Source organism: Nerophis ophidion, unplaced genomic scaffold (genome assembly GCF_033978795.1).
Source record: "Nerophis ophidion isolate RoL-2023_Sa unplaced genomic scaffold, RoL_Noph_v1.0 HiC_scaffold_76, whole genome shotgun sequence".
Taxonomy (NCBI): domain Eukaryota; kingdom Metazoa; phylum Chordata; class Actinopteri; order Syngnathiformes; family Syngnathidae; genus Nerophis; species Nerophis ophidion.
Window position 1 is genome coordinate 321,041 of NW_026906998.1, and position 72,089 is coordinate 393,129.

Below are 72,089 nucleotides of genomic sequence, written 5' to 3' on the forward strand. Positions count from 1 at the left end.
AACATGCATTTATTATCCTCTAAATAAGGCACACTTGGAAATAATGAATTTCTTTATGTGTGCAGTTGCGGCAGAAGTCCACAGGAGGGCGCACGTTCCCTCTTAATAAGTCCGGTCCTCTCCGTCTCTCTATCTCTCTCTTTTTCCTTTTTTTTAATTTCTTTTATTTATTTTTTTACATAAGTTTGGTTTCTCATACACTTATATTTATACACTGAACATGTATTTAATATTAATACACTAAACATGTATTTAATATTTATACACTAAACATGTATTTAATATTAATACAAAAACATGTATTTAATTTTAATAAACTAACCATATATTTAATATTCATACACTAAACATGTAGTTATTATTTATACACTAAACATGTATTTAATATTCATACACTAAACCTGTAGTTATTATTCATACACTAAACATGTATTTAATATTAATACACTAAACATGTATTTAATATTTATACACTAAACATGTATTTAATATTAATACAAAAACATGTATTTAATTTTAATAAAGTAAAAACATATTTAATATTAATACACTAAACATGTATTTAATATTTATACACTAAACATGTATTTAATATTTATACACTAAACATGTATTTAATATTAATACAAAACATGTATTTAATTTTAATAAACTAAATATATATTTAATATTAATTCATTAAACATGTATTTAATATTCATAAACTAAACATGTATTTAATATTAATACACTAAACATGTATTTAATATTAATACAAAAACATTTATTTAATTTTAATAAAGTAAACACATATTTAATATTAATACACTAAACATGTATTTAATATTAATACACTAAACATGTATTTAATATTTATACACTAAACATGTATTTAATATTAATACACTAAATATGTATTTATTATTTATCCACTAAACCTGTATTTAATATTTATACACTAAACATGTATTTAATATTAATACACTAAACATGTAGTTATTATCCATACACTAAACATGTATTTAATATTAATACACTAAATATGTATTTAATATTTATACACTAAACATGTACTTAATATTGATACACTAAACATGTATTTGATTTTAATACAAAAACATGTATTTAATTTTAATAAACTAAACATATTTAATATTAATACACCAAACATGTATTTAATATTAATACACTAAACATGTATTTAATATTCGTACACTAAACATATATTTAACATTTATACACTAAACATGTATTTAATATTAATACACTAAATATGTATTTAATATTAATACAAAAACATGTATTTAATATTTATACACTAAACATGTATTTAATATTTATACGCTAAACATGTTTTTAATATTAATACACTAAACATGTATTTAATATTAATACAAAAATATGTATTTAATTTTAATAAACTAAACATATATTTAATATTAATACAGTAAACATGTATTAAATATTTATACACTAAACATGTATTTAATATTCATACAATAAATATGTAGTTATTATTCTTACACTTAATATGTATTTAATATTAATACAAAAACATGTATTTAATTTTAATAAACTAAACATATATTTAATATTAATACACTAAACATGTATTTAATATTCATACACTAAACATGTATTTAATATTCATACACTGAACATGTATTTAATAATTATATACCAAACATATATGTAATTATATACTAATCATATATTTAATATTCATACAGTAAACATGTATTTATTATCCTCTAAATAAGGCACACTTGGAAATAATGAATTTCTTTATGTGTGCAGTTGCGGCAGAAGTCCACAGGAGGGCGCACGTTCCCTCTTAATAAGTCCAGTCCTCTCCGTCTCTCTCTCTCTCTTTTTCCTTTTTTTTTGTTTATTTTATTTTTTTTTACATAAGTTTGGTTTCTCATACACTTATATTTATACACTAAACATGTATTTAATATTAATACACTAAACATGTATTTAATATTAATACGAAAACATGTATTTAATTTTAATACGAAAACATGTATTTAATTTTAATAAACTAAACATATATTTAATATTTATACACTAAACATGTATTTAACATTCATACACTAAACATGTACTTAATATTAATCCACTAAACGTGTATTTAATATTAATACACTAAACATGTATTTAATATTAATACAAAAATATTTATTTAATTTTAATAAACCAAACATATATTTAATATTAATACACTAAACATATATTTAATATTAATACAAAAACATGTATTTAATTTTAATAAACTAAACACATATTTAATATTAATACACTAAACATGTATTTAATATTCATACACTAAACATGTATTTAATATTCATAAACTAAACATGTATTTAACATTCATACACTAAACATGTATTTAATATTAATACAAAACATGTATTTAATTTTAATAAACTAAATATATATTTAATATTAATTCATTAAACATGTATTTAATATTCATGAATTAAACATGTATTTAATATTAATACACTAAACATGTATTTAATATTAATACAAAAACATTTATTTAATTTTAATAAAGTAAACACATATTTAATATTAATACACTAAACATGTATTTAATATTAATACACTAAACATGTATTTAATATTTATACACTAAACATGTATTTAATATTAATACACTAAATATGTATTTATTATTTATCCACTAAACCTGTATTTAATATTTATACACTAAACATGTATTTAATATTAATACACTAAACATGTAGTTATTATCCATACACTAAACATGTATTTAATATTAATACACTAAATATGTATTTAATATTTATACACTAAACATGTACTTAATATTGATACACTAAACATGTATTTGATTTTAATACAAAAACATGTATTTAATTTTAATAAACTAAACATATTTAATATTAATACACTAAACATGTATTTAATATTAATACACTAAACATGTATTTAATATTCGTACACTAAACATGTATTTAACATTTATACACTAAACATGTATTTAATATTAATACACTAAATATGTATTTAATATTAATACAAAAACATGTATTTAATATTTATACACTAAACATGTATTTAATATTTATACGCTAAACATGTTTTTAATATTAATACACTAAACATGTATTTAATATTAATACAAAAATATGTATTTAATTTTAATAAACTAAACATATATTTAATATTAATACAGTAAACATGTATTAAATATTTATACACTAAACATGTATTTAATATTCATTCAATAAATATGTAGTTATTATTCTTACACTTAATATGTATTTAATATTAATACAAAAACATGTATTTAATTTTAATAAACTAAACATATATTTAATATTAATACACTAAACATGTATTTAATATTCATACACTAAACATGTATTTAATATTCATACACTGAACATGTATTTAATAATTATATACCAAACATATATGTAATTATATACTAATCATATATTTAATATTCATACAGTAAACATGTATTTATTATCCTCTAAATAAGGCACACTTGGAAATAATGAATTTCTTTATGTGTGCAGTTGCGGCAGAAGTCCACAGGAGGGCGCACGTTCCCTCTTAATAAGTCCAGTCCTCTCCGTCTCTCTCTCTCTCTTTTTCCATTTTTTTTGTTTATTTTATTTTTTTTTACATAAGTTTGGTTTCTCATACACTTATATTTATACACTAAACATGTATTTAATATTAATACACTAAACATGTATTTAATATTAATACGAAAACATGTATTTAATTTTAATACGAAAACATGTATTTAATTTTAATAAACTAAACATATATTTAATATTTATACACTAAACATGTATTTAACATTCATACACTAAACATGTACTTAATATTAATCCACTAAACGTGTATTTAATATTAATACACTAAACATGTATTTAATATTAATACAAAAATATTTATTTAATTTTAATAAACCAAACATATATTTAATATTAATACACTAAACATATATTTAATATTAATACAAAAACATGTATTTAATTTTAATAAACTAAACACATATTTAATATTAATACACTAAACATGTATTTAATATTCATACACTAAACCTGTAGTTATTATTCATACACTAAACATGTATTTAATATTAATACACTAAACATGTATTTAATATTAATACAAAAACATGTATTTAATTTTAATAAACTAAACACATATTTAATATTCATACACTAAACATGTATTCAATATTCATTCAATAAACATGTAGTTATTATTCTTACACTTAATATGTATTTAATATTAATACAAAAACATGTATTTAATTTTAATAAACTAAACATATATTTAATATTAATACACTAAACATGTATTTAATATTGTTACACTAAACGTGTATTTACTATTTATACACTAAAAATGTATTTAATATTATTACACTAAACATGTATTTAATATTAATACACTAAACATGTATTTAATATTTATACACTAAACATGTATTTAATATTAATACAAAACATGTATTTAATTTTAATAAACTAAATATATATTTAATATTAATACACTAAACATGTATTCAATATTCATAAACTAAACATGTATTTAACATTCATACACTAAACATGTATTTAATATTTATACACTAAACCTGTAGTTGTTATTCATACACTAAACATGTATTTAATATTAATACAATAAACCTGTATTTAATATTTATACACTAAACATGTATTTAATATTAATACAAAAACATTTATTTAATTTTAATAAAGTAAACACATATTTAATATTAATACACTAAACATGTATTTAATATTTATACACTAAACATGTATTTAATATTAATTAACTAAACATGTATTTAATATTAATACAAAAACATGTATTTAATTTTAATAAACTAAACATTTAATATTAATACACTAAACATGTATTTAATATTAATACACTAAACATGTATTTAATATTAATACAGTAAACATGTATTTCATATTAATACACTAAACATGTATTTAATATTAATACAGTAAACATGTATTAAATATTCATACACTAAACATGTATTTAATATTAATAGAAAAACATGTATTTAATTTTAATAAACTAAATATATATTTAATATTAATACACTAAACATGTATTTAATATTTTTACACTAAATGTGTATTTAATATTCATACACTAAAAGTGTATTTAATATTCATACACTAAACATGTGTTTGATATTAATACACTAAACATGTAAATATTATTCATACAATAAACATGTATTTAATATTAATACACTAAACGTGTATTTAATATTAATACACTAAATATGTATTTATTATATATCCACTAAACATGTATTTAATATTCATAAACTAAATATATATTTAATATTAATGCACTAAACATGTATTTAATATTTTTACACTAAACATGTATTAAATATTCATACACTAAACATGTATTTAATATTCATACACTAAACATTTAGTTATTATTTATACACTAAACATGTATTTAATATTAATACACTAAACATGTACTTAATATTAATACGCTAAACATGTATTTAATATTTATACACTAATCATGTATTTAATATTAATACTCGAATCATGTATTTAATATTTATACACTAAATATGTATTTAATATTTATACACTTAACATGTATTTAATATTTATACACGAAACATGTATTTAATATTAATACACTAAACATGTATTTAATATTTATACACTAAACATGTATTTAATATTAATACAAAAACATGTATTTAATTTTAATACACTAAACATATATTTAATATTAATACACTAAACATGTATTTAACATTCATACACTAAACATGTATTTAACATTTATACACTAAACATGTTTTTAATATTAATACACTAAACATGTATTTAATATTAATACAAAAACATGTATTTAATTTTAATAAACTAAACATTTAATATTAATACACTAAACATGTATTTAATATTTATACACTAAACGTGTATTTAATATTTATACACTAAAAGTGTATTTAATATTTATACACTAAACATATATTTAATATTTATACACTAAACGTGTATTTAATATTTATACACTAAAAGTGTATTTAATATTCATACACTAAACATGTATTTAATATTAATACACTAAACATGTATTTAATATTTATACACTAAACATGTATTTAATATTAATACAAAAACATGTATTTAATTTTAATAAACTAAATATATATTTAATATTAATACACTAAACATTTATTTAATATTAATACACTAAACATGTATTTAATAATTATACACTAAAATGGAATTTAATAATAGACTAAACATGTATTTAATATTTTCACACTAAACTTGTATTTAATATTCATACACTAAACATGTAGTTAGTATTCATACACTAAACATGTATTTAATATTAATACACTAAACATGTATTTAATATTTATACACTAAATATGTAGTTATTATTCATACACTAAACATGTATTTAATATTAATACACTAAACATGTATTTAATATTTATACACTAAACATGTATTTAATATTTATACACTAAACATGTATTTAATATAAATACAAAAACATGTATTTAATTTTAATAAACTAAATATAAATTTAATATTAATACAGTAAACATGTATTTAATATTCATAAACTAAACATTTATTTAATATTTATACACTAAATATGTATTTAATATTCATACACTAAACATGTAGTTATTATTCATACACTAAACATGTATTTAATGTTAATACACTAAACCTGTATTTGATATTTATACACTAAACATGTATTTAATATTAATACACTAAACATGTATTTAGTATTTATACACTAAACATGTATTTAATATTAATACAAAAACATGTATTTAATTTTAATAAACTAAACATATATTTAATATTCATACACTAAACATGTATTTAATATTCATACACTAAGCATGTATTTAATATTCATACACTAAACATGTATTTAATATTAATACACTAAACATGTATTTAGTATTTATACACTAAACATGTATTTAATATTAATACAAAAACATGTATTTAAGTTTAATAAACTAAACATGTATTTGATATTTATACACTAAACATGTATTTAATATTAATACAAAAACATGTATTTAATTTTAATACACTAAACATATATTTAATATTAATACACTAAACATGTATTTAACATTCATACACTAAACATGTATTTAACATTTATACACTAAACATGTTTTTAATATTAATACACTAAACATGTATTTAATATTAATACAAAAACATGTATTTAATTTTAATACACTAAACATATATTTAATATTAATACACTAAACATGTGTTTAACATTCATACACTAAACATGTATTTAACATTTATACACTAAACATGTTTTTAATATTAATACACTAAACATGTATTTAATATTAATACAAAAACATGTATTTAATTTTAATAAACGAAACATTTAATATTAATACACTAAACATGTATTTAATATTTATACACTAAACGTGTATTTAATATTTATACACTAAAAGTGTATTTAATATTTATACACTAAACATGTATTTAATATTTATACACTAAACGTGTATTTAATATTTATACACTAAAAGTGTATTTAATATTCATACACTAAACATGTATTTAATATTAATACACTAAACATGTATTTAATATTTATACACTAAACATGTATTTAATATTAATACAAAAACATGTATTTAATTTTAATAAACTAAATATATATTTAATATTAATACACTAAACATTTATTTAATATTAATACACTAAACATGTATTTAATAATTATACACTAAAATGGAATTTAATAATAGACTAAACATGTATTTAATATTTTCACACTAAACTTGTATTTAATATTCATACACTAAACATGTAGTTAGTATTCATACACTAAACATGTATTTAATATTAATACACTAAACATGTATTTAATATTTATACACTAAATATGTAGTTATTATTCATACACTAAACATGTATTTAATATTAATACACTAAACATGTATTTAATATTTATACACTAAACATGTATTTAATATTTATACACTAAACATGTATTTAATATAAATACAAAAACATGTATTTAATTGTAATAAACTAAATATGAATTTAATATTAATACAGTAAACATGTATTTAATATTCATAAACTAAACATTTATTTAATATTTATACACTAAATATGTATTTAATATTCATACACTAAACATGTAGTTATTATTCATACACTAAACATGTATTTAATGTTAATACACTAAACCTGTATTTGATATTTATACACTAAACATGTATTTAATATTAATACACTAAACATGTATTTAGTATTTATACACTAAACATGTATTTAATATTAATACAAAAACATGTATTTTATTTTAATAAACTAAACATATATTTAATATTCATACACTAAACATGTATTTAATATTCATACACTAAGCATGTATTTAATATTCATACACTAAACATGTATTTAATATTAATACACTAAACATGTATTTAGTATTTATACACTAAACATGTATTTAATATTAATACAAAAACATGTATTTAAGTTTAATAAACTAAACATGTATTTAATATTCATACACTAAACATGTAGTTATTATTTATACACTAAACATGTATTTAATATTAATACACTAAACATGTATTTAATATTTATACACTAAACATGTATTTAATATTAATACAAAAACATGTATTTAATTTTAATAAACTAAACATATATTTAATATTATTACACTAAACATATATTTAACATTTATACACTAAACATGAATTTAATATTAATACACTAAACATGTATTTGAGAATTATACACTTAACATGTATTTAATATTAATACAAAAACATGTATTTAATTTTAATAAACTAAACATATATTTAATTTTATTACACTAAACATGTAGTTAATATTTATACACTAAACATGTATTTAATATTAGTACAAAAACATGTATTTAATTTTAATAAACTAAACATATATTTAATATTAATACACTAAACATGTATTAAATATTCATACACTAAACATGTATTTAATATTCATTCAATAAACATGTAGTTATTATTCTTACACTTAATATGTATTTAATATTAATACAAAAACATGTATTTAATTTGAATAAACTAATCATATATTTAATATTAATACACCAAACATGTATTTAATATTTTTACACTAAACGTGTATTTAATATTTATACACTAAAAGTGTATTTAATATTAATACACTAAACATGTATTTAATATTAATACACTAAACATGTATTTAATATTAATACACTAAACATGTATTTAATATTTATACACTAAACATGTATTTAATATTCATAAACTAAACATGTATTTAACATTTATACACTAAACATGTATTTAATATTCATACACTAAATATGTAGTTATTATTTATAAACTAAACATGTATTTAATATTAATACACTAAACATGTATTTAATATTTATATACTAAACATGTATTTAATATTAATACACTAAATATGTATTTATTATATATCCACTAAACATGTATTTAATATTCATAAACTAAACAGGTATTTGATATTCATACACTAAACGTGTATTTAATATTCATACACTAAACATGTATTTAATATTAATACAAAACATGTATTTAAGTTTAATAAACTAAACATATATTTAATATTAATACACTAAACATGTATTTAATATTTATACAGTAAACATGTATTGAATATTCATACACTAAACATGTATTTAATATTATACACTAAACATGTATTTAATATTCATACACTAAACATGTATTTAATATTTATACACTAAACATGTATTTAATATTAATTTAAAAACATGTATTTAATTTTAATAAACTAAACATATATTTAATATTATTACACTAAACATGTATTTAATATTTATACACTAAACATGTATTTAATAGTTATACACTAATCATGTATTTAATATTAATACACTAATCATGTATTTAATATTTATACACTAAATATGTATTTAATATTCATACACTTAACATGTATTTAATATTTATACACGAAACATGTATTCAATATTTATACACTAAACATGTATTTAATATTCGTACACGAAACATGTATTTAATATTTATACACTAAACATGTATTTAATATTCATACATTAAACATGTATTTAATATTCATACACTAAACGTGTATTTAATATTCATACACTAAACATGTATTCAATATTCATACACTAAACATGTATTTAATATTTATACAAAAACATGTATTTAAGTTTAATAAACTAAACATATATTTAATATTAATACACTAAACATGTATTTAATATTCATACATTAAACATGTATTTAATATTCATACACTAAACATGTATTTAATATTCGTACACGAAACATGTATTTAATATTTATACACTAAACATGTATTTAATATTCATAAACTAAACATGTATTTAATATTCATACACTAAACGTGTATTTAATATTCATACACTAAACATGTATTTAATATTAATACAAAAACATGTATTTAAGTTTAATAAACTAAACATATATTTAATTTTAATACACTAAACATGTTTTTAATATTTATACAGTAAACATGTATTGAATATTCATACACTAAACATGTATTTAATATTCATACACTAAACATGTATTTAATATTCATACACTAAACATGTATTTAATATTGATAACTAAACATGTATTTAATATTTATACACTAAACATGTATTTAATATTAATACCAAAACATGTATTTAATTTTAATAAACTAAACATATATTTAATATTATTACACTAAACATGTATTTAATATTTATACACTAAACATGTATTTAATATTCATACACTAAACATGTAATTAATATTCATACATTAAAATGTATTTAATATTCAGACACTAAACATGTATTTAATATTCATACATTAAACATGTATTTAATATTTATACACTAAACATGTATTTAATATTCGTACACGAAACATGTATTTAATATTTATACACTAAACATGTATTTAATATTCATACATTAAACATGTATTTAATATTCATACACTAAACATGTATTTAATATTCATACACTAAACATGTATTTAATATTCATACACTAAACATGTATTTAATATTCATACACTAAACATGTATTTAATACTTATACACTAAACATGTATTTTATATTAATACGAAATCATGTATTAATTTTATTAAACTAAACATATATTTAATATTAATACACTAAACATGTATTTAATTTTAATACACTAAACATGTATTTAATATTCATACAATAAACATGTAGTTATTATTCTTACACTTAATATGTATTTAATATTAATACAAAAACATGTATTTAATTTTAATAAACTAAACATATATTTAATATTAATACACTAAACTTGTATTTAATATTTATACAGTAAACCTGTATTTAATTTTAAACCACTAAACATGTATTTCATATTCATACACTAAACATTTAGTTATTATTTATACACTAAACATGTATTTAATATTAATACAAAAACATGTATTTAATTTTAATACACGAAACATGTATTTAATATTTATACACTAAACATGTATTTAATATTATACACTAAACATGTATTTAATATTTATACACTAAACATGTATTTAATATTTATACACTAAATATGGATTTATTATTTATCCACTAAAAATGTATTTAATATTCATACACTAAACATGTATTTAATATTTATACACTAAACATGTATTTAATATTCATACACTAAACATGTATTTGATATTAATACACTAAACATGTATTTAATATCCATACACTAAACATGTATTTAATATTTATACACTAAACATGTATTTAATATTCATACACTAAACATGTATTTAATATTAATACACTGAACATGTATTTAATAATCATATACTAAACGTATATGTAATCATATACTAATCATATATTTAATATTCATACAGTAAACATGCATTTATTATCCTCTAAATAAGGCACACTTGGAAATAATGAATTTCTTTATGTGTGCAGTTGCGGCAGAAGTCCACAGGAGGGCGCACGTTCCCTCTTAATAAGTCCGGTCCTCTCCGTCTCTCTATCTCTCTCTTTTTCCTTTTTTTTAATTTCTTTTATTTTTTTTTTACATAAGTTTGGTTTCTCATACACTTATATTTATACACTGAACATGTATTTAATATTAATACACTAAACATGTATTTAATATTTATACACTAAACATGTATTTAATATTAATACAAAAACATGTATTTAATTTTAATAAACTAAACATATATTTAATATTTATACACTAAACATGTATTTAACATTCATACACTAAACATGTATTCAATATTAATACACTAAACATGTATTTAATATTAATACACTAAACATGTATTTAATATTAATACAAAAACATGTATTTAATTTTAATAAACTAAACATATATTTAATATTAATACACTAAACATGTATGTAATATTAATACAAACCATTTATTTAATTTTAATAAACTAAACACATATTTAATATTAATACACTAAACATGTATTAAATATTCATACACTAAACATGTATTTAATATTCATACAATAAACATGTAGTTATTATTCTTACACTTAATATGTATTTAATATTAATACAAAAACATGTATTTAATTTTAATAAACTAAACATGTATTTAATATTTATACACTAAACATGTATTTAATATTCATACACTAAACATGTATTTAATATTCATACACTAAACATGTATTTAATATTCATAAACTAAACATGTATTTAATATTCATACACTAAACGTGTATTTAATATTAATACACTAAACATGTATTTAATATTAATACAAAAACCTGTATTTAGGTTTAATAAACCAAAAATATATTTAATATTAATACACTAAACCTGTATTTAATATTAATACACTAAACATGTATTTAATATTCATACACTAAACATGTATTTAATATTAATACACTAAATATGTATTTATTATATATCCACTAAACATGTATTGAATATTCATACACTAATCATGTATTTAATATGCGTACACTAAACATGTATTTAATATTCATACACTAAACATGTATTTAATATTCATACACTAAACATGTATTTAATATTAATACACTAAACATGTATTTAATATTTATACACTAAACATGTATTTAATATTCATACACTAAACATGAACTTAATATTAATACACTAAACATGTATTTGAGATTTATACACTTAACATATATTTAATATAAATACATAAACATGTATTTAATTTTAATAAACTAAACATATATTTAATATTATTACACTAAACATTTATTTAATATTTATACACTAAACATGTATTTAATATTCATACACTAAACATTTAGTTATTATTTATACACTAAACATGTATTTAATATTAATACACTAAACATGTATTTAATATTAATACACTAAACATGTATTTAATATTTATACACTAATCATGTATTTAATATTTATACACTAATCATGTATTTAATATTTATACACTAAACATGTATTTAATATTCATACACTAAACATGTATTTAATATTCATACATTAAAAATGTATTTAATATTCATACACTAAACATGTATTTAATATTCATACATTAAACATGTATTTAATATTTATACACTAAACATATATTTAATATTCATACATTAAACATGTATTTAATATTCATACACTAAACATGTATTTAATATTTATACACTAAACATGTATTTAATATTAATACACTAAACATGTATTTAATATTTATACACTTAACATGTATTTAATATTCATACCCTAAACATGTATTCAATATTCATACACTAAACATGTATTTCGTATTCATACACTAAACATGTATTTAATATTCATAAACTAAACATGTATTTGATATTCATACACTAAACGTGTATTTCGTATTCATACACTAAACATGTATTTAATATTAATACACTAAACATGTATTTAATATTAATACACTAAACATGTATTTAATATTCATACACTAATCATGTATTTAATATTAATACACTAATCATGTATTTAATATTTATACACTAAATATGTATTTAATATTTATACACTTAACATGTATTTAATATTTATACACGAAACATGTATTTAATATTAATACAAAAACATGTATTTAATTTTAATAAACTAAACATATATTTAATATTAATACACTAAACATGTATTTAATATTAATACAAAAACATGTATTTAATTTTAATAAACTAAACATATATTTAATATTAATACACTAAACATGTATTTAATATTCATACACTAATCATGTATTTAATATTTATACACTAAATATGTATTTAATATTTATACACTTAACATGTATTTAATATTTATACACGAAACATGTATTTAATATTAATACAAAAACATGTATTTAATTTTAATAAACTAAACATATATTTAATATTAATACACTAAACATGTATTTAATATTAATACAAAAACATGTATTTAATTTTAATAAACTAAACATATATTTAATATTAATACACCAAACATGTATTTAATATTGTTACACTAAACGTGTATTTACTATTTATACACTAAAAGTGTATTTAATATTAATACACTAAACATGTATTTAATATTAATACACTAAACATGTATTTAATATTTATACACTAAACATGTATTTAATATTCATACACTAAACATGTATTTAATATTAATACACTAAACATGTATTTAATATTTATACACTAAACATGTATTTAATATTAATACAAAACATGTATTTAATTTTAATAAACTAAATATATATTTAATATTAATACACTAAACATGTATTTAATATTCATAAACTTAACATGTATTTAACATTTTTACACTAAACATGTATTTAATATTAATACACTAAACAAGCATTTAATATTTATACACTAAACATGTATTTAATATTAATACAAAAACATGTATTTAATTTTAATAAACTAAACATATATTTAATATTTATACACTAAACCTGTAGTTATTATTCATACACTAAACATGTATTTAATATTAATACACTAAACCTATATTTAATATTTATACACTAAACATGTATTTAATATTAATACAAAAACATTTATTTAATTTTAATAAAGTAAACACATATTTAATATTAATACAATAAACATGTATTTAATATTCATACACTAAACATGTATTTAATATTTATACACTAAACATGTATTTAATATTAATACACTAAATATTTATTTATTATTTATCCACTAAACATGTATTTAATATTCATAAACTAAACATGTATTTAATATTCATACACTAAACGTGTATTTAATATTCATACACTAAACATGTATTTAATATTAATACAAAAACATGTATTTAAGTTTAATAAACTAAACATATATTTAATATTAATACACTAAACATGTATTTAATATTTATACACAAACATGTATTTAATATTCATACACTAAACATGTATTTAATATTCATACACTAAACATGTATTTAATATTCATACACTAAACATGTATTTAATATTAATACACTGAACATGTATTTAATAATCATATACCAAACATATATGTAATTATATACTAATCATATATTTAATATTCATACAGTAAACATGTATTTATTATCCTTAAATAAGGCACACTTGGAAATAATGAATTTCTTTATGCGTGCAGTTGCGGCAGAAGTCCACAGGAGGGCGCACGTTCCCTCTTAATAAGTCCGGTCCTCTCCGTCTCTCTATCTCTCTCTTTTTCCTTTTTTTTTGTTTCTTTTATTTTTTTTTTTTTACATAAGTTTGGTTTCTCATACACTTATATTTATACACTAAACATGTATTTAATATTAATACACTAAACATGTATTTAATATTTATACACTAAACATGTATTTAATATTTATACACTAAACATGTATTTAATATTAATACACTAAACATGTATTTAACATTCATACACTAAACATGTATTTAACATTCATACACTAAACATGTTTTTAATATTAATACACTAAACATGTATTTAATATTAATACAAAAACATGTATTTAATTTTAATAAAATAAACATATATTTAATATTAATACACTAAACATGTATTTAATATTAATACAAAAACATGTATTTAATTTTCATAAACTAAACACATATTTAATATTAATACACTAAACATGTATTAAATATTCATACACCAAACATGTATTTAATATTCATTCAATAAACATGTAGTTATTATTCTTACACTTAATATGTATTTAATAGTAATACAAAAACATTTATTTAATTTTAATAAACTAAACATATATTTAATATTAATACACTAAACATGTATTTAATATTGTTACACTAAACGTGTATTTACTATTCATACACTAAAAGTGTATTTAATATTAATACACTAAACATGTATTTAATATTAATACACTAAACATGTATTTAATATTTATACACTAAACATGTATTTAAGTTTAATAAACTAAACATATATTTAATATTAATACACTAAACATGTATTTAATATTTATACACAAACATGTATTTAATATTCATACACTAAACATGTATTTAATATTCATACACTAAACATGTATTTAATATTAATACACTAAACATGTATTTAATATTCATACACTAAACATGTATTTAATATTCATACACTAAACATGTATTTAATATTAATACACTGAACATGTATTTAATAATCATATACCAAACATATATGTAATTATAAACTAATCATATATTTAATATTCATACAGTAAACATGTATTTATTATCCTCTAAATAAGGCACACTTGAAAATAATGAATTTCTTTATGTGTGCAGTTGCGGCAGAAGTCCACAGGAGGGCGCACGTTCCCTCTTAATATGCCCGGTCCTCTCCGTCTCTCTCTCTCTCTTTTTCCTTTTTTTTTGTTTCTTTTATTTTTTTTTACATAAGTTTGGTTTCTCATACACTTATATTTATACACTAAACATGTATTTAATATTAATACACTAAACATGTATTTAATATTTATACACTAAACATGTATTTAATATTAATACAAAAACATGTATTTAATTTTAATACACTAAACATATATTTAATATTAATACACTAAACATGTATTTAACATTCATACACTAAACATGTATTTAATATTCATACACTAAACATGTAGTTATTATTCATACACTAAACATGTATTTAATATTAATACACTATCAATCAATCAATCAATGTTTACTTATATAGCCCTAAATCACTAGTGTCTCAAAGGGCTGCACAAACCACCACGACATCCTCGGTAGGCCCACATAAGGGCAAGGAAAACTCACACCCAGTGGGACGTCGGTGACAATGATGACTATGAGAACCTTAGAGAGGAGGAAAGCAATGGATGTCGAGCGGGTCTAACATGATACTGTGAAAGTTCAATCCACAATGGATACAACACAGTCGCGAGAGTCCAGTCCAAAGCGGATCCAACACAGCAGCGAGAGTCCCGTTCACAGCGGAGCCAGCAGGAAACCATCCGAAGCGTAGGCGGATCAGCAGCGCAGATGTCCCCAGCCGATACACAGGCGAGCAGTACATGGCCACCGGATCGGACCGGACCCCCTCCACACGGGAGAGTGGGACATAGAAGAAAAAGAAAAGAAACGGCAGATCAACTGGTCTAAAAAGGGAGTCTATTTAAAGGCTAGAGTATACAAATGAGTTTTAAGGTGAGACTTAAATGCTTCTACTGAGGTGGCATCGCGAACTGTTACCGGGAGGGCATTCCAGAGTACTGGAGCCCGAACGGAAAACACTCTATAGCCCGCAGACTTTTTTTGGGCTTTGGGAATCACTAATAAGCCGGAGTCCTTTGAACGCAGATTTCTTGCCGGGACATACGGTACAATACAATCGGCAAGATAAGATGGAGCTAGACCGTGTAGTATTTTATACGTAAGTAGTAAAACCTTAAAGTCACATCTTAAGTGCACAGGAAGCCAGTGCAGGTGAGCCAGTACAGGTGTAATGTGATCAAACTTTCTTGTTCTTGTCAAAAGTCTAGCAGCCGCATTTTGTACCAACTGTAATCTTTTAATGCTAGACATGGGGAGACCCGAAAATAATACGTTACAGTAGTCGAGGCGAGACGTAACAAACGCATGGATAATGATCTCGGCGTCTTTAGTGGACAGAATGGAGCGAATTTTAGCGATGTTACGGAGATGAAAGAAGGCCGTTTTAGTAACGCTTTTAATGTGTGCCTCAAAGGAGAGAGTTGGGTCGAAGATAATACCCAGATTCTTTACTGTGTCGCCTTGTTTAATTGTTTGGTTGTCAAATGTTAGAGTTGTATTATTAAATAGAGTTCGGTGTATAGCAGGACCGATAATCAGCATTTCCGTTTTTTTGGCGTTGAGTTGCAAAAAGTTAGCGGACATCCATTGTTTAATTTCATTAAGACACGCCTCCAGCTGACTACAATCCGGCGTGTTGGTCAGCTTTAGGGGCATGTAGAGTTGGGTGTCATCAGCATAACAGTGAAAGCTGATACCGTATTTGCGTATGATGTCACCTAGCGGCAGCATGTAGATGCTGAAGAGTGCAGGGCCAAGGACCGAACCCTGGGGAACTCCACACGTTACCTTAACGTAGTCCGAGGTCACATTGTTATGGGAGACACACTGCATCCTATCAGTAAGATAAGAGTTAAACCAAGACAGGGCTAAGTCTGACATACCAATTCGTGTTTTGATACGTTCTAATAAAATATTATGATCGACGGTATCGAAAGCAGCGCTAAGATCGAGGAGCAGCAACATAGATGACGCATCAGAATCCATCGTTAGCAATAGATCATTAGTCATTTTTGCGAGGGCTGTCTCCGTGGAGTGATTTGCCCTGAAACCGGATTGAAAGGTTTCACATAGATTGTTAGACGCTAAGTGTTCATTTAACTGCTCCGCAACAATTTTTTCAAGGATTTTTGAAATAAAGGGAAGGTGAGACACCGGTCGGTAATTTACCATGAGGTCAGGATCGAGGTTAGGTCTTTTAAGAAGAGGATGAATAACCGCTTTTTTGAATGCTAGGGGAACACTGCCCGAGGAGAGTGATAAGTTTATAATATTTAGCACTGATGGACCTAATAATTCAAAGAGCTCCTTGATCAGTTTCCCAGGAAGAGGGTCAAGTAAACATGTTGTCTGTTTTATTCCATTTACACGTTGTAACAATTCCTCTAATGGTATTTCCTCAAAACGAGAGAAACTATTTTGGAGGGCAGTATCCGCCGTATATACAATCGTGTCAGTGTTAATAGAACCCCGTTGTAGCTGGGACGCATTGTCTTTAATCTCCTTTCTAATGACTTCAATTTTCTTACTAAAGAATTGCATAAAGTCATCAGCTGAGTGGGTGGAGCTACTGGAAGGAGTCCCTTGTTGGGTTAGCGATGCTACCGTACTAAACAAAAATTTAGGATCGTTTTTATTACGGTGGATGAGATTTGAGTAATATTTAGCTTTAGCTAAGGTAAGCATGCGTTTATAAGTTATTAAACCATCACTCCATGCTTGATGGTGCACCTCAAGTTTAGTCGTGCGCCATTTGCGTTCCAGCTTTCTACATAATAATTTCTGAGCTCTAGTTTCTTCTGTAAACCACGGGGTGCGCTTTTTTGGAGCCTTTTTTAACTTTAGCGGTGCTATGTTATCAATGGTTTCGCGCAGGGCGTCGTTAAAGTTGTTAGTGAGGTTATCAATAGAGCCCACATACTTTGGGAATGGTGCCATTACCGAGGGCAGTAGGTCAGCAAGAGTTGTCGTTGTGGCTGTATTAATGTTGCGGCTGCTATAGCAGGTATTATTATTATTAGTTTGACGAACATGCGTCTGAACCTCGAATTTTATAAGGTAATGATCGGACAATACTTTAGTATACGGGAGTATCGTAACTTTGGAAACGGTGATGCCCCTGACAAGCACTAGGTCTATCGTATTACCGTTGCGATGCGTGGGTTCATTTATTATTTGTGTGAGACCACAGCTATCAATTACAGTCTGGAGCGCTACGCACGGTGGGTCCGATGGGGTATTCATATGGATATTAAAGTCCCCCATTATGATTATATTATCGGCGTGTGTCACTAGATCAGCAACGAACTCTGTGAATTCATTAATAAAGTCCGAATAGTGCCCTGGGGGGCGGTAGATAACAGCCAGGTGTAGAGGCAGCGGTGTGACAGACCTCATAGTAAGCACCTCAAACGATTTATATTTATTATTTATGTTAGGACTAAGGTTAAAGTTTTCGTTGTATATTAGTGCGACCCCCCCACCCCTTTTGAGCGGACGGGCAATATGCGCATGTGTAAAGTTAGGAGGACATGCCTCATTTAGCGCAAAAAAGTCGTTTGGTTTAAGCCAGGTTTCGCTGAGACCGATGACGTTAAGATTGTTGTCTCTGATAATATCATTAACTAACAACGTTTTAGGAGACAATGATCTTATGTTTAAAAAACCTATATTATAGGTAGTGGGCTGTTTTAGGGAATTTTTGATCAAATTATCCGTAGTAGCAATATTAATAATGTTGTGTTTATTATGCCCAGTGCATTTAGTATAGTTACGACCATATCTAGGAATTGATACGACAGGAATTTTCCGATTGTTTGATTGTTGCTTTGATAAACTGCACGCATCATGGTTAGCCACCTCAGTAACGGGGATTTTCCGATTGTTTGTTTGTTGCTTTGATAAACTGCACACATCATGGTTAGCCATCTCAGTAACGGGGATTTTCCGATTGTTTGTTTGTTGCTTTGATAAACTGCACGCACCATAGTTAGCCACCTCAGTAAAACACATGTCCAACTCTGAAACAATCAAAGCAGAAAAAACTTGTTCTAATTTAACTGACTCCTTACCCAGACCAGTAGTCTCGCATTTTCCATCTAAATCCGTCTTCGGGATGGAGGAAAGTGGTGTTCTGTGGGGATTAGCCTTCTGCTTTGTTTTTAGCCCCGCTCGGCATCCGCGTTTCCGAACACACCGCTGGCGTCTGCTCCGTAGACGGCCCCCGCTGCTACTAGACTCCCCTGCTTCACAGGCCGCTGGATGTAGCCGCCGATGTATTCCCATGCTAGTTAGCAAGTCTAGCACGCCCGCGTCTATCTGTCCAAAACGGCCCGATTCGTCCACATCCAGAAGTGTCTGGCGGTCGTACGTGATCACGGAGTGACCACGATGTGAGCCAGCCATAAAGTTTGTGGAATTGTCCGGTATTTCTGCCAAATGTTCCATCTTTAGCAAGAGCTCCTCGAGAGCGCAGCCCGTCCGGGCGCCGCCATCTTGAGTAAAACTAAACCTGTATTTAATATTTATACACTAAACCAGTATTTAATATTAATACACTAAACATGTATTTAATATTTATACACTAAACATGTATTTAATATTAATACACTAAATATGTATTTATTATATATCCACTAAACATGTATTTAATATTCATAAATTAAACATGTATTTAATATTCATACACTAAACGTGTATTTAATATTCATACACTAAACATGTATTTAATATTAATACAAAAACATGTATTTAAGTTTAATAAACTAAACATATATTTAATATTAATACACTAAACATGTATTTAATATGTATACAGTAAACATGTATTGAATATTCATACACTAAACATGTATTTAATATTAATAGACCAAATATTTATTTATTATTTATACACTAAAAATGTATTTAATATTCATACACTAAACATGTAGTTATTATTTATACACTAAACATGTATTTAATATTCATACACTAAACATGTATTTAATATTCATAAACTAAACATGTATTTAACATTTATACACTAAACATGTATTTAATATTCATACACTAAACATGTAGTTATTATTTATACACTAATCATGTATTTAATATTCATAAACTAAACATGTATTTAACATTTATACACTTAACATGTATTTAATATTCATACACTAAACATGTATTTAATATTTATACACTAAACATGTATTTAATATTAATACACTAAATATGTATTTATTATATATCCACTAAACATGTATTTAATATTCATAAACTAAACATGTATTTAATATTCATACACTAAACGTGTATTTAATATTCATACACTAAACATGTATTTAATATTCATACACTAAACATGTATTTAATATTAATGCACTAAACGTGTAGTTAATATTTATACACTAAACATGTATTTAATATTAATACAAAAACATGTATTTAATATTAATACACTAAACATGTATTTAATATTTATACAGTAAACATGTATTGAATATTCATACACTAAACATGTATTTAATATTCATACACTAAACATGTATTTAATATTAATACACTAAACATGTATTTTATATTTATACACTAAACATGTATTTAATATTAATACAAAACATCTATTTAATTTTAATAAACTAAACATATATTTAATATTATTACACTAAACATGTATTTAATATTTATACACTGAACATGTATTTAATATTCATACACTAAATATTTAGTTATTATTTATACACTAAACATGTATTTAATATTAATACACTAAACATGTATTTAATATTCATATACTAAACATGTATTTAATATTTATAGTGTCTGGCGGTCGTACGTGATCACGGAGTGACCACGATGCGAGCCAGCCATGAAGTCTGCAGAACTGTCCGGCATTTCCGCCAAATGTTCCATCTTTAGCAAGAGCACCGCAGTGTCGCAGCCCGTCCGGGCGCTGCCATCTTGCCAAAACATGTATTTGATATTTATACACTAAACATGTATTTAATATTCATACACTAAACATTTAGTTATTATTTATACACTAAACATGTATTTAATATTCATACACTAAACATTTAGTTATTATTTATACACTAAACATGTATTTAATATTAATACACTAAACATGTATTTAATATTTATACACTTAACATGTATTTAATATTTATACACTAAATATGTATTTAACATTCATAAATTAAAAATGTATTTAATATTCATACACTAAACATGTATTTAATATTCGTACACGAAACATGTATTTAATATTTATACACTAAACATGTATTTAATATTCATACATTAAACATGTATTTAATATTCATACACTAAACATGTATTTAATATTTATACACTAAACATGTATTTAATATTCATACACTAAACATGTATTTAATATTTATACACTAACCATGTATTTAATATTTATACACTAAATATGTATTTAATATTCATACACTAAACATGTATTTAATATTCATACATTAAAAATGTATTTAATATTAATACACTAAACATGTATTTAATATTAATACAAAAACATGTATTTAATTTTAATAAACTAAATATATATTTAATATTAATACACTAAACATGTATTTAATATTCATAAACTAAACATGTATTTAACATTTATACACTAAACATGTATTTAATATTCATACACTAAACATGTATTTAATTTTTAATAAACTAAACATATATTTAATATTAATACACTAAACATGTATTTAATATTTATACACTAAACATGTATTTAATATTCATACACTAAACATTTAGTTATTATTCATACACTAAACACGTATTTAATATTAATACAGTAAACATGTATTAAATATTTATACACTAAACATGTATTTAATATTCATTCAATAAACATGTAGTTATTATTCTTACACTTAATATGTATTTAATATTAATACAAAAACATGTATTTAATTTTAATAAACCAAACATATATTTAATATTAATACACTAAACATGTATTTAATATTTGTACACTAAACATGTATTTAATATTCATACAGTAAACATGTATTTAATTTTTAATAAACTAAACATGTATTTAATATTAATACAGTAAACATGTATTAAATATTTATACACTAAACATGTATTTAATATTAATACAAAAACATGTATTTAATTTTAATAAACTAAATATATATTTAATATTAATACACTAAACATGTATTTAATATTTTTACACTAAACGTGTATTTAATATTCATACACTAAACATGTGTTTAATATTAATACACTAAACATGTAGTTATTATTCATTCACTAAACATGTATTTAATATTTATACACTAAACATGTATTTAATATTAATACACTAAATATGTATTTATTATATATCCAGTAAACATGTATTTAATATTCATAAACTAAACATGTATTTAATATTCATACACTAAACGTGTATTTAATATTCATACACTAAACATGTATTTAATATTAATACAAAACATGTATTTAAGTTTAATAAACTAAACATATATTTAATATTAATACACTAAACATGTATTTAATATTCATAAACTAAACATGTATTTAACATTTATACACTAAACATGTATTTAATATTCATACACTAAACATGTAGTTATTATTTATACATTAAACATGTATTTAATATTAATACACCAAACATGTATTTAATATTAATACACTAAACATGTATTTAATATTTATACAGTAAACATGTATTGAATATTCATACACTAAACATGTATTTTATATTTATACACTAAACATGTATTTAATATTAATACAAAACATCTATTTAATTTTAATAAACTAAACATATATTTAATATTATTACACTAAACATGTATTTAATATTTATACACTGAACATGTATTTAATATTCATACACTAAATATGTATTTAATATTAATAAAAAAACATGTATTTAAGTTTAATAAACTAAACATATATTTAATATTAATACACTAAACATGTATTTAATATTCATACACTAAACATGTATTTAATATTCATACACTAAACATGTATTTAATATTAATACACTGAACATGTATTTAATAATCATATACCAAACATATATGTAATTATATACTAATCATATATTTAATATTCATACAGTAAACATGTATTTATTATCCTCTAAATAAGGCACACTTGGAAATAATGAATTTCTTTATGTGTGCAATTGCGGCAGAAGTCCACAGGAGGGCGCACGTTCCCTCTTAATAAGTCCGGTCCTCTCCGTCTCTCTCTCTCTCTTTTTCCTTTTTTTTTGTTTCTTTTATTTTTTTTAACATAAGTTTGGTTTCTCATACACTTATATTTATACACTAAACATGTATTTAATATTAATACACTAAACATGTATTTAATATTCATACAGTAAACATGTATTTAATATTCATACACTAAACATTTATTTAATATTCATACACTAAACATGTATTTAATAATCATACACTAAACATGTATTTAATATTTATATACTAAACATGTATTTAACATTTATACACTAAACATGTTTTTAATATTAATACACTAAACATGTATTTAATATTAATACAAAAACATGTATTTAATTTTAATAAACTAAACATATATTTAATATTAATACACTAAACATGTATTTAACATTAATACAAAAACATGTATTTAATATTAATACAAAAACATGTATTTAAGTTTAATAAACTAAACATATATTTAATATTAATACACTAAACATGTATTTAATATTAATACTTTAATCATGTATTTAATATTTATACACTAAATATGTATTTAATATTTATACACTTAACATGTATTTAATATTTATACACGAAACATGTATTTAATATTAATACACTAAACATTTATTTAATATTCATACATTAAACATGTATTTAATATTCATACACTAAACATGTATTTAATATTCATACATTAAACATGTATTTAATATTTATACACTAAACATGTATTTAATATTCATACACTAAACATGTATTTAATATTAATACAAAAACATGTGTTTAATTGTAATAAACTAAATATATGTTTAATATTAATACACTAAACATGTATTTAATATTCATAAACTAAACATGTATTTAACATTCATACACTAAACATGTATTTAATATTCATACACTAAACATGTAGTTATTATTTATACATTAAACATGTATTTAATATTAATACACCAAACATGTATTTAATATTAATACACTAAACATGTATTTAATATTTATACAGTAAACATGTATTGAATATTCATACACTAAACATGTATTTTATATTTATACACTAAACATGTATTTAATATTAATACAAAACATCTATTTAATTTTAATAAACTAAACATATATTTAATATTATTACACTAAACATGTATTTAATATTTATACACTGAACATGTATTTAATATTCATACACTAAATATTTAGTTATTATTTATACACTAAACATGTATTTAATATTAATACACTAAACATGTATTTAATATTAATACACTAAACATGTATTTAATATTCATACACTAAACATGTATTTAATATTCATACACTAAACATGTATTTAATATTAATACACTGAACATGTATTTAATAATCATATACCAAACATATATGTAATTATATACTAATCATATATTTAATATTCATACAGTAAACATGTATTTATTATCCTCTAAATAAGGCACACTTGGAAATAATGAATTTCTTTATGTGTGCAATTGCGGCAGAAGTCCACAGGAGGGCGCACGTTCCCTCTTAATAAGTCCGGTCCTCTCCGTCTCTCTCTCTCTCTTTTTCCTTTTTTTTTGTTTCTTTTATTTTTTTTTACATAAGTTTGGTTTCTCATACACTTATATTTATACACTAAACATGTATTTAATATTAATACACTAAACATGTATTTAATATTCATACACTAAACATGTATTTAATATTCATACACTAAACATTTATTTAATATTCATACACTAAACATGTATTTAATAATCATACACTAAACATGTATTTAATATTTATATACTAAACATGTATTTAACATTTATACACTAAACATGTTTTTAATATTAATACACTAAACATGTATTTAATATTAATACAAAAACATGTATTTAATTTTAATAAACTAAACATATATTTAATATTAATACACTAAACATGTATTTAATATTAATACAAAAACATGTATTTAATATTAATACAAAAACATGTATTTAATTTTAATAAACTAAACACATATTTAATATTAATACACTAAACATGTATTAAATATTCATACACTAAACATGTATTTAATATTCATTCAATAAACATGTAGTTATTATTCTTACACTTAATATGTATTTAATAGTAATACAAAAACATGTATTTAATTTTAATAAACTAAACATATATTTAATATTAATACACTAAACATGTATTTAATATTGTTACACTAAACGTGTATTTACTATTCATACACTAAAAGTGTATTTAATATTAATACACTAAACACATATTTAATATTAATACACTAAACATGTATTTAATATTTATACACTAAACATGTATTTAATATTAATACAAAACATGTATTTAATTTTAATAAACTAAATATATATTTAATATTAATACACTAAACATGTATTTAATTTTAATAAACTAAATATATATTTAATATTAATACACTAAACATGTATTTAATATTCATAAACTAAACATCTATTTAACATTCATACACTAAACATGTATTTAATATTAATACACTAAACCTGTATTTAATATTCATACACTAAACATGTATTTAATATTTATACACTAAACATGTATTTAATATTAATACACTAAACATGTACTTAATATTAATACACTAAACATGTATTTAATATTAATACAGTAAACATGTATTAAATATTTATACACTAAACATGTATTTAATATTCATTCAATAAACATGTAGTTATTATTCTTACACTTAATATGTATTTAATATTAATACAAAAACATGTATTTAATATTAATACACTAAACATGTAGTTATTATTTATACACTAAACATGTATTTAATATTTATACACTAAACATGTATTTAATATTTTTACACTAAACGTGTATTTAATATTTATACACTAAAAGTGTATTTAATATTCATACACTAAACATGTATTTAATATTAATACACTAAACATGTAGTTATCATTCATACACTAAACATGTATTTAATATTAATACACTAAACATGTATTTAATATTTATACACTAAACATGTATTTAATATTAATACACTAAACATGTATTTAATATTAATACACTAAACATTTATTTAATATTAATACACTAAACATGTATTTAATAATTATACACTAAAATGGAATTTAATAATAGACTAAACATGTATTTAATATTTTCACACTAAACTTGTATTTAATAGTCATACACTAAACATGTATTTAATATTCATACACTAAACATGTATGTAATATTAATACACTAAACATGTGTTTAATATTTATACATTAAACATGTATTAATATTAATACACTAAACATGTATTTAATATTAATACACTAAACCTGTATTTAATATTTATACACTAAAAATGTATTTAATATTAATACAAAAACATTTATTTAATTTTAATAAACTAAACACATATTTAATATTGATACACTAAACATGTATTTAGTATTTATACACTAAACATGTATTTAATATTTATACACTAAACATGTATTTAATATTAATACACTGAACATGTATTTAATATTCATACACTAAACATGTATTTAATATTCATACACTAAACATGTATTTAATATTAATACAAAAACATGTATTTAAGTTTAATAAACTAAAAATATATTTAATATTCATACACTAAACATGTATTTAATATTTATACACTAAACAGGTATTTAATATTCATACACTAAACATGTATTTGATATTAATACACTGAACATGTATTTAATAATCATATACCAAACATATATGCAATTATATACTAATCATATATTTAATATTCATACAGTAAACATGTATTTATTATCCTCTAAATAAGGCACACTTGGAAATAATGAATTTCTTGATGTGTGCAGTTGCGGCAGAAGTCCACAGGAGGGCGCACGTTACCTCTTAATAAGTCCGGTCCTCTCCGTCTCTCTCTCTCTCGTTTTTGGTCTTAAAGTTCACCAAGGACGGAAGAAATGCCTGAAAACCACTAACCGAGGGCCCCGCATTGACCGGCTTCTGTTAAGAAGAAGGTTAAATCAGTCGGATGAAACTCAGCGGCAGGAAGAAACCCACAGTCCGCAGAGCATCAGCACCCCGCAGGATGAGGAGGAAGCTTCAGGCAGAACTACCAGTCCAAGACCATACCCAGTACACCGCAAAAAGGAAAACATGCAAGGACGTAAGCCGTTGGTGAAATGGCCGAAGTCTAACAGCAAGGAGTGGGAAACCATCAACATAGACTTAAGCCTTATCCTACGTAACATCAAAGGATCAGCCGAAACGAAGCTGGAGAAGATGGGTGACCTAATCTACAGCTACGGAGAGAAGATATGTGGAGTGAAGGAACAAGTCAGAAAGAAAGACCTGCATCCCGCCCCCAAATCTCGTCGGCTTCAAGAAATCCATCTACTTGTAAAAGAAAGGCGACAGCTAAGGAAGTTGTGGAGAAAGGCGACAGCAGAAGAAAGGGAAGGCATCGACCTCCTTCAAGAAGAACTAAAACAGAGGCTCTCAAAACTCCGTCGAGCGGAAAGCCTAAGGATGCGTCGGAAGAAGAAAGAAAAAGCCAGAACCGACTTCTACAAAGCCCCCTTTAAATTTGTGAAAGAGATTTTCACAAAAGAAAAGAGTGGATTTCTGAAAACATCAAAAGACCAGGTTGAAGAATATCTGAGAACCATCTATACTGATGAGAAAAAACATGAACCGATCATTGTCCCCACTGACATCCCTCCTATATCACCCGCACAATATCAGGTTGATGTCAGCCCTCCCAAGCTGAGCGAGGTGAAACAGGCAGTAAAAAAGGCAAGATCGGCATCTGCACCAGGCCCTAATGGTGTTTCGTATAGTGTCTACAAGAACGCTCCAGAGGTTCTGAAATTCCTGTGGAAAAACATGAGAGTGGTGTGGGACAAGCAGATCATCCCGAAAGCCTGGCGAAGAGCGGGAGGAGTGCTTATCCCAAAAGAAAAGAACTCGACCACCATTGAACAGTTTCGCCAAATAAACCTTCTGAACATCGAAGGCAAGATTTTCTTCAGCATATTGGCACAGCGACTAACAAAGTATCTGAAGCAAAACCACTTCATTGATACATCGATCCAAAAGGCTGGTATAGCAGGCTTCTCTGGATGCCTCGAACATAACAGCATCATATGGCATCAAATCCAGACTGCGAAAAAAGAAGGAAAAGATCTTCATGTCTTGTTCCTTGATCTGGCCAACGCCTATGGATCAGTCCCTCATTCATTGCTGTGGACTGCCTTTGAATTCTTCCAAGTACCAACTACAATCACAAATCTTGTAAAACGCTATTTCCAGGATTTGCAATTTTGCCTTACAACATCAGGATTCACCACTGCGTGGCAATCTCTGGAAGTAGGCATCATGGCTGGGTGCACCATCTCCCCATTGGCCTTTACGATGGCAATGGAGATCATTATTAGAGCCTCGAAATGGGTGGTTGGTGGAGAACGACTACAATGTGGTCAGAGATTACCACCAATTTGAGCCTATATGGACGATATAACAACACTCACAACAACTGTCCCCTGCACCAAGAGACTGCTGGAGAAACTTCATTCAAATATAAAATGGGCACGGATGAAGTTAAAGCCCAGCAAGTGCAGAAGTATCTCCATTGAGAAAGGCCAAGTCACACACCAGAGATTTCATGTCAGCGGAACACCAGTACCAACTGTTTCCGAAATGCCAGTAAAGAGCTTGGGAAGGTGGTACGACGCAAGGCTCAAAGACACAGAGCAGTTTGAGCAACTAAAAAAGGATACAATCACTTACATGGATCGCATCAACAAAACCTTGTTGCCAGGAAAACTCAAGTTGTGGTGTTTTCAATTTGGCATACTCCCAAGACTTTTGTGGCCTTTAACTGTGTACGAAATCCCCATCACCAAGGTTGAAAAATTGGAACGTGTGATAAGCACGCAGCTAAAACAGTGGCTTGGAATTCCAAGATGCTTCAGTTCCATCGGACTATATGGGCATGGCAAATTGGAATTACCAATCTCGGGACTGGTGGAAGAATTCAAATGCACCAAAGCAAGGCTGGTCATGACGCTAACCGAAACTGAGGATACAGTCATTCGAACAGCGGCCCCCAGAGTAACAGCGGGAAGGAAGTGGATTCCATCAGAAGCTGTTCAGAGTGCAAAGTCTGCTCTTCAATTCAGAGATGTGGTTGGGCACGTACAGCATGGGAGAGCAGGACTCGGACTTGTCCCAAAAACTCCCCGATGGCACAAAGCAACATCAGAGCAGAAGAGACGGCTAGTAGTAGAGGAAGTCAGGAGACAGGAGGAGGGAGAGCGACATGCTAAAGCCGTCTCAATGGCCAAGCAGGGGAGATGGACACACTGGGAAAGCCTGGAGAAGAAAAAGCTCAACTGGTATGACATCTGGCAGATGGAGGGAGCACGGCTGAGTTTTATCATCAGAGCCACGTACGACCTACTACCGTCCCCCCTAAATCTGAAAACCTGGTACGGAGAAGATCCCGCCTGTTCCCTGTGTCAAGTACCTGCATCTCTAAGACATATCCTATCAGGGTGTACTATAAGTCTCACCCAAGGACGCTATACTTGGCGGCATAACCAAGTACTTAGAGAGCTTGCAAAAACACTGGAACACAGGCGAACCACCACAAACAATCTCCCACAAACACCAGCAGGAAAGGTCCATTTCACACATTTTGTACCAGCTGGCCAACATCAAAAGTGTCAAACGACACCAAATAATGCAAGCATCCTGCAGTCGGCTCGGGATTGGAAATTGGAAGTAGACCTTGATAAAAGCTTGTGTTTCCCCCAGAAATAATGGCTACAACACTCCGGCCAGACATGGTCCTGTGGTCTCCATCAGCAAAGCTGGCTTATGTCGTGGAGCTGACAGTACCATGGGAAGAAGGGGTTGAAGAGGCTTATGAGAGGAAGAGAAACAAATATTCTGACCTGGCAGCTGAAGCATCCCAGAACGGCTGGAAGACCAACATTTTCCCAGTAGAGGTGGGATGCAGGGGATTTATTGCCACATCTACCATCAGTCTGTTGAGGAAAATGGGGTTGAAAGGACGCTCCCTCCAACAGACTATCAAGTCCATGTCAAATGCTGCTGAAAAAGCCAGCAACTGGCTCTGGATTAAGCGCAAGGACCCCAACTGGGCAGTAAGATAAGAGACAATGGTATGCGGTCAGGCTTAGGCCTGACTCAGGGAAAAGGACGACCCTGCCATGCATAGTCCAACAGGATGTGGAGGGTATGGCATGGAGGGGGGTGTACCTGGGACGCTAGGCACACCGTTGAGCCCTCTGGAGACGTCGTGGGCTTCAAATCAACGAAACGTCGATGAAGCAGGGTGCCCACCTGAAGACCCCAATGACATACATACCCTCCTTTTCACCACTCCACACCGACTGCTACCGTCAAGACTGTTCCTACTTACCGAAGGGATTGAAACATCTAGTTCTATCTGCTTTACAATTTTTTTTTGTTTCTTTTATTTTTTTTACACAAGTTTGGTTTCTCATACACTTATATTTATACACTAAACATGTATTTAATATTAATAAACTAAACATGTATTTAATATTTATACACTAAACATGTATTTAATATTAATACACTAATCATGTATTTAATTGTAATAAACTAAACATATTTAATATTAATACACTAAACATGTATTTAATATTTATACACTAAACATGTATTTAACATTTATGCACTAAACATGTATTTAATATTAACACACTTAACATGTATTTAATATTAATACAAAAACATGTATTTAATTTTAATAAACTAAACATATATTTGATATTAATACACTAAACATGTATTTAATATTAATACACTAAACATGTATTTAATATTTATACACTAAACATGTATTTAACATTCATACACTAAACATGTATTTAATATTAATACACTAAACATGTATTTAATATTAATACACTAAACATGTATTTAATATTTATACACGAAACATGTATTTAATATTCATACACTAAACATGTATTTAATATTAATACACTGAACATGTATTTAATAATCATATACTAAACGTATATGTAATTATACACTAATCATATATTTAATATTCATTTAGTAAACATGTATTTATTATCCTCTAAATAAGGCACACTTGGAAATAATGAATTTCTTTATGTGTGCAGTTGCGGCAGAAGTCCACAGGAGGGCGCACGTTTCCTCTTAATAAGTCCGGTCCTCTCCGTCTCTCTCTCTCTCTCTCTCTTTCCTTTTTTTTTGTTTCTTTTATTTTTTTTTACATAAGTTTGGTTTCTCATACACTTATATTTATACACTAAACATGTATTTAATATTAATACCCTAAACATGTATTTAATATTTATACACTAAACATGTATTTAATATTAATACAAAAACATGTATTTAATTTTAATAAACTAAACATATATTTAATATTTATACACTAAACATGTATTTAACATTCATACACTAAACATGTATTTAATATTAATACACTAAACATGTATTTAATATTTATACACTAAACATGTATTTAATATTAATACAAAAACATGTATTTAATTTTAATAAACTAAACATATATTTAATATGAATACACTAAACATGTATTTAATATTTATACACTAAACATGTATTTAATATTCATACACTAAACATGTATTTAATATTAATACAGTAAACATGTATTAAATATTTATACACTAAACATGTATTTAATATTCATTCAATAAACATGTAGTTATTATTCTTACACTTAATATGTATTTAATATTAATACAAAAACATGTATTTAATTTTAATAAACTAAACATATATTTAATATTAATACACTAAACATATATTTAATATTTTTACACTAAACTTATATTTAATATTCATACACTAAGAGTGTATTTAATATTTATACACTAAACATGTATTTAATATTTATACACTAAACATGTATTTAATATTCATACACTAAACATGTATTTAATATTAATACACTGAACATGTATTTAATAATCATATACTAAACGTATATGTAATTATATAGTAATCATATATTTAATATTCATACAGTCAACATGTATTTATTATCCTCTAAAAAGGCACACTTGGAAATAATGAATTTCTTTATGTGTGCAGTTGCGGCAGAAGTCCACAGGAGGGCGCACGTTCCCTCTTAATAAGTCCGGTCCTCTCCGTCTCTCTCTCTCTCTCTTTCCCTTTTCTTTCGTTTCTTTTATTTTTTTTTTACATAAGTTTGGTTTCTCATACACTTATATTTATACACTAAAATACAGTAAAAGCAACTAAACACAATCATGACACACATTGACAATACGCAAGATGCAACCCATGACACGAGCCACATCATTCAGTTGATAAATGAATATGACAATGTACAGTTGAAAGCATCCCAATACACTGAGCACCACCTACAAGACATGGAACAGGATGTAGACCCGGACAATAATTTCCTCCTCAATATCAATGAGAACTGCTGCTACTATACCAATGAACAGTACAACCAGAATATTATTACTAAAGGCAAATGATCAATTATCCATTTTAATAGTAGAAGCTTAAATAGGAATTTCAAGGACATCAATGACTATTTACACACATTTTCACAACCATTTAACATAATTGCAGTATCTGAAACTTGGATTAACAGTGAAAACGTGTCAGATTTTGAACTGGATGGTTATGACTTTATTAATATAAATAGACAAAACAAGGGGATGGAGGGGTGGCAATCTATGTGGATAGCACCTTGAGATTCAAACGTCTGGATGATATGACAACTGTGGTTGATAACTTACTTGAATGTCTAACGGTTGAAATTTGTATGGAAAAAAGTAGAAATGTCATTATTAGTTGTATATACAGATCACCAGGTGCAAGCATTGCACATTTTACAGATTGGATGGAATGCCTGTTTTCAAAGAAGAGTAATGTTAACAAAGCTGTCTTCATTTGTGGAGACTTTAATATCGACCTTTTAAATCCCAGTAAAAATAACGATATAGTTAATTTCATTGACACAATGTACAGTATAAGTTTATATCCCAAAATCACCAGACCTAGTCGAATTTCATCCCACTCTGCCACTCTAATCCACAACATATTTACCAACGATATTGAAAATAAGACCGTAAGTGGGCTATTGATCAAAGATATCACTGACCACCTCCCAGTTTTTCTGATATTTGATGGTAACTACAGGACAAAAAAATTAGAAAAGCCAACCCAATACAGAAGAACGAGATCAGAGGAATCCATTAGTTCATTTAAACATGATTTACTGGAGCAGAATTGGGATGTAATTTATGAAAATGGTGATGTTAATAGTGCTTACAATATATTTTTGAGAATATTTAGGTCATTATATGATAAAAAATTGCCCAATAAAAGAATGCATCAGCAAAGGAAAGTATACGAATTGTCCTTGGATCACAAAGGGATTGCAAAATGCTTGTAAAAAGAAAAACACTCTTTACAGGGAATTTATAAGATTGAAAACAAAAGAAGCAGAAAATAAATATAAAAAATATAAAAACAAGTTAACTAATATTATGAGGTCAAATAAGAGGGATTATTATAAGAAATTACTAGATGATAATAAAAATAATATCAAAGGAATATGGAATTTATTAAACAGTATTATAAGAAACAGTACCTCTTCAAATAACTATCCAACGTATTTCATGAATGATGGTAAAGAAAATGATAATATTGAAGATGTAGCTAATGCCTTCAATAAATTCTTTGTGAGTATTGGACCCGAACTTGCAGCAAAAATCCCAGATCCACGGACAACTGGTAAAAATATCAATCAATCAATCAATCAATGTTTACTTATATAGCCCTACATCACTAGTGTCTCAAAGGGCTGCACAAACCACCACGACATCCTCGGTAGGCCCACATAAGGGCAAGGAAAACTCACACCCAGTGGGACATCGGTGACAATGATGACTATGAGAACCTTGGAGAGGAGGAAAGCAATGGCTGTCGAGCGGGTCTAACATGATACTGTGAAAGTTCAATCCACAATGGATCCAACACAGTCGCGAGAGTCCAGTCCAAAGCGGATCCAACACAGCAGCGAGAGTCCCGTTCACAGCGGAGCCAGCAGGAAACCATCCCAAGCGGAGGCGGATCAGCAGCGCAGAGATGTCCCCAGCCGATACACAGGCGAGCAGTACATGGCCACCGGATCGGACCGGAAGAAAAAGAAAAGAAACGGCAGATCAACTGGTCTAAAAAGGGAGTCTATTTAAAGGCTAGAGTATACAAATGAGTTTTAAGGTGAGACTTAAATGCTTCTAGTGAATAAAAATATGGAGGGATTGTTGGAGATAAATCTCAATTCTATGTTTTTAAATGCAGTGGGTGAAGAAGAAGTGTTGGATATTGTAAACAAATGTAAGAACAAAATGTCCACAGACTGCAATGACATTAGTATGGCATTGGTGAAAAATGTCATTACAGGAATATCAAAACCATTAACATATATCTGTAATCTGTCATTTCAAACCGGCACATTTCCGAATGAAATGAAAATAGCTAAAGTTATACCTCTGTTTAAAACTGGGAGCAAACATCACTTCACAAACTATAGACCCGTCTCTTTACTTCCACAATTCTCTAAAATATTAGAAAAACTATTCAATAACAGGTTAGATGCATTTATAGAAAAACATCATTTACTCCCTGACTGTCAATATGGGTTTAGATCAAACAGATCTACATCAATGGCAATCATTGAAACAATAGAGGAAATCACAAATGCCATAGACAAGAAACAATATGCAATGGGAATATTTATTGATCTAAAAAAAGCATTTGACACAATTAACCATGATATATTAATCAATAAAATGGAAAAGTATGGAATCAGGGGAGTTGTACTAGACTGGCTTAAAAGTTACTTAAATAAGAGACAACCGTTTGTGAAGTTGGGGAATTTCTGTTCATCGTGTTTGGACATTGCTTGTGGTGTCCCCCAGGGGTCAGTGTTGGGGCCAAAATTGTTCATCCTGTATATCAATGATATCTGTAAAGTGTCTACATTATTGAAATTAGTCTTATTTGCTGATGACACTAATATTTTTTGTTCAGGGGATGATTTAAATCAATTACAGGAAGTCATTATGGAAGAAATGAGTAAACTAAAAGCTTGGTTCGACTATAATAATTGGCATTAAACCTGACTAAGACTAAGTTAATGCTGTTTGGAAAGAGGACACGTGAAACAAGGGTACAGATACAAATAGATGGGGTGGATATTGAAAGGGTTTTTGAAATAAAATTCCTTGGAGTTACAATTGACTATCAAATTAACTGGAAACCACATATAAAACATGTACAGTCTAAGCTGTCAAGAAGCATCTCAGTAATAAATAAAGCAAAGCAGGTTCTAGATCACAAATCACTCCACATTCTCTACTGTTCATTAGTTTTACCATATTTAACCTACTGTGTGGAAGTCAGGGGGAATAATTATAAAAGCTCATTAAACTCAATAACTATACTTCAGAAAAGAGCTGTACGTATCATCAACAATGTGGGATATCTGGACCATACTCATTCACTATTCTTACAGTCAAAAATATTGAAATCTAATGATATTATTTTGTATCAAACTGCACAAATAATGTATAAAGCCAAAATAAATAAACTCCCAGGAAGCATTCAAAAATTGTTCAGCACACGAGAGGGGGATTATAACTTAAGGGGAAATTTTAATTTCAAAATGCTTAGTTGTAGAACGACCATCAAAAGTTTTTGTGTTTCAGTCTGTGGAGTGAAACTATGGAATGGTTTGAATGTGGAGTTAAAACAATGTCCAAACATAAACCAGTTTAAAAAGAAGTTTAGGTACGCTATTCCAGAGGTACAGACATGAAGAAGGGCTTTGATATTGGCTTTCTTGTGTTACAAAAGAGTTAGGGGCTGCCCATTGAGGCACTGGTACTGCTGTTTTTTTGTTTTTTTTTCATGATACTATTTCCATGAGCACTTGTGGTAACGGTGTGGCTATGTATGTGTGTAGTGTGCATATGTATGTATATATTTATCATGTATGTGTGTAGTGTGCATATGTATGTATATATTTATCATGTATGTGTGTAGTGTGCATATGTATGTATATATTTATCATGTATGTGTGTAGTGTGCATATGTATGTATATATTTATCATGTATGTGTGTAGTGTGCATATGTATGTATATATGTATCATGTATGTGTGTAGTGTGCATATGTATGTATATATTTATCATTTATTTATATACAAGCTCATTAAGTTTGTACATAGAGTGAACAAGGAAGTTCGAGCTCAGAGTAATTTATGATTTAAAGAAAAGAGGTGGGATTGAATAAGTGTATACTTCTTCTCACTCCTTTTCAAATATGTAAAAAAAAAATAAATAAATAAAAAAAGTCGAATGCTCATTTTTTTGTTTTGTTTTTTTTATTCTTCATTTTTTTCATTTTGTTATACTAGCCGTTAAGGCTACAGCACTGTATTGGATCATGCTTGCTCTTGTTTTGTTTTTTTTGTTTTTTTTGCATATTTGAAATAAAAATATATCAATCAATCAATCAATCAATACACTAAACATGTATTTAATATTAATACACTAAACATGTATTTAATATTTATACACTAAACATGTATTTAATATTAATACAAAAACATGTATTTAATTTTAATAAACTAAACATATTTAATATTAATACACTAAACATGTATTTAACATTTATACACTAAACATGTATTTAATATTAATACACTAAACATGTATTTAATATTAATACAAAAACATGTATCTAATTTTAATAAACTAAACATATATTTAATATTAATACACTAAACATGTATTTAACATTTATACACTAAACATGTATTTAACATTTATACACTAAACATGTATTTAATATGTATACACTAAACATGTATTTAATATTAATACAAAAACATGTATTTAATTTTAATAAACTAAACATATTTAATATTAATACACTAAACATGTATTTAATATTTATACACTAAACATGTATTTAACATTTATACACTAAACATGTATTTAATATTAATACACTAAACATGTATTTAATATTAATAGAAATAATGTATTTAATTTTAATAAACTAAACATATATTTAATATTAATACACTAAACATGTATTTAATATTTTTACACTAAACATGTATTTAATATTTATACACTAACCATTGATTTAATATTAATACACTAAAAATGTATTTAATATTTATACACTAAACATGTATTTAATATTCATACACTAAACATGTATTTAATATTAATACACTGAACATGTATTTAATAATCATATACTAAACGTATATGTAATCATATACTAATCATATATTTAATATTCACACAGTAAACATGTATTTATTATCCTCTAAATAAGGCACACTTGGAAATAATGAATTTCTTTATGTGTGCAGTTGCGGCAGAAGTCCACAGGAGGGCGCACGTTCCCTCTTAATAAGTCCGGTCCTCTCCGTCTCTCTATCTCTCTTTTTCCTTTTTTTTGTTTCTTTTATTTTTTTTTACATAAGTTTGGTTTCTCATACACTTATATTTATACACTAAACATGTATTTAATATTAATACACTAAACATGTATTTAATATTTATACACTAAACATGTATTTAATATTAATACACTAAACATGTATTTAATATTTATACACTAAACATGTGTTTAATATTTATACACTAAACATGTATTTAATATTTATACACTAAACATGTATTTAATATTTATACACTAAACATGTATTTAATATTAATACAAAACATGTATTTAATTTTAATAAACTAAACATATTTAATATTAATACACTAAACATGTATCTAATATTTATACACTAAACATGTATTTAATATTAATACAAAAACATGTATTTCATTTTAATAAACTAAACATATATTTAATATTAATACACTAAACATGTATATAATATTCATACACTAAACATGTATTTAATATTCATACACTAAACATGTAGTTATTATTTATACACTAAACATGTATTTAATATTAATACAGTAAACGTGTATTAAATATTTATACACTAAACATGTATTTAATATTCATTCAATAAACATGTAGTTATTATTTTTACACTTATTATGTATTTAATATTAATACAAAAACATGTATTTAATTTTAATAAACTTAACATATATTTAATATTAATACACTAAACATGTATTTAATATTTTTACACTAAACGTATATTCGATATTCATACACTAAAAGTGTATTTAATATTTATACACTAAACATGTATTTAATATTTATACACTAAACATGTATTTAATATTCATACACTAAACATGTATTTAATATTAATACAAAAACATGTATTTAATAATCATATACTAAACGTATATGTAATTATATACTAATCATATATTTAATATTCATACAGTAAACATGTATTTATTATCCTCTAAATAAGGCACAGTTGGAAATAATGAATTTCTTTATGTGTGCAGTTGCGGCAGAAGTCCACAGGAGGGCGCACGTTCCCTCTTAATAAGTCCGGTCCTCTCCGTCTCTCTCTCTCTCTTTTTCCTTTTTTTTCGTTTCTTTTATTTTTTTTACATAAGTTTGGTTTCTCATACACTTATATTTATACACTAAAATACAGTAAAAGCAACTAAACACAATCATGACACACATTGACAATACGCAAGATGCAAGCCATGACACGAGCCACATCATTCAGTTGATAAATGAATATGACAATGTACAGTTGAAAGCATCCCAATACACTGAGCACCACCTACAAGACTTGGAACAGGATGTAGACCCGGACAATAATTTCCTCCTCAATATCAATGAGAACTGCTGCTACTATACCAATGAACAGTACAACCAGAATATTATTACTAAAGGCAAATGATCAATTATCCATTTTAATAGTAGAAGCTTAAATAGGAATTTCAAGGACATCAATGACTATTTACACACATTTTCACAACCATTTAACATAATTGCAGTATCTGAAACTTGGATTAACAGTGAAAACGTGTCAGATTTTGAACTGGATGGTTATGACTTTATTAATATAAATAGACAAAACAAGGGGGTGGAGGGGTGGCAATCTATGTGGATAGCACCTTGAGATTCAAACGTCTGGATGATATGACAACTGTGGTTGATAACCTACTTGAATGTCTAACGGTTGAAATTTGTATGGAAAAAAGTAGAAATGTCATTATTAGTTGTATATACAGATCACCAGGTGCAAGCATTGCACATTTTACAGATTGGATGGAATGCCTGTTTTCAAAGAAGAGTAATGTTAATAAAGCTGTCTTCATTTGTGGAGACTTTAATATCGACCTTTTAAATCCCAGTAAAAATAACGATATAGTTAATTTCATTGACACAATGTACAGTATAAGTTTATATCCCAAAATCACCAGACCTAGTCGAATTTCATCCCACTCTGCCACTCTAATCGACAACATATTTACCAACAATATTGAAAATAAGACCGTAAGTGGGCTATTGATCAAAGATATCACTGACCACCTCCCAGTTTTTCTGATATTTGATGGTAACTACAGGACAAAAAAATTAGAAAAGCCAACCCAATACAGAAGAAGGAGATCAGAGGAATCCATTAGTTCATTTAAACATGATTTACTGGAGCAGAATTGGGATGTAATTTATGAAAATGGTGATGTTAATAGTGCTTACAATATATTTTTGAGAATATTTAGGTCATTATATGATAAAAAATTGCCCAATAAAAGAATGCATCAGCAAAGGAAAGTATACGAATTGTCCTTGGATCACAAAGGGATTGCAAAATGCTTGTAAAAAGAAAAACACTCTTTACAGGGAATTTATAAGATTGAAAACAAAAGAAGCAGAAAATAAATATAAAAAATATAAAAACAAGTTAACTAATATTATGAGGTCAAATAAGAGGGATTATTATAAGAAATTACTAGATGATAATAAAAATAATATCAAAGGAATATGGAATTTATTAAACAGTATTATAAGAAACAGTACCTCTTCAAATAACTATCCAACGTATTTCATGAATGATGGTAAAGAAAATGATAATATTGAAGATGTAGCTAATGCCTTCAATAAATTCTTTGTGAGTATTGGACCCGAACTTGCAGCAAAAATCCCAGATCCACGGACAACTGGTAAAAATATCAATCAATCAATCAATCAATGTTTACTTATATAGCCCTACATCACTAGTGTCTCAAAGGGCTGCACAAACCACCACGACATCCTCGGTAGGCCCACATAAGGGCAAGGAAAACTCACACCCAGTGGGACATCGGTGACAATGATGACTATGAGAACCTTGGAGAGGAGGAAAGCAATGGCTGTCGAGCGGGTCTAACATGATACTGTGAAAGTTCAATCCACAATGGATCCAACACAGTCGCGAGAGTCCAGTCCAAAGCGGATCCAACACAGCAGCGAGAGTCCCGTTCACAGCGGAGCCAGCAGGAAACCATCCCAAGCGGAGGCGGATCAGCAGCGCAGAGATGTCCCCAGCCGATACACAGGCGAGCAGTACATGGCCACCGGATCGGACCGGAAGAAAAAGAAAAGAAACGGCAGATCAACTGGTCTAAAAAGGGAGTCTATTTAAAGGCTAGAGTATACAAATGAGTTTTAAGGTGAGACTTAAATGCTTCTAGTGAATAAAAATATGGAGGGATTGTTGGAGATAAATCTCAATTCTATGTTTTTAAATGCAGTGGGTGAAGAAGAAGTGTTGGATATTGTAAACAAATGTAAGAACAAAATGTCCACAGACTGCAATGACATTAGTATGGCATTGGTGAAAAATGTCATTACAGGAATATCAAAACCATTAACATATATCTGTAATCTGTCATTTCAAACCGGCACATTTCCGAATGAAATGAAAATAGCTAAAGTTATACCTCTGTTTAAAACTGGGAGCAAACATCACTTCACAAACTATAGACCCGTCTCTTTACTTCCACAATTCTCTAAAATATTAGAAAAACTATTCAATAACAGGTTAGATGCATTTATAGAAAAACATCATTTACTCCCTGACTGTCAATATGGGTTTAGATCAAACAGATCTACATCAATGGCAATCATTGAAACAATAGAGGAAATCACAAATGCCATAGACAAGAAACAATATGCAATGGGAATATTTATTGATCTAAAAAAAGCATTTGACACAATTAACCATGATATATTAATCAATAAAATGGAAAAGTATGGAATCAGGGGAGTTGTACTAGACTGGCTTAAAAGTTACTTAAATAAGAGACAACCGTTTGTGAAGTTGGGGAATTTCTGTTCATCGTGTTTGGACATTGCTTGTGGTGTCCCCCAGGGGTCAGTGTTGGGGCCAAAATTGTTCATCCTGTATATCAATGATATCTGTAAAGTGTCTACATTATTGAAATTAGTCTTATTTGCTGATGACACTAATATTTTTTGTTCAGGGGATGATTTAAATCAATTACAGGAAGTCATTATGGAAGAAATGAGTAAACTAAAAGCTTGGTTCGACTATAATAATTGGCATTAAACCTGACTAAGACTAAGTTAATGCTGTTTGGAAAGAGGACACGTGAAACAAGGGTACAGATACAAATAGATGGGGTGGATATTGAAAGGGTTTTTGAAATAAAATTCCTTGGAGTTACAATTGACTATCAAATTAACTGGAAACCACATATAAAACATGTACAGTCTAAGCTGTCAAGAAGCATCTCAGTAATAAATAAAGCAAAGCAGGTTCTAGATCACAAATCACTCCACATTCTCTACTGTTCATTAGTTTTACCATATTTAACCTACTGTGTGGAAGTCAGGGGGAATAATTATAAAAGCTCATTAAACTCAATAACTATACTTCAGAAAAGAGCTGTACGTATCATCAACAATGTGGGATATCTGGACCATACTCATTCACTATTCTTACAGTCAAAAATATTGAAATCTAATGATATTATTTTGTATCAAACTGCACAAATAATGTATAAAGCCAAAATAAATAAACTCCCAGGAAGCATTCAAAAATTGTTCAGCACACGAGAGGGGGATTATAACTTAAGGGGAAATTTTAATTTCAAAATGCTTAGTTGTAGAACGACCATCAAAAGTTTTTGTGTTTCAGTCTGTGGAGTGAAACTATGGAATGGTTTGAATGTGGAGTTAAAACAATGTCCAAACATAAACCAGTTTAAAAAGAAGTTTAGGTACGCTATTCCAGAGGTACAGACATGAAGAAGGGCTTTGATATTGGCTTTCTTGTGTTACAAAAGAGTTAGGGGCTGCCCATTGAGGCACTGGTACTGCTGTTTTTTTGTTTTTTTTTCATGATACTATTTCCATGAGCACTTGTGGTAACGGTGTGGCTATGTATGTGTGTAGTGTGCATATGTATGTATATATTTATCATGTATGTGTGTAGTGTGCATATGTATGTATATATTTATCATGTATGTGTGTAGTGTGCATATGTATGTATATATTTATCATGTATGTGTGTAGTGTGCATATGTATGTATATATTTATCATGTATGTGTGTAGTGTGCATATGTATGTATATATGTATCATGTATGTGTGTAGTGTGCATATGTATGTATATATTTATCATTTATTTATATACAAGCTCATTAAGTTTGTACATAGAGTGAACAAGGAAGTTCGAGCTCAGAGTAATTTATGATTTAAAGAAAAGAGGTGGGATTGAATAAGTGTATACTTCTTCTCACTCCTTTTCAAATATGTAAAAAAAAAATAAATAAATAAAAAAAGTCGAATGCTCATTTTTTTGTTTTGTTTTTTTTATTCTTCATTTTTTTCATTTTGTTATACTAGCCGTTAAGGCTACAGCACTGTATTGGATCATGCTTGCTCTTGTTTTGTTTTTTTTGTTTTTTTTGCATATTTGAAATAAAAATATATCAATCAATCAATCAATCAATACACTAAACATGTATTTAATATTAATACACTAAACATGTATTTAATATTTATACACTAAACATGTATTTAATATTAATACAAAAACATGTATTTAATTTTAATAAACTAAACATATTTAATATTAATACACTAAACATGTATTTAACATTTATACACTAAACATGTATTTAATATTAATACACTAAACATGTATTTAATATTAATACAAAAACATGTATCTAATTTTAATAAACTAAACATATATTTAATATTAATACACTAAACATGTATTTAACATTTATACACTAAACATGTATTTAACATTTATACACTAAACATGTATTTAATATGTATACACTAAACATGTATTTAATATTAATACAAAAACATGTATTTAATTTTAATAAACTAAACATATTTAATATTAATACACTAAACATGTATTTAATATTTATACACTAAACATGTATTTAACATTTATACACTAAACATGTATTTAATATTAATACACTAAACATGTATTTAATATTAATAGAAATAATGTATTTAATTTTAATAAACTAAACATATATTTAATATTAATACACTAAACATGTATTTAATATTTTTACACTAAACATGTATTTAATATTTATACACTAACCATTGATTTAATATTAATACACTAAAAATGTATTTAATATTTATACACTAAACATGTATTTAATATTCATACACTAAACATGTATTTAATATTAATACACTGAACATGTATTTAATAATCATATACTAAACGTATATGTAATCATATACTAATCATATATTTAATATTCACACAGTAAACATGTATTTATTATCCTCTAAATAAGGCACACTTGGAAATAATGAATTTCTTTATGTGTGCAGTTGCGGCAGAAGTCCACAGGAGGGCGCACGTTCCCTCTTAATAAGTCCGGTCCTCTCCGTCTCTCTATCTCTCTTTTTCCTTTTTTTTGTTTCTTTTATTTTTTTTTACATAAGTTTGGTTTCTCATACACTTATATTTATACACTAAACATGTATTTAATATTAATACACTAAACATGTATTTAATATTTATACACTAAACATGTATTTAATATTAATACACTAAACATGTATTTAATATTTATACACTAAACATGTGTTTAATATTTATACACTAAACATGTATTTAATATTTATACACTAAACATGTATTTAATATTTATACACTAAACATGTATTTAATATTAATACAAAACATGTATTTAATTTTAATAAACTAAACATATTTAATATTAATACACTAAACATGTATCTAATATTTATACACTAAATATGTATTTAACATTTATACACTAAACATGTATTTAATATTAATACACTAAACATGTATTTAATATTAATACAAAAACATGTATTTAATTTTAATAAACTAAACATATATTTAATATTAATACACTGAACATGTATTTAACATTTATACACTAAACATGTATTTAATATTTATACACTAAACATGTATTTAATATTAATACAAAAACATGTATTTAATAATAAACTAAACATATATTTAATATTAATACACTAAACACGTATTTAATATGAATACACTAAACATGTATTTAATATTAATACACTAAACATGTATTTAATATTAATACAAAAACATGTATTTAATTTTAATAAACTAAACATATATTTAATATTAATACACTAAACATGTATTTAATATTCATACACTAAACATATATTTAATATTAATACAAAAACATGTATTTAAGTTTAATAAACTAAACATATATTTAATATTAATACACTAAACATGTATTTAATATTTATACACTAAACATGTATTTAAAATTAATACACTAAACATGTATTTAATATTTATACACTAAACATGTATTTAATATTAATACACTAAACATGTATTTAATATTTATACACTAAACATGTATTTAATATTTATACACTAAACATGTATTTATTATTAATACAAAAACATGTATTTAATTTTAATAAACTAAACATATTTAATATTAATACACTAAACATATATCTAATATTTATTTATTTAATTAAATACATTTAATATTGTTACACTAAACGTGTATTTACTATTTATACACTAAAAGTGTATTTAATATTAATACACTAAACATGTATTTAATATTCATACACTAAACATGTATTTAATATTAATACACTAAACATGTATTTAATATTTATACACTAAACATGTATTTAAAATTAATACACTAAACATGTATTTAATATTTATACACTAAACATGTATTTAATATTAATACACTAAACATGTATTTAATATTTATACACTAAACATGTATTTAATATTTATACACTAAACATGTATTTATTATTAATACAAAAACATGTATTTAATTTTAATAAACTAAACATATTTAATATTAATAAACTAAACATATATCTAATATTTATACACTAAACATGTATTTAACATGTATACACTAAACATGTATTTAATATTAATACACTAAAAATGTATTTATTATTAATACAAAAACATGTATTTAATTTTAATAAACTAAACATATATTTAATATTAATACACTAAACATGTATTTAACATTTATACACTAAACATGTATTTAATATTTATACACTAAACATGTATTTAATATTAATACAAAAACATGTATTTAATTTTAATAAACTAAACATATATTTAATATTAATACACTAAACATGTATTTAATATTCATACACTAAATATGTAGTTATTATTTATACACTAAACATGTATTTAATATTTATACACTAAACATGTATTTAATATTAATACACTAAACATGTATTTAATATTAATACAAAAGCATGTATTTAATTTTAATAAACTAAACATATATTTAATATTAATACACTAAACATGTATTTAATATTAATACACTAAACATGTATTTAATATTCATACACTAAACATATATTTAATATTAATACAAAAACATGTATTTAAGTTTAATAAACTAAACATATATTTAATATTAATACACTAAACATGTATTTAATATTTATACACTAAACATGTATTTAATATTAATACACTAAACATGTATTTAATATTAATACAAAACATGTATTTAATTTTAATAAACTAACCATATATTTAATATTAATACACTAAACATGTATTTAATATTCATACACGAAATATGTATTTAAAATTAATACACTGAACATGTATTTAATAATCATATACTAAACGTATATGTAATTATAAACTAATCATATATTTAATATTCATACACTAAACATGTATTTAATAATAATACACTAAACATGTATTTAATATTAATACACTAAACATGTATTTAATAATCATATACTAAACGTATATGTAATCATATACTAATTTAATATTCATACAGTAAACATGTATTTATTATCCTCTAAATAAGGCACACTTGGAAATAATGAATTTCTTTATGTGTGCAGTTGCGGCAGAAGTCCACAGGAGGGCGCACGTTCCCTCTTAATAAGTCCGGTCCTCTCCGTCTCCCTCTCTCTCTTTTTCCTTTTTTTTTTTGTTTCTTTTATTTTTTTTTTACATAAGTTTGGTTTCTCATACATTTATATTTATACACTAAACATGTATTTAATATTAATACACTAAACATGTATTTAATATTTATACACTAAACATGTATTTATTATTAATACAAAAACATGTATTCAATTTTAATAAACTAAACATATATTTAATATTTATACACTAAACATGTATTTAACATTTATACACTAAACATGTATTTATTATTAATACAAAAACATTAATTTAATTTGAATAAACTAAACATATATTTAATATTATTACACTAAACATGTATTTAATATTCATACACTAAACATGTATTTAATATTCATACACTAAACATGTATTTAATATTCATACACTAAACATGTATTTAATATTTATACACTAATCATGTATTTAATAATCATACACTAAATATGTATTTAATATTTATACACTTAACATGTATTTAATATTTATACACGAAACATGTATTTAATATTTATACACTAAACATGTATTTAATATTCATACATTAAATATATATTTAATATTCATACACTAAACATGTATTTAATATTTATACACTTAACATGTATTTAATATTTATACACGAAACATGTATTTAATATTTATACACTAAACATGTATTTAATATTCATACATTAAACATATATTTAATATTCATACACTAAACATGTATTTAATATTAATACACTAAACATGTATTTAATATTAATACACTAAACATGTATTTAATATTAATACAAAAATATGTATTTAATTTTAATTAACTAAACATATATTTAATATTAATACACTAAACATGTATTAAATATTTATACACTAAACATGTATTTAATATTCATTCAATAAACATGTAGTTATTATTAATACAAAAATATGTATTTAATTTTAATAAACTAAACATATATTTAATATTAATACACTAAACATGTATTTAACATTTATACACTAAACATGTATTTAATATTTATACACTAAACATGTATTTAATATTAATACAAAAACATGTATTTAATTTTAATAAACTAAACATATATTTAATATTAATACACTAAACATGTATTTAATATTCATACACTAAATATGTAGTTATTATTTATACACTAAACATGTATTTAATATTTATACACTAAACATGTATTTAATATTAATACACTAAACATGTATTTAATATTAATACAAAAGCATGTATTTAATTTTAATAAACTAAACATATATTTAATATTAATACACTAAACATGTATTTAATATTAATACACTAAACATGTATTTAATATTCGTACACTAAACATATATTTAATATTAATACAAAAACATGTATTTAAGTTTAATAAACTAAACATATATTTAATATTAATACACTAAACATGTATTTAATATTTATACACTAAACATGTATTTAATATTAATACACTAAACATGTATTTAATATTAATACAAAACATGTATTTAATTTTAATAAACTAACCATATATTTAATATTAATACACTAAACATGTATTTAATATTCATACACGAAATATGTATTTAAAATTAATACACTGAACATGTATTTAATAATCATACACTAAACATGTATTTAATATTAATACAAAAACATTAATTTAATTTTAATAAACTAAACATATATTTAATATTATTACACTAAACATGTATTCAATATTCATACACTAAACATGTAGTTATTATTTATACACTAAACATGTATTTAATATTCATACACTAAACATTTATTTAATATTTATACACTAATCATGTATTTAATAATTATACACTAAATATGTATTTAATATTTATACACTTAACATGTATTTAATATTTATACACGAAACATGTATTTAATATTTATACACTAAACATGTATTTAATATTCATATATTAAACATATATTTAATATTCATACACTAAACATGTATTCAATATTTATACACTTAACATGTATTTAATATTTATACACGAAACATGTATTTAATATTTATACACTAAACATGTATTTAATATTCATACATTAAACATATATTTAATATTCATACACTAAACATGTATTTAATATTAATACACTAAACATGTATTTAATATTAATACACTAAACATGTATTTAATATTAATACAAAAATATGTATTTAATTTTAATAAACTAAACGTATATTTAATATTAATACACTAAACATGTATTAAATATTTATACACTAAACATGTATTTAATATTCATTCAATAAACATGTAGTTATTATTCTTACACTTAATATGTATTTAATATTAATACAAAAACATGCATTTAATTTTAATAAACTAAACATATATTTAATATTTTTACACTAACCGTGTATTTAATATTTATACACTAAAAGTGTATTTAATATTAATACACTAAACATGTATTTAATATTAATACACTAAACATGTATTTAATATTTTTACACTAAACGTGTATTTAATATTTATACACTAAACATGTATCTAATATTTATACACTAAACATGTATTTAATATTTATACACTAAACATGTATTTAATATTAATACAAAACATGTATTTAATTTCAATAAACTAAACATATTTAATATTAATACACTAAACATGTATCTAATATTTATACACTAAACATGTATTTAACATTTATACACTAAACATGTATTTAAAATTAATACACTAAAAATGTATTTAATATTAATACAAAAACATATATTTAATTTTAATAAACTAAACATATATTTAATATTAATACACTAAACATGTATTTAACATTTATACACTAAACATGTATTTAATATTTATACACTAAAAATGTATTTAATATTAATACAAAAACATGTATTTAATTTTAATAAACTAAACATATATTTAATATTAATACACTAAACATGTATTTAATATTCATACACTAAACATATATTTAATATTAATACAAAAAAATGTATTTAAGTTTAATAAACTAAACATATATTTAATATTAATACACTAAACATGTATTTAATATTTATACACTAAACATGTATTTAAAATTAATACACTAAACATGTATTTAATATTTATAGACTAAACATGTATTTAATATTAATACACTAAACATGTATTTAATATTTATACACTAAACATGTATTTAATATGTATACACTAAACATGTATTTAATATTAATACAAAAACATGTATTTAATTTTAATAAACTAAACATATATTTAATATTAATACACTAAACATGTATTTAACATTCATACACTAAACATGTATTTAATATTTATACACTAAACATGTATTTAATATTCATACATTAAACATATATTTAATATTCATACACTAAACATGTATTTAATATTAATACACTAAACATGTATTTAATATTCATTCAATAAACATGTAGTTATTATTAATACAAAAATATGTATTTAATTTTAATAAACTAAACATATATTTAATATTAATACACTAAACATGTATTAAATATTCATACACTAAACATGTAGTTATTATTCTTACACTTAATATGTATTTAATATTAATACACTAAACATGTATTTAGTATTCATACACTAAACATGTATTTAATATTAATACACTAAACATGTATTTAGTATTCATACACTAAACATTATTTAATATTAATACACTAAACATGTATTTAATATTAATGCAAAAACATATATTTAATATTAATACACTAAACATGTATTTAATATTAATACACTAAACATGTATTTAATATTTATACACTAAACATGTAATTAATATTAATACAAAAACATATATTTAATTTTAATAAACTAAACTTATATTTAATATTTATACACTAAACATGTATTTAACATTCATACACTAAACATGTATTTAATATTAATACACTAAACATGTATTTAATATTTATACACTAAACATGTATTTAATATTAATACAAAAAAATTAATTTAATTTTAATAAACTAAACATATATTTAATATTATTACACTAAACATGTATTTAATATTCATACACTAAACATGTAGTTATTATTTATACACTAAACATGTATTTAATATTCATACACTAAACATTTATTTAATATTTATACACTAATCATGTATTTAATAATTATACACTAAATATGTATTTAATATTTATACACTTAACATGTATTTAATATTTATACACGAAACATGTATTTAATATTTATACACTAAACCTGTATTTAATATTCATATATTAAACATATATTTAATATTCATACACTAAATATGTATTCAATATTTATACACTTAACATGTATTTAATATTTATACACGAAACATGTATTTAATATTTATACACTAAACATGTATTTAATATTCATACATTAAACATATATTTAATATTCATACACTAAACATGTATTTAATATTAATACACTAAACATTTATTTAATATTAATACACTAAACATGTATTTAATATTCATACAAAAATATGTATTTAATTTTAATAAACTAAACATATATTTAATATTAATACACTAAACATGTATTAAATATGTATACACTAAACATGTATTTAATATTCATTCAATAAACATGTAGTTATTATTAATACAAAAATATGTATTTAATTATAATAAACTAAACATATATTTAATATTAATACACTAAACATGTATTAAATATTTATACACTAAACATGTATTTAATATTGATTCAATAAACATGTAGTTATTATTCTTACACTTAATATGTATTTAATATTAATACAAAAACATGCATTTAATTGTAATAAACTAAACATATATTTAATATTTTTACACTAACCGTGTATTTAATATTTATACACTAAAAGTGTATTTAATATTAATACACTAAACATGTATTTAATATTAATACACTAAACATGTATTTAATATTTTTACACTAAACGTGTATTTAATATTTATACACTAAACATGTATTTAATATTTATACACTAAACATGTATTTAATATTTATACACTAAACATGTATTTAATATTAATACAAAACATGTATTTAATTTTAATAAACTAAACATATTTAATATTAATACACTAAACATGTATCTAATATTTATACACTAAACATATATTTAACATTTATACACTAAACATGTATTTAAAATTAATACACTAAAAATGTATTTAATATTAATACAAAAACATATATTTAATTTTAATAAACTAAACATATATTTAATATTAATACACTAAACATGTATTTAACATTTATACACTAAACATGTATTTAATATTTATACACTAAAAATGTATTTAATATTAATACAAAAACATGTATTTAATTTTAATAAACTAAACATATATTTAATATTAATACACTAAAAATGTATTTAATATTCATACACTAAACATATATTTAATATTAATACACAAACATGTATTTAAGTTTAATAAACTAAACATATATTTAATATTAATACACTAAACATGTATTTAATATTTATACACTAAACATGTATTTAAAATTAATACACTAAACATGTATTTAATATTTATAGACTAAACATGTATTTAATATTAATACACTAAACATGTATTTAATATTTATACACTAAACATGTATTTAATATGTATACACTAAACATGTATTTAATATTAATACAAAAACATGTATTTAATTTTAATAAACTAAACATATATTTAATATTAATACACTAAACATGTATTTAACATTCATACACTAAACATGTATTTAATATTTATACACTAAACATGTATTTAATATTCATACATTAAACATATATTTAATATTCATACACTAAACATGTATTTAATATTAATACACTAAACATGTATTTAATATTAATACACTAAACATGTATTTAATATTAATACAAAAATATGTATTTAATTTTAATTAACTAAACATGTATTTAATATTAATACACTAAACATGTATTAAATATTTATACACTAAACATGTATTTAATATTCATTCAATAAACATGTAGTTATTATTAATACAAAAATATGTATTTAATTTTAATAAACTAAACATATATTTAATATTAATACACTAAACATGTATTAAATATTCATACACTAAACATGTAGTTATTATTCTTACACTTAATATGTATTTAATATTAATACACTAAACATGTATTTAGTATTCATACACTAAACATGTATTTAATATTAATACACTAAACATGTATTTAGTATTCATACACTAAACATGTATTTAATATTAATACACTAAACATGTATTTAATATTAATGCAAAAACATATATTTAATTTTAATAAACTAAACATATATTTAATATTAATACACTAAACATATATTTAATATTTATACACTAAACATGTAATTAATATTAATACAAAAACATGTATTTAATTTTAATAAACTAAACTTATATTTAATATTTATACACTAAACATGTATTTAACATTCATACACTAAACACGTATTTAATATTAATACACTAAACATGTATTTAATATTTATACACTAAACATGTATTTAATATTAATACAAAAACATTAATTTAATTTTAATAAACTAAACATATATTTAATATTATTACACTAAACATGTATTTAATATTCATACACTAAACATGTAGTTATTATTTATACACTAAACATGTATTTAATATTTATACACTAAACCTGTATTTAATATTTATACACTTAACATGTATTTAATATTAATACAAAACATGTATTTAATTTTAATAAACTAAACATATTTAATATTAATACACTAAACATGTATCTAATATTTATACACTAAACATATATTTAACATTTATACACTAAACATGTATTTAATATTCATACACTAAACATGTATTTAATATTAATACACTAAACATGTATTTAATATTCATACAAAAATATGTATTTAATTTTAATAAACTAAACATATATTTAATATTAATACACTAAACATGTATTAAATATTTATACACTAAACATTTATTTAATAATTATACACTAAATATGTATTTAATATTTATACACGAAACATGTATTTAATATTTATACACTAAACATGTATTTAATATTCATATATTAAACATATATTTAATATTCATACACTAAACATGTATTTAATATTCATACACTAAACATGTATTTAATATTAATACACTAAACATGTATTTAATATTTATACACTAATCATGTATTTAATAATTATACACTAAATATGTATTTAATATTTATACACTTAACATGTATTTAATATTTATACACGAAACATGTATTTAATATTTATACACTAAACATGTATTTAATATTCATATATTAAACATATATTTAATATTCATACACTAAACATGTATTTAATATTCATACACTAAACATGTATTTAATATTAATACACTAAACATGTATTTAATATTCATACAAAAATATGTATTTAATTTTAATAAACTAAACATATATTTAATATTAATACACTAAACATGTATTAAATATTTATACACTAAACATTTATTTAATATTCATTCAATAAACATGTAGTTATTATTAATACAAAAATATGTATTTAATTATAATAAACTAAACATATATTTAATATTAATACACTAAACATGTATTAAATATTTATACACTAAACATGTATTTAATATTCATTCAATAAACATGTAGTTATTATTCTTATACTTAATATGTATTTAATATTGATACAAAAACATGCATTTAATTGTAATAAACTAAACATATATTTAATATTTTTACACTAACCGTGTATTTAATATTTATACACTAAAAGTGTATTTAATATTAATACACTAAACATGTATTTAATATTAATACACTAAACATGTATTTAATATTTTTACACTAAACGTGTATTTAATATTTATACACTAAACATGTATCTAATATTTATACACTAAACATGTATTTAACATTTATACACTAAACATGTATTTAATATTAATACACTAAAAATGTATTTAATATTAATACAAAACCATGTAATTAATTTTAATAAACTAAACATATATTTAATATTAATACACTAAACATGTATTTAACATTTATACACTAAACATGTATTTAATATTTATACACTAAACATGTATTTAATATTAATAGAAAAACATGTATTTAATTTTAATAAACTAAACATATATTTAATATTAATACACTAAACACGTATTTAATATGGATACACTAAACATGTATTTAATATTCATACACTAAACATGTAGTTATTATTTATACACTAAACATGTATTTAATATTAATACACTAAACATGTATTTAATATTAATACAAAAACATGTATTTAGTTTTAATAAACTAAACATATATTTAATATTAATACACTAAACATGTATTTAATATTCATACACTAAACATATATTTAATATTAATACAAAAACATGTATTTAAGTTTAATAAACTAAACATATATTTAATATTAATACACTAAACATGTATTTAATATTTATACACTAAACATGTATTTAAAATTAATACACTAAACATGTATTTAATATTAATACACTAAACACGTATTTAATATGAATACACTAAACATTTATTTAATATTCATACACTAAACATGTAGTTATTATTTATACACTAAACATGTATTTAATATTAATACACTAAACATGTATTTAACATTTATACACTAAACATGTATTTAATATTTATACACTAAACATGTATTTAATATTAATACAAAAACATGTATTTAATTTTAATAAACTAAACATATATTTAATATTAATACACTAAACATGTATTTAATATTCATACACTAAATATGTAGTTATTATTTATACACTAAACAAGTATTTAATATTTATACACTAAACATGTATTTAATATTAATACACTAAACATGTATTTAATATTAATACAAAAGCATGTATTTAATTTTAATAAACTAAACATATATTTAATATTAATACACTAAACATGTATTTAATATTAATACACTAAACATGTATTTAATATTCATACACTAAACATATATTTAATATTAATACAAAAACATGTCCATCCATCCATCCATTTTCTACCGCTTATTCCCTTTCGGGGTTGCGGGGGGCGCTGGCGCCTAAGTATTTAATATTTATACACTAAACATGTATTTAATATTAATACACTAAACATGTATTTAATATTAATACAAAAGCATGTATTTAATATTAATACACTAAACATGTATTTAATATTTATACACTAAACATGTATTTAATATTTATACACTAAACATGTATTTAATATTCATACACTAAACATGTATTTAAAATTAATACACTGAACATGTATTTAATAATCATATACTAAACGTATATGTAATTATATACTAATCATATATTTAATATTCATACATTAAACATGTATTTAATAATTATACACTAAACATGTATTTAATATTAATACACTAAACATGTATTTAATATTTATACACTAAACATTTATTTAATATTTTCACACTAAACTTGTATTTAATATTTATACACTAAACATGTATTTAATATTAATACAAAAACATGTATTTAATTTTAATAAACTAAACATATATTTCATATTCACACACTAAATATGTATTTAATATTCATACACTTAACATGTATTTAATATTTATACACTAAACATGTATTTAATATTAATACACTGAACATATATTTAATAATCATATACTAAACGTACATGTAATCATATACTAATCATATATTTAATTTTGATACAGTAAACATGTATTTATTATCCTCTAAATAAGGCACACTTGGAAATAATGAATTTCTTTATGTGTGCAGTTGCGGCAGAAGTCCACAGGAGGGCGCACGTTCCCTCTTAATAAGTCCGGTCCTCTCCGTCTCTCTCTCTCTCTTTTTCCTTTTTTTTTTGTTTCTTTTATTTTTTTTACATAAGTTTGGTTTCTCATACTCTTATACTTATACACTAAACATGTATTTAATATTCATGAAATAAACATGTATTTAATATTAATACACTAAACATGTATTTAATATTAATACACTAAACATATATTGAATTATATACCAATATATATATTAATACAGTATACATGTATTTTTTAAACATGTATTTAATATTAATATAAAAACATGTATTTAATTTTAATAAACTAAACATATATTTAATATTAATACACTAAACATGTATTTAATATTTATACACTAAACACGTATTTAATATTAATACACTAAACATGTATTTAATATTTATAAACCAAACATGTATTTAATATTTATACACTAAACATGTATTTGATATCAATACACTAAACATGTTTTCAATAATTATACACTAAACATGTATTTAATATTAATTCACTAAACATGTATTTAATATTCATACACTAAACGTGTATTTAATATTTTCACACTAAAATTGTATTTAATATTCATACACTAAACATGTAGTTATTATTCATACACTAAACATGTATTTAATATTTATACACTAAACATGTATTTAATATACACACACTAAGCATTAATTTAATATTCATAAACTAAACATGTAGTTATTATTTATACACTAAACATGTATTTAATATTAATACAAAAACATGTATCTAATTTTAATAAACTAAACATATATTTAATATTAATACACTAAACATGTATTTAATATCCATACACTAAACATGTATTTAATATTCATCTACTAAACATGTATATAATATTAATACACTAAATATGTATTTATTATTTATCCACTAAACATGTATTTAATATTCATAAACTAAACAATTATTTAATATTTATACACTAAACATGTATTTCATATTCATACACTAAACATGTATTTAATTTTAATAAACTAAACATATATTTAATATTAATACAAAAACATGTATTTAATTTTAATAAACTAAACATATATTTAATATTAATACACTAAACATGTATTTAATATTCATACACTAAACATGTATTTAATATTAATACACGAAACATGTATTTAATATTAATACACTAAACATGTATTTAATATTAATACACTAAACATGTATTTAATATTTATACACTAAACATATATTTAATATTCATAAACGAAATATGTATTCAACATTAATACACTAAACATGTATTAAATATTCATACACTAAACATTTATTTAATATTTATTCAATAAACATGTAGTTATTATTCTTACACTTAATATGTATTTAATATGAATACAAAAACATGTATTTAATTTTAATAAACTAAACATATATTTAATATTAATACACTAAACATGTATTTAATATTTTTACACTAAACGTGTATTTAATATTTATACACTAAAAGTGTATTTAATATTAATACACTAAACGTGTATTTAATATTTATACACTAAACATGTATTTAATATTAATACACTAAACATGTATTTAATATTTATACAGTAAACATGTATTGAATATTCATACACTAAACATGTATTTAATATTCATACACTAAACATGTATTTAATATTCATACACTAAACATGTAGTTATTATTCATACACTAAACATGTATTTAATATTAATAGAGTAAACATGTATTAAATATTTATACACTAAACATGTATTTAATATTAATACAAAAACATGTATTTAATTTTAATAAACTAAATTTATATTTAATATTAATACACTAAACATGTATTTAATATTTTTACACTAAACGTGTATTTAATATTCATACACTAAACATGTGTTTAATATTAATACACTAAACATGTAGTTATTATTCATACACTAAACATGTATTTAATATTTATACACTAAACATGTATTTAATATTAATACACTAAATATGTATTTATTATATATCCACTAAACATGTATTTAATATTCATACACTACATATATATTTAATATTAATACACTTAACATGTATTTAATATTAATACACTAAACATGTATTTAATATTTTTACACTAAACATGGATTTAATATTAATACACTAAACATGTATTTAATATTCATAAACTAAACATGTATTTAACATTTATACACTAAACATGTATTTAATATTCATACACTAAACATGTAGTTAAAATTAATACACTAAACATGTATTTAATATTCATACAGTAAACATGTATTGAATATTCATACACTAAACATGTATTTAATATTCATACACTAAACATGTATTTAATATTCATACACTAAACATGTAGTTATTATTTATACACTAAACATGTATTTAATATTAATAGAGTAAACATGTATTAAATATTTATACACTAAACATGTATTTAATATTAATACAAAACATGTATTTAATTTTAATAAACTAAATATATATTTAATATTAATACACTAAACATGTGTTTAATATCAATACACTAAACATGTATTTAATATTTATACACTAAACATGTACTTTAATATTCATACACTAAACATGTATTTAATATTCGTACACTAAACATGTAGTTATTATTTATACACTAAACATGTATTTAATATTAATAGAGTAAACATGTATTAAATATTTATACACTAAACATGTATTTAATATTAATACAAAACATGTATTTAATTTTAATAAACTAAATATATATTTCATATTAATACACTAAACATGTGTTTAATATCAATACACTAAACATGTATTTAATATTTATACACTAAACATGTATTTAATATTCATAAACTAAACATGTATTTAATATTCATACACGAAACATGTATTTAATATTTGTACACTAAACATGTATTTAATATTAATACACTAAACATGTATTTAATATTTATACAGTAAACATGTATTGAATATTCATACACTAAACATGTATTTAATATTCATACACTAAACATGTATTTAATATTCATACACTAAACATGTAGTTATTATTTATACAGTAAACATGTATTGAATATTCATACACTAAACATGTATTTAATATTCATACACTAAACATGTATTTAATATTCATACACTAAACATGTAGTTATTATTCATACACTAAACATGTATTTAATATTAATAGAGTAAACATGTATTAAATATTTATACACTAAACATGTATTTAATATTAATACAAAAACATGTATTTAATTTTAATAAACTAAATTTATATTTAATATTAATACACTAAACATGTATTTAATATTTTTACACTAAACGTGTATTTAATATTCATACACTAAACATGTGTTTATTATTAATACACTAAACATGTAGTTATTATTCATACACTAAACATGTATTTAATATTTATACACTAAACATGTATTTAATATTAATACACTAAATATGTATTTATTATATATCCACTAAACATGTATTTAATATTCATACACTACATATATATTTAATATTAATACACTTAACATGTATTTAATATTAATACACTAAACATGTATTTAATATTTTTACACTAAACATGGATTTAATATTAATACACTAAACATGTATTTAATATTCATAAACTAAACATGTATTTAACATTTATACACTAAACATGTATTTAATATTCATACACTAAACATGTAGTTAAAATTAATACACTAAACATGTATTTAATATTCATACAGTAAACATGTATTGAATATTCATACACTAAACATGTATTTAATATTCATACACTAAACATGTATTTAATATTCATACACTAAACATGTAGTTATTATTTATACACTAAACATGTATTTAATATTAATAGAGTAAACATGTATTAAATATTTATACACTAAACATGTATTTAATATTAATACAAAACATGTATTTAATTTTAATAAACTAAATATATATTTAATATTAATACACTAAACATGTGTTTAATATCAATACACTAAACATGTATTTAATATTTATACACTAAACATGTACTTTAATATTCATACACTAAACATGTATTTAATATTCGTACACTAAACATGTAGTTATTATTTATACACTAAACATGTATTTAATATTAATAGAGTAAACATGTATTAAATATTTATACACTAAACATGTATTTAATATTAATACAAAACATGTATTTAATTTTAATAAACTAAATATATATTTCATATTAATACACTAAACATGTGTTTAATATCAATACACTAAACATGTATTTAATATTTATACACTAAACATGTATTTAATATTCATAAACTAAACATGTATTTAATATTCATACACGAAACATGTATTTAATATTTGTACACTAAACATGTATTTAATATTCATACACTAAACATGTAGTTATTATTTATACACTAAACATGTATTTAATATTAATAGAGTAAACATGTATTAAATATGTATACACTAAACATGTATTTAATATTAATACAAAAACATGTATTTAATTTTAACAAACTAAATATATATTTAATATTAATACACTAAACATGTATTTAATATTTTTACACTAAACGTGTATTTAATATTCATACACTAAAAGTGTATTTAATATTCATACACTAAACATGTGTTTAATATTAATACACTAAACATGTAGTTATTATTCATACACTAAACATGTATTTAATATTTATACACTAAACATGTATTTAATATTAATACACTAAATATGTATTTATTATATATCCACTAAACATGTATTTAATATTCATAAACTAAACATGTATTTAATATTCATACACGAAACATGTATTTAATATTTATACACTAAACATGTATTTAATATTTATACACTAAACATGTTTAGTGTATTAATATTAAATATATGTTTAGTTTATTAAACTTAAATACATGTTTTTGTATGAATATTAAATACATGTTTACTGTATAAATATTAAATACAGGTTTAGTGGATAAATATATTTATTTATTTATTATTTATCCACTAATACATTTACATGTATTTAATATTAATACACTAAACATGTATTTAATATTAATACACTAAAGATGTATTTAATATTAATACAAAAACATGTATTTAATTTTAATACACTAAACATATATTTAATATTAATACACTAAACATGTATTTAATATTAATACAAAAACATGTATTTAATTTTAATAAACTAAACACATATTTAATATTAATACACTAAACATGTATTAAATATTCATACACTAAACATGTATTTACTATTTATACACTAAAAGTGTATTTAATATTAATACACTAAACATGTATTTAATATTAATACACTAAACATGTATTTAATATTTATACACTAAATTTGTATTTAATATTCATACACTAAACATGTATTTAATATTAATACACTAAACATGTATTTAATATTTATACACTAAACATGTATTTAATATTAATACACTAAACATGTATTTAATATTTATACACTAAACATGTATTTAATATTCATACACTAAACATGTATTTAATATTAATACACTAAACATGTATTTAATATTTATACACTAAACATGTATTTAATATTAATACAAAACATGTATTTAATTTTAATAAACTAAATATATATTTAATATTCATAAACTAAACATGTATTCAACATTTTTACACTAAACATGTATTTAATATTTATACACTAAACCTGTAGTTATTATTCATACACTAAACATGTATTTAATATTAATACACTAAACCTGTATTTAATATTTATACACTAAACATGTATTTAATATTAATACAAAAACATTTATTTAATTTTAATAAAGTAAACACATATTTAATAATAATACACTAAACATGTATTTAATATTCATACACTAAACATGTATTTAATATTTATACACTAAACATGTATTTAATATTTATACACTAAACATGTATTTAATATTAATACACTAAATATTTATTTATTATTTATCCACTAAACATGTATTTAATATTCATAAACTAAACATGTATTTAATATTCATACACTAAATGTGTATTTAATATTCATACAATAAACATGTATTTAATATTAATACAAAAACATGTATTTAAGTTTAATAAACTAAACATATATTTAATATTAATACACTAAACATGTATTTAGTATTCATACACTAAACATGTATTTAATATTAATACAAAAACATGTATTTATGTTTAATAAACTAAACATATATTTAATATTAATACACTAAACATGTATTTAGTATTCATACACAAACATGTATTTAATATTCATACACTAAACATGTATTTAATATTCATACACTAAACATGTATTTAATAGTCATACACTAAACATGTATTTAATATTCATACACTAAACATGTATTTAATATTAATACACTAAACATGTATTTAATATTCATACACTAAACATGTATTTAATATTCATACACTAAACATGTATTTAATATTATACAAAAACATGTATTTAAGTTTAATAAACTAAACATATATTTAATATTAATACACTAAACATGTATTTAGTATTCATACACTAAACATGTATTTAATATTCATACACTAAACATGTATTTAATATTCATACACTAAACATGTATTTAATATTAATACACTGAACATGTATTTCATAATCATATACCAAACATAAATGTAATTATATACTAATCATATATTTAATTTTCATACAGTAAACATGTATTTATTATCCTCTAAAAAGGCACACTTGGAAATAATGAATTTCTTTATGTGTGCAGTTGCGGCAGAAGTCCACAGGAGGGCACACGTTCCCTCTTAATATGCCCGGTCCTCTCCGTCTCTCTCTCTCTCTTTTTCCTTTTTTTTTGTTTCTTTTATTTCTTTTTTACATAAGTTTGGTTTCTCATACACTTATATTTATACACTAAACATGTATTTAATATTAATACACTAAACATGTATTTAATATTTATACACTAAACATGTATTTAATATTAATACAAAAACATGTATTTAATTTTAATACACTAAACATATATTTAATATTAATACACTAAACATGTATTTAACATTCATACACTAAACATGTATTTAACATTATTACACTAAACATGTTTTTAATATTAATACACTAAAAATGTATTTAATATTAATACAAAAACATGTATTTAATTTTAATAAACTAAACATTTAATATTAATACACTAAACATGTATTTAATATTCATACACTAAACATGTAGTTATTATTCATACACTAAACATGTATTTAATATTAATACACTAAACCTGTATTTAATATTTATACACTAAACATGTATTTAATATTAATACAAAAACATGTATTTAATTTTAATAAACTAAACATATATTTAATATTATTACACTAAACATGTATTTAATCTTTATGCACTGAACATGTATTTAATATTCATACACTAAACATGTATTTAATATTAATACACTAAACATGTATTTAATATTAATACACTAAACATGTATTTAATATTCATACACTAATCATGTATTTAATATTAATACACTAATCATGTATTTAATATTCATACACTAAATATGTATTTAATATTGATACACTTAACATGTATTTAATATTTATACACTAAATATGTATTTAATATTCATACATTAAAAATGTATTTAATATTCATACACTAAACATGTATTTAATATTCGTACACGAAACATGTATTTAATAGTTATACACTAAACATGTATTTAATATTCATACATTAAACATGTATTTAATATTCATACACTAAACATGTATTTAATATTTATACACTAAACATGTATTTAATATTCATACACTAAACATGTATTTAATATTTATACACTAAACATGTATTTAATATTTATACACTAAATATGTATTTAATATTCATACACTAAACATGTATTTAATATTAATACACTGAACATGTATTTAATAATCATATACTAAACGTATATGTACTCATATACTAATCATATATTTAATATTCATACAGTAAACATGTATTTATTATCCTCTAAATAAGGCACACTTGGAAATAATGAATTTCTTTATGCGTGCAGTTGCGGCAGAAGTCCACAGGAGGGCGCACGTTCCCTCTTAATAAGTCCGGTCCTCTCCGTCTCTCTATCTCTCTTTTTCCTTTTTTTTTGTTTCTTTTATTTTTTTTTACATAAGTTTGGTTTCTCATACACTTATATTTATACACTAAACATGTATTTAATATTAATACACTAAACATGTATTTAATATTAGTACAAAAACATGTATTTAATTTTAATAAACCAAACATATATTTAATTTTAATAAACCAAACATATATTTAATATTAATACACTAAAGATGTATTTAATATTAATACAAAAACATGTATTTAATTTTAATAAACTAAACATATATTTAATATTAATACACTAAACATGTATTAAATATTCATACACTAAACACTTATTTAATATTCATTCAATAAACATGTAGTTATTATTCTTACACTTAATATGTATTTAATATTAATACAAAAACATGTATTTAATTTTAACAAACTAATCATATATTTAATATTAATACACTAAACATGTATTTAATATTTTTACACTAAACGTGTATTTAATATTTATACACTAAAAGTGTATTTAATATTAATACATCCATCCATCCATCCATCATCTTCCGCTTATCCGAGGTCGGGTCGCGGGGGCAGCAGCCTAAGCAGGGAAACCCAGACTTCCCTCTCCCCAGCCACTTCGTCTAGCTCTTCCCGGGGGATCCCGAGGCGTTCCCAGGCCAGCCGGGAGACATAGTCTTCCCAACGTGTCCTGGGTCTTCCCCGTGGCCTCCTACCGGTTGGACGTGCCCTAAACACCTCCCTAGGGAGGCGTTCGGGTGGCATCCTGACCAGATGCCCGAACCACCTCATCTGGCTCCTCTCGATGTGGAGGAGCAGCGGCTTTACTTTGAGTTCCTCCCGGATGGCAGAGCTTCTCACCCTATCTCTAAGGGAGAGCCCCGCCACACGGCGGAGGAAACTCATTTCGGCCGCTTGTACCCGTGATCTTATCCTTTCGGTCATGACCCAAAGCTCATGACCATAGGTGAGGATGGGAACGTAGATCGACCGGTAAATTGAGAGCTTTGCCTTCCGGCTCAGCTCCTTCTTCACCACAACGGATCGGTACAACGTCCGCATTACTGAAGACGCCGCACCGATCCGCCTGTCGATCTCACGATCCACTCTTCCCTCACTCGTGAACAAGACTCCTAGGTACTTGAACTCCTCCACTTGGGGCAGGGTCTCCTCCCCAACCCGGAGATGGCACTCCACCCTTTTCCGGGCGAGAACCATGGACTCGGACTTGGAGGTGCTGATTCTCATTCCGGTCGCTTCACACTCGGCTGCGAACCGATCCAGCGAGATCTGAAGATCCCGGTCAGATGAAGCCATCAGGACCACATCATCTGCAAAAAGCAGAGACCTAATCCTGCGGTTACCAAACCGGAACCCCTCAACGCCTTGACTGCACCTAGAAATTCTGTCCATAAAAGTTATGAACAGAATCGGTGACAAAGGACAGCCTTGGCGGAGTCCAACCCTCACTGGAAATGTGTTCGACTTACTGCCGGCAATGCGAACCAAGCTCTGGCACTGATCATACAGGGAGCGGACTGCCACAATAAGACAGTCCGATACCCCATACTCTCTGAGCACTCCCCACAGGACTTCCCGAGGGACACGGTCGAATGCCTTCTCCAAGTCCACAAAGCACATGTAGACTGGTTGGGCAAACTCCCATGCACCCTCAAGAACCCTGCCGAGAGTATAGAGCTGGTCCACAGTTCCACGACCAGGACGAAAACCACACTGTTCCTCCTGAATCCGAGGTTCGACTATCCGACGTAGCCTCCTCTCCAGTACACCTGAATAAACCTTACCGGGAAGGCTGAGGAGTGTAATCCCACGATAGTTGGAACACACCCTCCGGTCCCCCTTCTTAAAGAGAGGAGCCACCACCCCGGTCTGCCAATCCAGAGGTACCGCCCCCGATGTCCACGCGATGCTGCAAAGTCTTGTCAACCAAGACAGCCCCACAGCATCCAGAGCCTTAAGGAACTCCGGGCGGGTCTCGTCCACCCCTGGGGCCTTGCCACCGAGGAGCTTTTTAACTACCTCAGCGACCTCAGCCCCAGAAATAGGAGAGTCCACCACAGATTCCCCAGGCACTGCTTCCTCATAGGAAGACGTGTTGGTGGGATTGAGGAGGTCTTCGAAGTATTCCTTCCACCTATCCACAACATCCGCAGTCGAGGTCAGCAGAACACCATCCGCACCATACACGGTGTTGATAGTGCACTGCTTCCCCTTCCTGAGGCGGCGGACGGTGGTCCAGAATCGCTTCGAAGCCGTCCGGAAGTCGTTTTCCATGGCTTCCCCGAACTCTTCCCATGTCCGAGTTTTTGCCTCCGCGACCGCTGAAGCTGCACACCGCTTGGCCTGTCGGTACCTGTCCACTGCCTCCGGAGTCCTATGAGCCAAAAGGACCCGATAGGACTCCTTCTTCAGCTTGACGGCATCCCTCACCGCTGGTGTCCACCAAGGGGTTTTAGGATTGCCGCCCCGACAGGCACCAACTACCTTGCGGCCACAGCTCCGATCTGCCGCCTCGACAATAGCGGTGCGGAACATGGTCCACTCGGACTCAATGTCCAGCACCTCCCTCGTGACATGTTCAAAGTTCTTCCGGAGTTGGGAATTGAAACTTTGTCTGACAGGAGACTCTGCCAGACGTTCCCAGCAGACCCTCACAATGCGTTTGGGCCTCCCAGGTCTGTCCGGCATCCTCCCCCACCATCGCAGCCAACTCACCACCAGGTGGTGATCGGTAGAAAGCTCCGCCCCTCTCTTCACCCGAGTGTCCAAAACATGAGGCCGCAAATCCGATGACACAACTACAAAGTCGATCATGGAACTGCGGCCTAGGGTATCCTGGTGCCAAGTGCACATATGGACACCCTTATGTTTGAACATGGTGTTTGTTATGGACAAACTGTGACGAGCACAAAAGTCCAATAACAAAACACCACTCGGGTTCAGATCCGGGCGGCCATTCTTCCCAATCACGCCTCTCCAGGTTTCACTGTCGTTGCCCCAACGTGAGCGTTGAAGTCTCCCAGTAGGACAAGGGAATCACCCGGGGGAGCACTTTCCAGTACTCCCTCGAGCGTTCCCAAAAAGGGTGGGTACTCTGAACTGCTGTTTGGTGCATAAGCACAAACAACAGTCAGGACCCGTCCCCCCACCCGAAGGCGGAGGGAGGCTACCCTTTCGTCCACCGGGTTGAACTCCAACGTACAGGCTTTGAGCCGGGGGGAAACAAGAATTGCCACCCCAGCCCGTCGCCTCTCACTGCCGGCAACGCCAGAGTGGAAGAGGGTCCAATCCCTCTCGAGAGAAGTGGTTCCAGAGCCCTTGCTGTGCGTCAAAGTGAGTCCAACTATATCCAGCCGGAATTTCTCGACTTCGCGCACTAGCTCAGGCTCCTTCCCCCCCAGTGACGTGACGTTCCACGTCCCAAGAGCTAGCTTCTGTAGCCGAGGATCGGACCGCCAAGTGCCCTGCCTTCGGCTGTCGCCCAGCTCACAATGCACCCGACCTCTATGGCCCCTGCTATGGGTGGTGAGCCCATTGGAGGGGTGACCCACGTTGCCTCTTCGGGCTGTGCCCGGCCGGGCCCCATGGGAACAGGCCCGGCCACCAGGCGCTCGCCATCGTGCCCCACCTCCGGGCCTGGCTCCAGAGGGGGGCCCCGGTGACCCGCGTCCGGGCGAGGGAAATCTGGGTCCATGGTTTTTCATCTTCATAAAGGTCTTCGAGCTGCTCTTTGTCTGATCCCTCACCTAGAACCTGTTTGCCTTGGGAGACCCTACCAGGGGGCTTTATGCCCCCGGACAACATAGCTCCTAGGATCATTGGGACACGCAAACTCCTCTACCACGATAAGGTTGCAGCTCAGAGAGGAGAATATTAATACACTAAACATGTATTTAATATTAATACACTAAACATGTATTTAATATTTATACACTAAACATGTATTTAATATTCATACACTAAACATGTATTTAATATTCATACACTAAACATGTATTTAATATTTATACACTAAACATGTATTTAATATTCATAAACTAAACATGTATTTAACATTTATACACTAAACATGTATTTAATATTCATACACTAAACATGTAGTTATTATTTATACACTAAACATGTATTTAATATTCATAAACTAAACATGTATTTAACATTTATACACTAAACATGTATTTAATATTAATACACTAAATATGTATTTACTATATATCCACTAAACATGTATTTAATATTCATAAACTAAACATGTATTCAATATTCATACACTAAACGTGTATTTAATATTCATACACTAAACATGTATTTAATATTAATACAAAACATGTATTTAAGTTTAATAAACTAAACATATATTTAATATTAATACACTAAACATGTATTTAATATTCATACATTAAACATGTATTTAATATTCATACACTAAACATGTATTTAATATTCGTACACGAAACATGTATTTAATATTTATACACTAAACATGTATTTAATTTTAATAAACTAAACATATATTTAATATTATTACACTAAACATGTATTTAATATTTATACGCTGAACATGTATTTAATAGTTATACACTAATCATGTATTTCATATTAATACACTAATCATGTATTTAATATTCATACACTAAATATGTATTTAATATTCATACATCCATCCATCCATTTTCTACCGCTTATTCCCTTTCGGGGTCGCGGGGGGCGCTGGCGCCTATCGCAGCTACAATCGGGCGGAAGGCGGGGTACACCCTGGACAAGCCGCCACTTCATCGCAGGGCCAACATGTATTTAATATTTAACACCGCTTCCCTCCATCCTGCAACCAGATTTAAATGGAAAATGCGAGACTACTGGTCTGGGTAAGGAGTCAGTTAAATTAGAACAAGTTTTTTCTGCTTTGAGTGTTTCAGAGTTGGACATGTGTGTTACTGAGGTGGCTAACTATGATGCGTGCAGTTTATCAAAGCAACAAACAAACAATCGGAAAATCCCCGTTACTGAGGTGGCTAACCATGATGCGTGCAGTTTATCAAAGCAACAAACAAACAATCGGAACTTTCCTGTCGTATCAATTCCTAGATACGGTCGTAATTATACTGAATGCACTGGGCATAATAAACACAACATTATTAATATTGCTACTACGGATAATTTGATCAAAAACTCCCTAAAACAGCCCACAACCTATAATATAGGTTTTTTAAACATAAGATCATTGTCTCCCAAAACGTTGTTAGTTAATGATATTATCAGAGACAACAATCTTAACGTCATCGGTCTCAGTGAAACCTGGCTTAAACCAAACGACTTTTTTGCGCTAAATGAGGCATGTCCTCCTAACTTTACACATGCGCATATTGCCCGTCCGCTTAAAAGGGGTGGGGGGGTCGCACTAATATACAACGAAAACTTTAACCTTAGTCCTAACATAAATAATAAATATAAATCGTTTGAGGTGCTTACTATGAAGTCTGTCACACCGCTGCCTCTGCACATGGCTGTTATCTACCGCCCCCCAGGGCCCTATTCGGACTTTATCAATGAATTCTCAGAGTTCGTTGCTGATCTAGTGACACACGCCGATAATATAATCATAATGGGGGACTTTAATATCCATATGAATACCCCATCGGACCCACCGTGCGTAGCGCTCCAGACTGTAATTGATAGCTGTGGTC